Source organism: Oncorhynchus mykiss, chromosome 14 (assembly GCF_013265735.2).
Source record: "Oncorhynchus mykiss isolate Arlee chromosome 14, USDA_OmykA_1.1, whole genome shotgun sequence".
NCBI lineage: Eukaryota > Metazoa > Chordata > Actinopteri > Salmoniformes > Salmonidae > Oncorhynchus > Oncorhynchus mykiss.
The window spans coordinates 14,675,969-14,748,057 of NC_048578.1; the positions used below are offsets into that span (position 1 = coordinate 14,675,969).

The 72,089-nt window shown below is 41.6% G+C and overlaps 1 protein-coding gene across 2 annotated transcripts; it reads left to right on the forward strand.

The window, feature by feature from the left end:
* Nucleotides 1-9,558: 9,558 nt before the first annotated feature.
* Nucleotides 9,559-55,175, forward strand: LOC110488887 (ankyrin repeat domain-containing protein 50). 2 transcript variants are annotated; one of them, XM_021561329.2, is made up of 5 exons: nucleotides 9,559-9,795; nucleotides 10,753-11,815; nucleotides 39,045-39,280; nucleotides 50,453-53,994; nucleotides 54,498-55,175. In XM_021561329.2, the coding sequence occupies exons 2-4, from the start codon at nucleotides 11,313-11,315 to the stop codon at nucleotides 53,989-53,991; spliced, it is 4,278 nt and encodes a 1,425-aa protein (XP_021417004.1). In that variant the 5' UTR covers nucleotides 9,559-9,795; nucleotides 10,753-11,312; the 3' UTR covers nucleotides 53,992-53,994; nucleotides 54,498-55,175. The 2 variants fall into 2 exon arrangements, with proteins under 2 accessions (XP_021417004.1, XP_021417005.1); XM_021561330.2 differs by having other exon boundaries at nucleotides 11,132-11,815.
* The last annotated feature ends 16,914 nt before the right edge of the window (nucleotides 55,176-72,089 follow it).

Below are 72,089 nucleotides of genomic sequence, written 5' to 3' on the forward strand. Positions count from 1 at the left end.
TATGTATGTATGTATGTATGTATGTATGTATGTATGTATGTATGTATGTATGTATATATAAATATATATATTACCAGGACTTGTACTCTGAGCATGCGCTGACCAACTGGCAAGTGTCTTCAATGACATTTTCAACCTCTCCCTGTCTGAGTCTGTAATACCTACATGTTTCAAGCAGACCACCATAGTCCCTGAGCCCAAGAACACTAAGGTAACCTGCCTTATTGACTACCGACCGGTAGCATTCACATCTGTAGCCATGAAATCCTTTGAAAGGCTGGTCATGGCTCACATCAACACCATTATCCCAGAAACTCTAGACCCACTCCAATTTGCATACCGCACCAACAGATCCACAGATTACGCAATCTCTATTGCACTCCACATTGTCCTTTCACAACTGGACAAAAGGAAATCCTATGTGAGAATGCTATTAATTTACTACAGCTCAGCGTTCAACACCATAGTGCCCTCGAAGCTCATCACTAAGCTAAGGACCCTGGGACTAACACCTCCCTCTGCAACTGGATCCTGGACTTCCTGAAGTGCCATCCCCAGGTGGTAAGAGTAGGTAACAACACATCCGCCACGCTGATCCTCAACACGGTACCCCTCAGGGGTGTGTGCTCAGTCCCCTCCTGTACTCCTTGTTCACTCATGACTGCATGGCCAGGCACGACTCCAACACCATTATTAAGTTAGCTGATGACACAACAGTGGTAGGCCTAATCACCGACAACGATGAGACAGCCTGTAGGGGGGAGGTCAGAGATCTGACCATGTGGTGCAAGGACAACAACCTCTCCCTCAACGTGATCAAGACAAAGGAAATTATTGTGGACTACAGGAAAAGGAGGACCGAGCACGCCCCCATTCTCATCGACGGGGCTGTAGTGGAGCAGGTTGAGAGCTTCAAGATCCTTGGCATCCACATCACCAACAATCAAACATGGTCCTATTCCCCCTCAGGAAACTTAACAGATTTGGCATGGGTCCTCAGATCCTCAAAAGGTTTTACAGATGCACTATCGACAGCATCCTGACAGGTTGCATCACTGCCTGGTATGGCAACTGCTCTGCCTCCGACCGCAAGGCACTACAGAGGGTAGTGCGTACGGCCCAGTACATCACTGCGGCCAAGATTCCTGCCATCCAGGACCTCTATACCAGCCGGTGTCAGAGGAAGGCCCTAAAATTGTTGAAGACTCCAGAACCCTAGTTGTAGACTGTTCTCTCTTCTACCGCACGGCAAGCGGTACCGGAGCGCCAAGTCTAGGTCCAAGAGGCTTCTAAACAGCTTGTACCCTCAAGCCATAAGACTCCTGAACAGCTAATCAAATGGCTACCCAGAGTATTTTTATTGCCCCAATTACTTCGACACCTGTGCCCCCGCACATTGACTCTGTACCGGTACCCACTGCATATAGCCCCGCTATTATTATTTACTGCTGTCCTCTACTTATTTGTTATTTTTCTCATACTTTTTTTGGGGGGGGGGGGTATTTTCTTAAAACTGCATTGTTGGCTAAGGGCTTGTAATTAAGCATTTCACTGTAAGGTGTTGTATTCGACGCATGTGACAAACACCATTTGATTTGAGTTGATTTGATTTTGATATACACTACCGTTCAAAAGTTTGGGGCCACTTAGATATTTGATCCTGTAGGAAATTATATTATATTGACTATATTTCCTATTCATTTTTCAACTCATTTCATGTATGTTTTCATGGAAAACAATGACATTTCTAAAAAGGGTAGCAAGAATATACATATCCTTGCTTCAGGTCCTGAGCTACAGGCAGCCATTTCGGTATGTCGTTTTAGGCAACAACAGAAAATTGAAAAAAAAGGGTCAGATCCTTAAGAGGTCACCCTCTTTTCACCCTCTTTTCACCCTCTTTTCCCTTTTAACGAGCAGGAGAAAATGTTTGAATAGTCTTGCAAGTCTGGCATCACATCCCTCATAGACCCCCATTGGTGAGATTTACAAGCCATATGTTCTCTTTCTTCCACCCATGCAGCACAGCCATACGACTGGCTTCCATATATTTCCGGACAGCCTCTTCAGATGGCCCAGAGAACAACATATATCTAGGATCTCACTTCCTCTGACAATACCAAGCCTGCCTTCCATTTAGTCATGTTATGTTCCATTGCTTTGAGACCTCCCTGGTCCTTGTCCTCCTCCCCCACTCAAAATGGACTGTTCGTATAACTGAGGAGGATCAGTTTTGCATTAAGTCTAAAATAAATCATATTAACACATAACAGAAGCGTGTTTTACATGGTGAATATTGTTTCGTTCAAGTACATAAAATCCAAATGTACATTATTCCGGAGCAAGAAAAACATCTGAATCCACACTTTCACTCTAACAAATGGAGACGGTTTAACAACATGACATGGCTATCTGGACGTGAAGCGAGCAAACGTGCTCTCGTCCATTTGTCAACAGACTGTTCTTGACTCCAGTGTACAGAGTAGAGGGGTATTGTGCCAGGGACAGATGGGTAGCCTACATTGTGAATGCAGTTCGCATCTGCTGAGATACAGTATATTGTCATGAATGCGTGCCATTGTATGTTCGGGCTAAGTGTAGAAAAAAAAAATGAATGGCCTAAGCCCTATGCCAACAACTACTGTTTATATGCAACAGTGCATTCAGAATATTCAAGATTGCCAGCTGTGTTTCTTTAGCTTTATCGATGACAGAGAACCATAAAAGGCCTGTGAGGGAGATGATAATGTTGGTATTCCCTGAACAGATGGCATTCTTGCCAAACACACAATTTCCAGCCGCACCTGGTAAGACTTCAGACAGAGCCCAGTTTAGGCAGTAATTGCATAGTGGGTAAGGGAAAGGAAATGCCACCCTGTGAATGGCTACCTTAAGAGAGTCTGACAATGTACTCTCCTCAGCAATACTGAAGCCACAGTGAAGTTATGATGAAACATGGTTAACGAGAGAGAGAAGTATTAGGCATTGTGTATTTCTGAAAACACCGACAACACTAGCGCAGAGTCTTGGAATCGAGATGGTAGAATTATGCTATTCATAACCGTTAGTGTACTGTAAGTAATATAAGACAAATCTAGAATAAGTATTTTTGTAGTTGAAGTGCCATAATCACAACATTGAAAATATGAATCTAAACATTTCCCATATTGTCTACAGTATGAGTTTAATGACTGCATTTGCTATGCTCTACTGACCAAGTGCTGAAGTTTCACTGCAAATGGAAGGCAATGGTTGTTAAACTATCAGATTAGTCATAGATTCTGGAAAACATATTAAGACTTCTGGAATTGTGGCAACCTTTGACCTGCACACACTTGGTATCTCTCCAGTCACCATGAAACAGATATCCCTGATGGCATCTCTCCAATCACCATGATACAGATATCCCCGACGGCATCTCTCCAATCACCATGATACAGATATCCCCGACGGCATTTCTCCAATCACCATGATACAGATATCCCCGACGGTATCTCTCCAATCACCATGATACAGATATCCCCGACGGCATTTCTCCAATCACCATGATACAGATATCCCCGACGGTATCTCTCCAATCACCATGATACAGATATCCCCGACGGTATCTCTCCAATCACCATGATACAGATATCCCCGACGGCATTTCTCCAATCACCATGATACAGATATCCCCGACGGTATCTCTCCAATCACCATGATACAGATATCCCCGACGGCATTTCTCCAATCACCATGATACAGATATCCCGATGGCATCTCTCCAATCACCATGATACAGATATCCCCGACGGTATCTCTCCAATCACCATGATACAGATATCCTCGACGGCATCTCTCCAATCACCATGATACAGATATCCCCAACGGCATCTCTCCAATCACCATGATACAGATATCCCCGACGGCATTTCTCCAGTCACCATGAAACAGATATCCCCGACGGCATCTCTCCAATCACCATGATACAGATATCCCCGACGGCATCTCTCCAATCACCATGATACAGATATCCCTGATGGCATCTCTCCAATCACCATGATACAGATATCCCCGACGGCATCTCTCCAGTCATTACTGACCTTGAAAGTCACTCAAGCTAATTAGACAAATGCAATAGACTTTAAAACTAATGTCGCCTGTCTTCACACATTTACTAATTTTCTTTCTTATAATGAAGGTCCTTTACAGTGTCCTTTTCCTTTTTAAAAGGCATTAAAAATTAAGAAATAGGAAAACTAAGAAATAGGCAGCAAAGAAAGAGGCACCTAAAGATAGAAAAACTAAGAAATAGGAAAGTAAAAAAATAGGCAGCTAGAAATAGGAATGCAAAAAAATAGGAAAACTAATAAATAGGCAGATAAAAAAAATAGGCAGCAAAGAAATAGGCAGCTAAAAGATAGGAAAACTAAGAAATAGTTAGCTAAGAAATAGGAAAGATAAAATATAGGCAGTTAAGAAATAGGCAGTTAAGAAATAGGAAAGCAAAAAAATAGGCAGCTAAGAAATAGGCGGCTAAGAAATAGGGCAGCTAAAAAATAGGCAACTAAGAAATAGGCAGCTAAGAAATAGGCAGCTAGAAATAGGCAGCTATGAAATAGGCAGCTAAATAGGCAGTTTTGCAGTGTAGCAAAACAACAGACAGCCATGTCACCTCCAGGCCAGTTGGAGGTCACTGCAAGGGGAAGGAAGTGGGACTGTCCGGACGGAAGAGCAGCTAAGGTATCAATGCACCAATCTACCTCTTATCGTCAAATAACTTCTGCAGTTCTAAGAGTTGTAATAAAATTACGTATTATATCTGGGTATATCTGGGGTACCGATACCCAAATACTTGCCTCGATGTCCTCAGTACTGCTGGTTTTAATTTATCCTATATCATGAATGGGACAGAAAGTCTACTCTCAATCCCTGAGTAGTGGGAAAGGATGCAAACCAGCAGCGCTGCAGACTGTGTGGCCCAAATGATTGTTACAGAAATTATCATAATGCATTTCAAAATTACTAGTAATACATTATTACTTACTGGTTAGTTTTTTGGCCAACATAGGTCTCCACCCGCACCTTTTTGGCCTCTATTCATATCCATTTTACAACTAGACTGTTTTACATATTCTCACCACTACATAAACGACTTCTAGTCCTTTGGGAAATGTGAGGAACCAGACTGGTGTCACATACCATGCAAACAATGGTAACATGGTGTGGTGGAGGACCAAGAGTTTATGCTCTTGGTATGAGGTCATCACTCCGCACCCAGAGAGAATGCACGAGGTCATCACTCCACACCGACAAGCCGTGCTCTTTACTTGTGAACATACTTTGTCTCAAGTGACTCGCTAGCAAAGACAGTGGATAAATGAAGAGTTCACTCAGGCCATTTTCCTTTTTTTAATGGTCAGTGCTGGTCTACGTAAGTGGGTGTCTCCCATAGACACCAATGCAATAGCAGCTGGGTCTAGTCTACTTAGATCATTGACTTTCATTGAACCAGAAAAAAACAGCGAGTGTGGCGTCTCGCTTCCTCTTCCGTCTCTGTCAATAGTGCGCCATGATGAGTCATGGCACAACATATTTCTCCTCCACAGGCGCTCGTATCTCATCGTTTTGATAAGAGGGAAAGTAGGAAATAAAGAGAAGAGTGAAACGTGTAGCCTTGGATGAGCCAGTTACGTAAGCGAAACGCTGAGAGACAAAGCTGTTCTTTTTTCAAAGGAGTCCTTCAGAGACACATAGACACAGACATCTAATACTCTCATGAGTATCCACCGCAGTCTGGGGGCTTATCACAAGTCCTTTGATTCCACCAAGACTTCATCAATTATTTAAGTCTGTATTGTTTTACAATGCTCACGATTCAATGTCCATGTCCTAGATTTCTGAAGACTACATGTTATTGTTTCATGTTTTATATTGTTATTTTAGAATTAATAATTCAGTACTCAAGAGGTTATGAATTTACAATGAGAATTTGGGTATGGAATTTGGGAACAGTGCTGCAATAGAATCTCAATAAAAAGTGGTTTTGCTTGTTATGAGGGTGCCTTCCCATGTTGACTCATACAACTCTAGCTCTAAACTCAATGATATAGCCTATGTGAATACCATAACTTATGTCTCATAGGGAAATAGTAAGAATGATGGCAGACTGCATAAACTTGTAACAGTCCTTTTAAAACCACACTTCATTAAAAGCATCCATTAAAAGCGTTACCTCAGAGAATGAATCTACTATACATTGTCCACTCTGGGATGCATTACATTTAATGCCCCCCTTAAATATTTTAAAATGTATCCTTTGTTGAAGTGCTCACTGATCTGAATGTGGATGGTTAGTGTAGTTTCCATTCTCTTTCTTTGACCAATCAAACCTTGTCAGATCAGTAATTACTCCAAGTAAGGGACAAAGAGTGGATGCATTTTGTATATAGTAAACATGGCCTTTGCATGACAAATATAGCAATGTTGGGAATTCACAGGATCTTTAGCATCGATAGTGGGAGATGTAGCCTGAAGGCACAGGGAGAGAGAGAGAGAGAGAGAGAGAGAGAGAGAGAGAGAGAGAGAGAGAGAGAGAGAGAGACAGAGAGAGAGAAGACTTCCCCCTTTAGTAATGCATCAATCTTGTGCCAGTTTTCCATCGACAGCCAACACACACTCTCACTCCAGGGATATTAATATTTCAGAGAGTAGTTGTTGTTAGTTCCAGTCTGCTGGACAACATTGTACAAAGAGTGTCAACTTGGCCCCAGAGCTGTGTGAATCTGTCTTATAAAGTGATTGACAGCATTATTTTCCAATCAACAACTTCTTTGGAGTAGGTGGTAGTTATTTATTTTCGGAGGCCAAAAAACTGCAAGGAACAAAAGCTTATTTTCCATGAGAAAACTAAACCCACTCCAGGTAGACAGATGACATATGACATTTACACTATTAGGTGTTGTTATTAATTGCCTGGCTCGGCCTTGGTGTGATTTCCGACATCCCGTCAAACCAATTCACGTCATTTGAGATGAATTCACGCAGTAGAAAAACCCAGCCGCAAAACCAAAAGTAGGTCTATTGTATTGCATTTCTCTGTCCTGAAGGCAGCAGACTCATTATGGTCCTCAAAACCCAATGATACGTCTTAACCTCAAACATAGTGGAGCTCAATGGCCTTGAAATTGCCAACTGCCCTCATTGTTTGAGGGGTCTTAGTACTCTGTTGAACCATGACACTTGAGTTTCTCTCAACTTGTTTCTGTGGCCCTGAAGACATTGTGCCATGAAGGATTTTTCTAACTGACAGTGAGAGGAAAGCGTGACATATGAAACATGTTTAGCTCCAATAATGGTCCAACAGCAAGGGAGTATTGTGTCTAACAACAACATTTCAAGCCTTAAGAAGATAAAATATTCGTCAACATACATGCTCGTATCGAAGTATTTTCCATATCTACAATTAGAGAAGATGTTGGGAGGGAGAAGGTCATGTCAGCGTCACCCCAAATGTCAATAGTCTCTAAATATGTCACTTTAATGGGATATTGATATTTAGACTTTATGATTGCTAATCTATTACAGAAGGTGATGCATGCTTTGAGTCCAGGATGCAGCAAGCCAAACAATTACTGCTATGCACACACACCTTAAAATAGGTGCCTATACACACACACCTTAAAATAGGTATTTGTTCTTGGAGCATGCTCAAATCAAGGAGCCGCATTGAGTGATTGCTAAGTATTATTCACCTGCTGACCTGCTGCTGGGATTTGTGAAGTACACTAAGTGCTATTGCATGTGAAGAAGAAGAAAATAATATGATGCCTCTTATTGTTCATCAATGTTACATTGTCTTCACCGTGGAATATATTGATTTGCATGTATGCTTTTATGAAATACACGTTTGTTTTGGAAAGTGTGCTGTAATGTTTGAGTGGAATAAGCTTGAAGTGGATACCCTCAAAATGTTGGATGCACATTGCAGTCCTCTGGGCTTAGTTTGCTGTCTGTAGTGTTGAAATAAATTATATATATTACAAATATTTTTTTTACCCCAGATCTGCAAACCACATCAGCAAATGGCCAATATCTTTTTGTTTTGATTGCCATTTTAAAGGTCCCATTCTTTATCCTTAAGTTGCAAGGCAAGAAGGCGCAATATGAAGAGCCAGCAGTAACCCATTAACCTACATTCTCAGGCCCTGAAGAGCTGTGTTTTAGATACCTGTATACCAACAACCTTTTTACAGGGCAGTAGAGCATCTGCCAACATTTCAGCAAGAGTACAAAATGGTAGAGACATGGATACTCTCTCTACACTATTTTCCCCAAATAAATAACCTGCTGCCAACCTAATACACCAAATGTGTTAAACTGTTGATGTCAAATTGAGGCAGAATATATTGGACATATTTACAAACGAGAATCATTGTTACGGCACACAATGACCCCCCCTAACCTGTGTCTTGTTCTGAAATTAACCAGTTGGTATTTAACTGGCACAGAGAGGGAAAATTACCCAAATTCCGCAGATTGGCTTGAATGCATTGTTGGATACACCTACTGAGCAGTTTGTGCGTGGTATAAACAGCAACATGCAGCTTTACCACAGCTTAAGGGAATGAGCTCGTAACACATCAACTCCAGCTGACATTAGAATCGGGTGCAGTGCACATTAACAACCACTCTCTTCTCACAAGAGTGCCATGCAAATGTTGCCTGTATGAAGTGAGTAGTATGTTGGAGGTGATTGTGTGTTGTTATTTTCGTGTGAACAGCCAGATGAAACATAGATTCATACTTATCTGTGGGTGGAGACCCTGCATGGCATACTGTATTAGTGAGAGGTAAATGTAGGAGGAGACAGAGAGAGGAGATGAGTGTGTATGTGTGTGTGATTACAGGAGAAAGGCTGGGTTCAATATATAGATTTGCTTATCTCTCTCTGTCGTGTCCACTGGGGGCAGCTCTATAAGCATACCTTCCCCAGAGGGTAAGGGTCATACAACACTTTTACAAGAAGGAAAGGTGTTTACTTTGAAATTAAAACCCTAATTTACTCGGTGTGAACTGCAGGCACAAGCAACACTGTTTTTAATTACAACGTGTTACAACTGCAACACCATTCTTGTCATTCTTGAATCAAATCATCAGTGATCTTAGGCAGTTAGCCTGGTAATTCCTGTATTCTGTTCTGAAAACATCCAAGTGATCAACCAGTTGGAAAACAATGTTTTACACCATAGTGCCTTGAATGATTAATGGTACCTCAAAGGTCATCAGTGATTATAAATTGTCTGGATTTTTTTTACTGTCACTTTTTCCTCTATGCAACATTGTCGTAATAACATTAGGCCTATATTAGCATTGTTATACATCTATGTAAAGAAAGAAAACGGCTGGTTTTAACGCGAACACTTAAAAAAAAAACTAATTATAGTTGTTCTTTAAAATGCAGAAAATTTGCGTTTATTTGGCCGTTATAATGGCGGCTTCGGGAGCCAAAACCCCAATTCCCATCAGACTTTGCGTCCATCCTGCGTGTGTGCTCTGTATGCAAGGAGGGATGGATTTTGGAGAGCGTTTGGAAGAAGAGAATGGTTTACTGGTTACAGTGCTGTGTTGGATAGCAGGAACCGCCGCTGCTGAAATATAGAATAATGCAAAGACGCGGATGGACGAAGTGGAAGATGGGGCTTGGAAATCTATTAAGCAAATCAAATATTGCTTTTAAAGCATAGCATTTGGTTAGACGACAGATGGTTTTACCACGGACACAGAAACCAAAAGAAAAGGGAGATTCAGCAAGAGGTGAGAAGCCGCAGGCTATACGAGACATTTGAAACTGTAACATTGAAAAACGTTATACACATTTGCTTAAAGTTTCAAAAATAGTTGCATTGTATTTTACAAGATTACGGGCAGCATTCAGTTAATTGACCTATTTGCTCTTAATGGGCATGACATTATCTTTACATAGTGTATGTTTTTAGATTGACTAAAGGTGTTCGATTGTATTATATTTTAGAAATGGGTGAGGTTTTTTGTCATACAAAAGACGGTGTAGCCTAACCAGTCTTTGGTCCACGTTTCATCGACACCTATGACAGTTTACCCCTAATAGCGGTTGTGTCTACCTATTCGTAGGTTGTTTTTTTTGCCGTTGCATTTCGGTAATGAGTTTTTTTTTAAACTACCTCTTGTCATTTCTTTCTAAAATGAGAGCGCTATAGCAGGCTATAATGGTTACGCGATAAAATGTGTGCCTAGAAAACTGGAGAAAGGTGAATAATAACATTTACCGGACATAATATATGTGTTTTAAAGTGAAATACCTATTACTGTTATGCAGAATAGCGCCCACCTGTATGACAGATCTGAATAGAATCCGACACTTTAAGGTTATTGCTTTTAGCCATTATGGGGGATAGGGATAGGGAACATCGGTGTAGTAGGAAGAGAAAGGGGGTCCTCTCATTTGGAGTTTTTCCCCGTTCAGGACGGATGTGAATTATTTGCGACACAGCCACATAGGAAAGAAGAAGGATCAGTGAGTAGGCTAGAGAAACTGAACGAAACCATGCCCAGAATCCAAGTGTGAGGACCATCTGCAATGTCTTGTTAGTTACTGTGTTATAAACAAACTCCCCATTCAGCAAATGCTATGCATTTACGAAATGGGAGTGAACTGTGTAGTTGTATTGCTAGATAGAAGTTAAAACGCTAATCTGATTATAATTTTTTTTTACACCAAACTGTTTATTCCAGGAAAGTGACCAGGCGCTCAATGTTTATGGACAGACCAACGCATCTCTGGCAGATGTAATGGAAACAATATCTCTGCTCCAGTTTCTCTTTGAAATGTATCAAGGGAAACAGATAACTGACTCTCAGGGCTAATCAAGCAGTGGTTGAGTTTGAAAGTGGATGCACTCAAAGCACTGTGCCCTGTCATGCACAACACCATGTTAAAGCAACAAACCTGGAATAACACTGGGCATTCAGTCCAGCCAATGAGAAAGCCATGGAAAAAGTTAGTGGAAAATGTACAGTATAAGCCTCAATTGTGACTCTTTTCTTGCCCCATATATTAAGCGACGTCTCAAAAACTGCTTTTCTTGTCCAAAACCATTCTGTGTTTTCTCAGAAGGGAGCCTCAGTTTCACTTTGGCTTTATGACAACGCTAAGGACAGCTGCAATCAACTTGGAAAAGCACATGTGGAGTCAACAAAATGGATATTCGAATTTACAGCTGGCCCACTCTGGGTTGAAAATGTGAGGGCAAGGAAAGCCCTATGAGGAATAGTCGGAATAGCAGTATCTCAAAATGGCCCAAACCAGTTTGCTGCAGGGGAAGCGTTTTTACTGCAGGGACTGGGTCTTCCACAAGATCCAGCACTGCATCCGGGAAAAAACGAATGGCCTGAGTGGTGTGACCACCACTCCCAGCAAGCAGTCCTCTGCCTCCGGTACTGGCGCACCCAACCCCAGCGGCAGTTCCGCAGCAGGCTCTGCGAAGGCCACCACCTGGGGGGTGTTGCTGGTGGGGGGGCCTGGGAGTGGGAAGACGGCCCTATGCACAGAGCTTCTGTGGCCCACCTCAGCCCAGGGGGCTCATCGGGGGCTGCAGCAGCAGAATCTGGCCTTCCATTTTTGCCGTGCGGACGACTCGGACACACTCTGCCTTGGCGGCTTCATCCGAGGCCTGGTGGCCCAGATCTGCCAGAGCGGCCTGGTGCCGGATTACAAGGAGAAGGTGCATGAACCAGCGGTGCAGAGCGCCCTGCAGCCCGGGGAGTGTGAGAGAAACCCCACTGAGGCTTTCAAGAGGTAAGTGAAACCTGCTACCCCACCCCCTTCCCTCCTCTCCCTTCCTTGCCTTACCCCACCCCTCCCCTTTTCACTGCTCAAACACTTTCCTTAACCCCAACCTCCTCTCTCCCCCTACCCATTGATGAAGTGTTTGTGTTGTTGTTTTCCCCTTGTGTGGCATGCTGTGGGACTGTCCCCACTAGCCCTTGGTTGAGGAAAGGTCAGTTATTTTAAGTGGCACCAAAGCTCAGGTGGCCAAAGGGAAGAACATATATCTAATACAAGTACAATTGGACATACAGGATAAAAAATACTGTTAGACTGGGGCTAACTGCTATGTGTGTATGTTACTTGCATGACTTGTCTACACAACGTGTTAGCCAGTCTATACTATTACACACATGGGATGGGTTAGCCAGTCTATACTATTACACACATGGGATGAATTATCAGTCTATACTATTACACACATGGGATGGGTTAGCCAGTCTATACTATTACACACATGGGATGGGTTAGCCAGTCTATACTTTTACACACATGGGATGGGTTAGCCAGTCTATACTATTATACACATGGGATGGGTTAGCCAGTCTATACTATTACACACATGGGATGGGTTAGCCAGTCTATACTATTACACACATGGGATGGGTTAGCCAGTCTATACTATTACACACATGGGATGGGTTAGCCAGTCTATACTATTACACACATGGGATGGGTTAGCCAGTCTATAGTATTACACACATGGGATGGGTTAGCCAGTCTATAGTATTACACACATGGGATAAATTAGCCAGTCTATACTATTACACACATGGGATGAATTAGCCAGTCTATACTATTACATACATGGGATGGGTTAGCCAGTCTATACTATTACATACATGGGATGAATTAGCCAGTCTATACTATTACACACATGGGATGAATTAGCCAGTCTATACTATTACATACATGGGATGGGTCAGCCAGTCTATACTATTACACACATGGGATGGGTTAGCCAGTCTATACTATTATACACATGGGAAGGGTTAGCCAGTCTATACTATTACATACATCGGATGAATTAGCCAGTCTATACTATTACATACATGGGATGAATTATCAGTCTATACTATTACACACATGGGATGAATTAGCCAGTCTATACTATTACACACATGGGATGGGTTAGCCAGTCTATACTATTACACACATGGGATGGGTTAGCCAGTCTATACTATTACACACATGGGATGAATTATCAGTCTATACTATTACACACATGGGATGGGTTAGCCAGTCTATACTATTACACACATGGGATGGGTTAGCCAGTCTATACTATTACACACATGGGATGGGTTAGCCAGTCTATACTATTATACACATGGGATGGGTTAGCCAGTCTATACTATTACACACATGGGATGGGTTAGCCAGTCTATACTATTACACACATGGGATGGGTTAGCCAGTCTATACTATTACACACATGGGATGGGTTAGCCAGTCTATACTATTACACACATGGGATGGGTTAGCCAGTCTATAGTATTACACACATGGGATGGGTTAGCCAGTCTATAGTATTACACACATGGGATAAATTAGCCAGTCTATACTATTACATACATGGGATGGGTTAGCCAGTCTATACTATTACATACATGGGATGAATTAGCCAGTCTATACTATTACACACATGGGATGAATTAGCCAGTCTATACTATTACATACATGGGATGGGTCAGCCAGTCTATACTATTACACACATGGGATGGGTTAGCCAGTCTATACTATTATACACATGGGATGGGTTTGCCAGTCTATACTATTACATACATCGGATGAATTAGCCAGTCTATACTATTACATACATGGGATGAATTATCAGTCTATACTATTACACACATGGGATGAATTAGCCAGTCTATACTATTACATACATGGGATGAATTAGCCAGTCTATAGTATTACACCCATGGGATGGGTTAGCCAGTCTATACTATTACACCCATTGGATGGGTTAGCCAGTCTATACTATTACACACATGGGATGGGTTAGCCAGTCTATACTATTACACACATGGGATGGGTTAGCCAGTCTATACTATTACACACATGGGATGGGTTAGCCAGTCTATACTATTACACACATGGGATGGGTTAGCCAGTCTATACTATTACACACATGGGATGGGTTAGCCAATCTATACTATTACACACATGGGATGAATTAGCCAGTCTATACTATTACACACATGGGATGGGTTAGCCAGTCTATAGTATTACATACATGGGATGGGTTAGCCAGTCTATACTATTACATACATGGCATGGGTTAGCCAGTCTATACTATTACATAGATGGGATGGGTTAGCCAGTCTATACTATTACATAGATGGGATGGGTTAGCCAGTCTATACTAATACATAGATTGGATGGGTTAGCCAGTCTGTACTATTACATAGATGGGATGGGTTAGCCAGTCTATACTATTACATACATGGGATGAATTAGCCAGTCTATACTATTACATACATGGGATGAATTAGCCAGTCTATACTATTACATACATGGGATGAATTAGCCAGTCTATACTATTACATACATGGGATGAATTAGCCAGTCTATACTATTACATACATGGGATGAATTAGCCAGTCTATACTATTACATACATGGGATGAATTAGCCAGTCTATACTATTACATACATGGGATGGATTAGCCATTCTATATTATTACACACATGGGATGAATTAGCCAATCTATACTATTACATAGATGGGATGGGTTAGCCTGTCTATACTATTACATAGATGGGATGGGTTAGCCAGTCTATACTAATACATAGATTGGATGGGTTAGCCTGTCTGTACTATTACATAGATGTGATGGGTTAGCCAGTCTATACTATTACATACATGGGATGAATTAGCCAGTCTATACTATTACATACATGGGATGAATTAGCCAGTCTATACTATTACATACATGGGATGAATTAGCCAGTCTATACTATTACATACATGGGATGAATTAGCCAGTCTATACTATTACATACATGGGATGAATTAGCCAGTCTATACTATTACACACATGGGATGGGTTAGCCAGTCTATAGTATTACATACATGGGATGGGTTAGCCAGTGTATACTATTACATACATGGCATGGGTTAGCCAGTCTATACTATTACATAGATGGGATGGGTTAGCCAGTCTATACTATTACATAGATGGGATGGGTTAGCCAGTCTATACTAATACATAGATTGGATGGGTTAGCCAGTCTGTACTATTACATAGATGGGATGGGTTAGCCAGTCTATACTATTACACACATGGGATGAATTAGCCAGTCTATACTATTACATACATGGGATGAATTAGCCAGTCTATACTATTACATACATGGGATGAATTAGCCAGTCTATACTATTACATACATGGGATGAATTAGCCAGTCTATACTATTACATACATGGGATGAATTAGCCAGTCTATATTATTACACACATGGGATGAATTAGCCAGTCTATACTATTACATACATGTGATGGATTAGCCAGTCTATACTATTACATACATGGGATGGATTAGCCAGTCTATATTATTACACACATGGGATGAATTAGCCAGTCTATACTATTACATAGATGGGATGGGTTAGCCAGTCTATACTATTACACACATGGGATGGGTTAGCCAGTCTATACTATTATACACATGGGATGGGTTAGCCAGTCTATACTATTACATACATCGGATGAATTAGCCAGTCTATACTATTACATACATGGGATGAATTATCAGTCTATACTATTACACACATGGGATGAATTAGCCAGTCTATACTATTACATAGATGGGATGGGTTAGCCAGTCTATACTAATACATAGATTGGATGGGTTAGCCAGTCTATACTATTACATAGATGGGATGGGTTAGCCAGTCTAAACTATTACATACATGGGATGAATTAGCCAGTCTATACTATTACATACATGGGATGAATTAGCCAGTCTATACTATTACATACATGGGATGAATTTGCCAGTCTATACTATTACATACATGGGATGAATTAGCCAGTCTATACTATTACATACATGGGATGAATTAGCCAGTCTATACTATTACATACATGGGATGGATTAGCCAGTCTATACTATTACATACATGGGATGGATTAGCCAGTCTATATTATTACACACATGGGATGAATTAGCCAGTCTATACTATTACATAGATGGGATGGGTTAGCCAGTCTATACTATTACATAGATGGGATGGGTTAGCCAGTCTATACTAATACATAGATTGGATGGGTTAGCCAGTCTGTACTATTACATAGATGGGATGGGTTAGCCAGTCTATACTATTACATACATGGGATGAATTAGCCAGTCTATACTATTACATACATGGGATGAATTAGCCAGTCTATACTATTACATACATGGGATGAATTAGCCAGTCTATACTATTACATACATGGGATGAATTAGCCAGTCTATACTATTACATACATGGGATGAATTAGCCAGTCTATACTATTACATACATGGGATGGATTAGCCAGTCTATACTATTACATACATGGGATGAATTAGCCAGTCTATACTATTACATACATGGGATGGATTAGCCAGTCTATACTATTACATACATGGGATGGATTAGCCAGTCTATATTATTACACACATGGGATGAATTAGCCAGTCTATACTATTACATAGATGGGATGGGTTAGCCAGTCTATACTATTACATAGATGGGATGGGTTAGCCAGTCTATACTAATACATAGATTGGATGGGTTAGCCAGTCTGTACTATTACATAGATGGGATGGGTTAGCCAGTCTATACTATTACATACATGGGATGAATTAGCCAGTCTATACTATTACATACATGGGATGAATTAGCCAGTCTATACTATTACATACATGGGATGAATTAGCCAGTCTATACTATTACATACATGGGATGAATTAGCCAGTCTATACTATTACATACATGGGATGAATTAGCCAGTCTATACTATTACATACATGGGATGAATTAGCCAGTCTATACTATTACATACATGGGATGGATTAGCCAGTCTATACTATTACATACATGGGATGAATTAGCCAGTCTATATTATTACACACATGGGATGAATTAGCCAGTCTATACTATTACATAGATGGGATGGGTTAGCCAGTCTATACTATTACATACATGGGATGGGTTAGCCAGTCTATACTATTACATAGATGGGATGGGTTAGCCAGTCTATACTATTACATAGATGGGATGGGTTAGCCAGTCTATACTATTACATAGATGGGATGGGTTAGCCAGTCTGTACTATTACATATATGGGATGGGTCAGCCAGTCTATACTATTACACACATGGGATGGGTTAGCCAGTCTATACTATTATACACATGGGATGGGTTAGCCAGTCTATACTATTACATACATCGGATGAATTAGCCAGTCTATACTATTACATACATGGGATGAATTATCAGTCTATACTATTACACACATGGGATGAATTAGCCAGTCTATACTATTACATACATGGGATGAATTAGCCAGTCTATAGTATTACACCCATGGGATGGGTTAGCCAGTCTATACTATTACACCCATGGGATGGGTTAGCCAGTCTATACTATTACACACATGGGATGGGTTAGCCAGTCTATACTATTACACACATGGGATGGGTTAGCCAGTCTATACTATTACACACATGGGATGGGTTAGCCAGTCTATACTATTACACACATGGGATGGGTTAGCCAGTCTATACTATTACACACATGGGATGGGTTAGCCAGTCTATACTATTACACACATGGGATGAATTAGCCAGTCTATACTATTACACACATGGGATGGGTTTGCCAGTCTATAGTATTACATACATGGGATGGGTTAGCCAGTCTATACTATTACATACATGGCATGGGTTAGCCAGTCTATATTATTACATAGATGGGATGGGTTAGCCAGTCTATACTATTACATAGATGGGATGGGTTAGCCAGTCTATACTAATACATAGATTGGATGGGTTAGCCAGTCTGTACTATTACATAGATGGGATGGGTTAGCCAGTCTATACTATTACATACATGGGATGAATTAGCCAGTCTATACTATTACATACATGGGATGAATTAGCCAGTCTATACTATTACATACATGGGATGAATTAGCCAGTCTATACTATTACATACATGGGATGGATTAGCCAGTCTATATTATTACACACATGGGATGAATTAGCCAGTCTATACTATTACATAGATGGGATGGGTTAGCCAGTCTATACTATTACATAGATGGGATGGGTTAGCCAGTCTATACTAATACATAGATTGGATGGGTTAGCCTGTCTGTACTATTACATAGATGGGATGGGTTAGCCAGTCTATACTATTACATACATGGGATGAATTAGCCAGTCTATGCTATTACATACATGGGATGAATTAGCCAGTCTATACTATTACATACATGGGATGAATTAGCCAGTCTATACTATTACATACATGGGATGAATTAGCCAGTCTATACTATTACATACATGGGATGAATTAGCCAGTCTATACTATTACACACATGGGATGGGTTAGCCAGTCTATAGTATTACATACATGGGATGGGTTAGCCAGTCTATACTATTACATACATGGCATGGGTTAGCCAGTCTATACTATTACATAGATGGGATGGGTTAGCCAGTCTATACTATTACATAGATGGGATGGGTTAGCCAGTCTATACTAATACATAGATTGGATGGTTTAGCCAGTCTGTACTATTACATAGATGGGATGGGTTAGCCAGTCTATACTATTACATACATGGGATGAATTAGCCAGTCTATACTATTACATACATGGGATGAATTAGCCAGTCTATACTATTACATACATGGGATGAATTAGCCAGTCTATACTATTACATACATGGGATGAATTAGCCAGTCTATACTATTACATACATGGGATGAATTAGCCAGTCTATACTATTACATACATGGGATGAATTAGCCAGTCTATACTATTACATACATGTGATGGATTAGCCAGTCTATACTATTACATACATGGGATGGATTAGCCAGTCTATATTATTACACACATGGGATGAATTAGCCAGTCTATACTATTACATAGATGGGATGGGTTAGCCAGTCTATACTATTACATAGATGGGATGGGTTAGCCAGTCTATACTAATACATAGATTGGATGGGTTAGCCAGTCTGTACTATTACATAGATGGGATGGGTTAGCCAGTCTATACTATTACATACATGGGATGAATTAGCCAGTCTATGCTATTACATACATGGGATGAATTAGCCAGTCTATACTATTACATACATGGGATGAATTAGCCAGTCTATACTATTACATACATGAGATGAATTAGCCAGTCTATACTATTACATACATGGGATGAATTAGCCAGTCTATACTATTACATACATGGGATGAATTAGCCAGTCTATACTATTACATACATGGGATGGATTAGCCAGTCTATACTATTACATACATGGGATGAATTAGCCAGTCTATACTATTACATACATGGGATGGATTAGCCAGTCTATACTATTACATACATGGGATGGATTAGCCAGTCTATATTATTACACACATGGGATGAATTAGCCAGTCTATACTATTACATAGATGGGATGGGTTAGCCAGTCTATACTATTACATAGATGGGATGGGTTAGCCAGTCTATACTAATACATAGATTGGATGGGTTAGCCAGTCTGTACTATTACATAGATGGGATGGGTTAGCCAGTCTATACTATTACATACATGGGATGAATTAGCCAGTCTATACTATTACATACATGGGATGAATTAGCCAGTCTATACTATTACATACATGGGATGAATTAGCCAGTCTATACTATTACATACATGGGATGAATTAGCCAGTCTATACTATTACATACATGGGATGAATTAGCCAGTCTATACTATTACATACATGGGATGAATTAGCCAGTCTATACTATTACATACATGGGATGGATTAGCCAGTCTATACTATTACATACATGGGATGGATTAGCCAGTCTATATTATTACACACATGGGATGAATTAGCCAGTCTATACTATTACATAGATGGGATGGGTTAGCCAGTCTATACTATTACATAGATGGGATGGGTTAGCCAGTCTATACTAATACATAGATTGGATGGGTTAGCCAGTCTGTACTATTACATAGATGGGATGGGTTAGCCAGTCTATACTATTACATACATGGGATGAATTAGCAAGTCTATACTATTACATACATGGGATGAATTAGCCAGTCTATACTATTACATACATGGGATGAATTAGCCAGTCTATACTATTACATACATGGGATGAATTAGCCAGTCTATACTATTACATACATGGGATGAATTAGCCAGTCTATACTATTACATACATGGGATGAATTAGCCAGTCTATACTATTACATACATGGGATGGATTAGCCAGTCTATACTATTACATACATGGGATGAATTAGCCAGTCTATATTATTACACACATGGGATGAATTAGCCAGTCTATACTATTACATAGATGGGATGGGTTAGCCAGTCTATACTATTACATACATGGGATGGGTTAGCCAGTCTATACTATTACATAGATGGGATGGGTTAGCCAGTCTATACTAATACATAGATTGGATGGGTTAGCCAGTCTGTACTATTACATAGATGGGATGGGTTAGCCAGTCTATACTATTACATACATGGGATGAATTAGCCAGTCTATACTATTACATACATGGGATGAATTAGCCAGTCTATACTATTACATACATGGGATGAATTAGCCAGTCTATACTATTACATACATGGGATGAATTAGCCAGTCTATACTATTACATACATGGGATGAATTAGCCAGTCTATACTATTACATACATGGGATGGATTAGCCAGTCTATACTATTACATACATGGGATGAATTAGCCAGTCTATATTATTACACACATGGGATGAATTAGCCAGTCTATACTATTACATAGATGGGATGGGTTAGCCAGTCTATACTATTACATACATGGGATGGGTTAGCCAGTCTATACTATTACATAGATGGGATGGGTTAGCCAGTCTATACTATTACATAGATGGGATGGGTTAGCCAGTCTATACTATTACATAGATGGGATGGGTTAGCCAGTCTGTACTATTACATACATGGGATGGGTCAGCCAGTCTATACTATTACACACATGGGATGGGTTAGCCAGTCTATACTATTATACACATGGGATGGGTTAGCCAGTCTATACTATTACATACATCGGATGAATTAGCCAGTCTATACTATTACATACATGGGATGAATTATCAGTCTATACTATTACACACATGGGATGAATTAGCCAGTCTATACTATTACATACATGGGATGAATTAGCCAGTCTATAGTATTACACCCATGGGATGGGTTAGCCAGTCTATACTATTACACCCATGGGATGGGTTAGCCAGTCTATACTATTACACACATGGGATGGGTTAGCCAGTCTATACTATTACACACATGGGATGGGTTAGCCAGTCTATACTATTACACACATGGGATGGGTTAGCCAGTCTATACTATTACACACATGGGATGGGTTAGCCAGTCTATACTATTACACACATGGGATGGGTTAGCCAGTCTATACTATTACACACATGGGATGAATTAGCCAGTCTATACTATTACACACATGGGATGGGTTTGCCAGTCTATAGTATTACATACATGGGATGGGTTAGCCAGTCTATACTATTACATACATGGCATGGGTTAGCCAGTCTATATTATTACATAGATGGGATGGGTTAGCCAGTCTATACTATTACATAGATGGGATGGGTTAGCCAGTCTATACTAATACATAGATTGGATGGGTTAGCCAGTCTGTACTATTACATAGATGGGATGGGTTAGCCAGTCTATACTATTACATACATGGGATGAATTAGCCAGTCTATACTATTACATACATGGGATGAATTAGCCAGTCTATACTATTACATACATGGGATGAATTAGCCAGTCTATACTATTACATACATGGGATGGATTAGCCAGTCTATATTATTACACACATGGGATGAATTAGCCAGTCTATACTATTACATAGATGGGATGGGTTAGCCAGTCTATACTATTACATAGATGGGATGGGTTAGCCAGTCTATACTAATACATAGATTGGATGGGTTAGCCTGTCTGTACTATTACATAGATGGGATGGGTTAGCCAGTCTATACTATTACATACATGGGATGAATTAGCCAGTCTATACTATTACATACATGGGATGAATTAGCCAGTCTATACTATTACATACATGGGATGAATTAGCCAGTCTATACTATTACATACATGGGATGAATTAGCCAGTCTATACTATTACATACATGGGATGAATTAGCCAGTCTATACTATTACACACATGGGATGGGTTAGCCAGTCTATAGTATTACATACATGGGATGGGTTAGCCAGTCTATACTATTACATACATGGCATGGGTTAGCCAGTCTATACTATTACATAGATGGGATGGATTAGCCAGTCTATATTATTACACACATGGGATGAATTAGCCAGTCTATACTATTACATAGATGGGATGGGTTAGCCAGTCTATACTATTACATAGATGGGATGGGTTAGCCAGTCTATACTAATACATAGATTGGATGGGTTAGCCAGTCTGTACTATTACATAGATGGGATGGGTTAGCCAGTCTATACTATTACATACATGGGATGAATTAGCCAGTCTATGCTATTACATACATGGGATGAATTAGCCAGTCTATACTATTACATACATGGGATGAATTAGCCAGTCTATACTATTACATACATGAGATGAATTAGCCAGTCTATACTATTACATACATGGGATGAATTAGCCAGTCTATACTATTACATACATGGGATGAATTAGCCAGTCTATACTATTACATACATGGGATGGATTAGCCAGTCTATACTATTACATACATGGGATGAATTAGCCAGTCTATACTATTACATACATGGGATGGATTAGCCAGTCTATACTATTACATACATGGGATGGATTAGCCAGTCTATATTATTACACACATGGGATGAATTAGCCAGTCTATACTATTACATAGATGGGATGGGTTAGCCAGTCTATACTATTACATAGATGGGATGGGTTAGCCAGTCTATACTAATACATAGATTGGATGGGTTAGCCAGTCTGTACTATTACATAGATGGGATGGGTTAGCCAGTCTATACTATTACATACATGGGATGAATTAGCCAGTCTATACTATTACATACATGGGATGAATTAGCCAGTCTATACTATTACATACATGGGATGAATTAGCCAGTCTATACTATTACATACATGGGATGAATTAGCCAGTCTATACTATTACATACATGGGATGAATTAGCCAGTCTATACTATTACATACATGGGATGAATTAGCCAGTCTATACTATTACATACATGGGATGGATTAGCCAGTCTATACTATTACATACATGGGATGGATTAGCCAGTCTATATTATTACACACATGGGATGAATTAGCCAGTCTATACTATTACATAGATGGGATGGGTTAGCCAGTCTATACTATTACATAGATGGGATGGGTTAGCCAGTCTATACTAATACATAGATTGGATGGGTTAGCCAGTCTGTACTATTACATAGATGGGATGGGTTAGCCAGTCTATACTATTACATACATGGGATGAATTAGCCAGTCTATACTATTACATACATGGGATGAATTAGCCAGTCTATACTATTACATACATGGGATGAATTAGCCAGTCTATACTATTACATACATGGGATGAATTAGCCAGTCTATACTATTACATACATGGGATGAATTAGCCAGTCTATACTATTACATACATGGGATGAATTAGCCAGTCTATACTATTACATACATGGGATGGATTAGCCAGTCTATACTATTACATACATGGGATGAATTAGCCAGTCTATATTATTACACACATGGGATGAATTAGCCAGTCTATACTATTACATAGATGGGATGGGTTAGCCAGTCTATACTATTACATACATGGGATGGGTTAGCCAGTCTATACTATTACATAGATGGGATGGGTTAGCCAGTCTATACTATTACATAGATGGGATGGGTTAGCCAGTCTATACTATTACATAGATGGGATGGGTTAGCCAGTCTGTACTATTACATACATGGGATGGGTCAGCCAGTCTATACTATTACACACATGGGATGGGTTAGCCAGTCTATACTATTATACACATGGGATGGGTTAGCCAGTCTATACTATTACATACATCGGATGAATTAGCCAGTCTATACTATTACATACATGGGATGAATTATCAGTCTATACTATTACACACATGGGATGAATTAGCCAGTCTATACTATTACATACATGGGATGAATTAGCCAGTCTATAGTATTACACCCATGGGATGGGTTAGCCAGTCTATACTATTACACCCATGGGATGGGTTAGCCAGTCTATACTATTACACACATGGGATGGGTTAGCCAGTCTATACTATTACACACATGGGATGAATTAGCCAGTCTATACTATTACACACATGGGATGGGTTTGCCAGTCTATAGTATTACATACATGGGATGGGTTAGCCAGTCTATACTATTACATACATGGCATGGGTTAGCCAGTCTATATTATTACATAGATGGGATGGGTTAGCCAGTCTATACTATTACATAGATGGGATGGGTTAGCCAGTCTATACTAATACATAGATTGGATGGGTTAGCCAGTCTGTACTATTACATAGATGGGATGGGTTAGCCAGTCTATACTATTACATACATGGGATGAATTAGCCAGTCTATACTATTACATACATGGGATGAATTAGCCAGTCTATACTATTACATACATGGGATGAATTAGCCAGTCTATACTATTACATACATGGGATGGATTAGCCAGTCTATATTATTACACACATGGGATGAATTAGCCAGTCTATACTATTACATAGATGGGATGGGTTAGCCAGTCTATACTATTACATAGATGGGATGGGTTAGCCAGTCTATACTAATACATAGATTGGATGGGTTAGCCTGTCTGTACTATTACATAGATGGGATGGGTTAGCCAGTCTATACTATTACATAGATGGGATGAATTAGCCAGTCTATACTATTACATACATGGGATGAATTAGCCAGTCTATACTATTACATACATGGGATGAATTAGCCAGTCTATACTATTACATACATGGGATGAATTAGCCAGTCTATACTATTACATACATGGGATGAATTAGCCAGTCTATACTATTACACACATGGGATGGGTTAGCCAGTCTATAGTATTACATACATGGGATGGGTTAGCCAGTCTATACTATTACATACATGGCATGGGTTAGCCAGTCTATACTATTACATAGATGGGATGGGTTAGCCAGTCTATACTATTACATAGATGGGATGGGTTAGCCAGTCTATACTAATACATAGATTGGATGGTTTAGCCAGTCTGTACTATTACATAGATGGGATGGGTTAGCCAGTCTATACTATTACATACATGGGATGAATTAGCCAGTCTATACTATTACATACATGGGATGAATTAGCCAGTCTATACTATTACATACATGGGATGAATTAGCCAGTCTATACTATTACATACATGGGATGAATTAGCCAGTCTATACTATTACATACATGGGATGAATTAGCCAGTCTATACTATTACATACATGGGATGAATTAGCCAGTCTATACTATTACATACATGTGATGGATTAGCCAGTCTATACTATTACATACATGGGATGGATTAGCCAGTCTATATTATTACACACATGGGATGAATTAGCCAGTCTATACTATTACATAGATGGGATGGGTTAGCCAGTCTATACTATTACATAGATGGGATGGGTTAGCCAGTCTATACTAATACATAGATTGGATGGGTTAGCCAGCCTGTACTATTACATAGATGGGATGGGTTAGCCAGTCTATACTATTACATACATGGGATGAATTAGCCAGTCTATGCTATTACATACATGGGATGAATTAGCCAGTCTATACTATTACATACATGGGATGAATTAGCCAGTCTATACTATTACATACATGAGATGAATTAGCCAGTCTATACTATTACATACATGGGATGAATTAGCCAGTCTATACTATTACATACATGGGATGAATTAGCCAGTCTATACTATTACATACATGGGATGGATTAGCCAGTCTATACTATTACATACATGGGATGAATTAGCCAGTCTATACTATTACATACATGGGATGGATTAGCCAGTCTATACTATTACATACATGGGATGGATTAGCCAGTCTATATTATTACACACATGGGATGAATTAGCCAGTCTATACTATTACATAGATGGGATGGGTTAGCCAGTCTATACTATTACATAGATGGGATGGGTTAGCCAGTCTATACTAATACATAGATTGGATGGGTTAGCCAGTCTGTACTATTACATAGATGGGATGGGTTAGCCAGTCTATACTATTACATACATGGGATGAATTAGCCAGTCTATACTATTACATACATGGGATGAATTAGCCAGTCTATACTATTACATACATGGGATGAATTAGCCAGTCTATACTATTACATACATGGGATGAATTAGCCAGTCTATACTATTACATACATGGGATGAATTAGCCAGTCTATACTATTACATACATGGGATGAATTAGCCAGTCTATACTATTACATACATGGGATGGATTAGCCAGTCTATACTATTACATACATGGGATGGATTAGCCAGTCTATATTATTACACACATGGGATGAATTAGCCAGTCTATACTATTACATAGATGGGATGGGTTAGCCAGTCTATACTATTACATACATGGGATGGGTTAGCCAGTCTATACTATTACATAGATGGGATGGGTTAGCCAGTCTATACTATTACATAGATGGGATGGGTTAGCAAGTCTATACTATTACATAGATGGGATGGGTTAGCTAGTCTATACTATTACATACATGGGATGAATTAGCCAGTCTATACTATTACATAGATGGGATGGGTTAGCCAGTCTATACTATTACATAGATGGGATGGGTTAGCCAGTCTATACTAATACATAGATTGGATGGGTTAGCCAGTCTGTACTATTACATAGATGGGATGGGTTAGCCAGTCTATACTATTACATACATGGGATGAATTAGCCAGTCTATACTATTACATACATGGGATGAATTAGCCAGTCTATACTATTACATACATGGGATGAATTAGCCAGTCTATACTATTACATACATGGGATGAATTAGCCAGTCTATACTATTACATACATGGGATGAATTAGCCAGTCTATACTATTACATACATGGGATGAATTAGCCAGTCTATACTATTACATACATGGGATGGATTAGCCAGTCTATACTATTACATACATGGGATGGATTAGCCAGTCTATATTATTACACACATGGGATGAATTAGCCAGTCTATACTATTACATAGATGGGATGGGTTAGCCAGTCTATACTATTACATACATGGGATGGGTTAGCCAGTCTATACTATTACATAGATGGGATGGGTTAGCCAGTCTATACTATTACATAGATGGGATGGGTTAGCCAGTCTATACAATTACATAGATGGGATGGGTTAGCCAGTCTGTACTATTACATAGATGGGATGGGTTAGCAAGTCTATACTATTACATAGATGGGATGGGTTAGCTAGTCTATACTATTACATACATGAGATGAATTAGCCAGTCTATACTATTACATAGATGGGATGGGTTAGCCAGTCTATACTATTACATACATTTGATGAATTAGCCAGTCTGTACTATTACACACATGGGATGGGTCAGCCAGTCTATACTATTACACACATGGGATGGAATGCAGTGTTGAACACACATGCCTCATGTCTGGCCATCTGGTGATGCTTATTGCACCATCTCTACATCACACACTGGGAAAGTAGGTCAAACGTTCAGTGAGGTAAATCATTTTTAAATAGTCAACAGACTCATTGATTTCCCTTGGGTTATACGCCTTTCCCAACGGAAGTTGAGGAAGTAGCCCTGTGTCAGTTAGTATAGTAATAAGGCACTATTGATGCCTGGGACTTGACTGTGAACTTTGAGATTGAAGACAGGTTAACATGGGGACATGGACAACCTGTGGAAATACAGAGGTCCATTTCTGGTCACTGTCAAAGGAATGGAGTGCTTCTCACAGACTGCATCACCAACTAGTCATGGCCCAAACAAGGGTATTTCTTCACCGCTTGAGATTTGGTTCAGACTTGGTGGACAACATACAGAATTCTTATCCAATGAAGATCACAGCCTTTTGTTTGGGGAGTAAATATGAACTCTGAAGAATTTCTTATCACCATCTCAGGTGTAAAAGTGTCGTGGATACTGTTGTACACAAATAATCTCACGGCCCCTTGGCAATCTACTAGATGTTGTCAGGTTGCAGAACGTTGGAATGTGGAAGATCTGTAGCCAAGCCAAAATCCTCCGCTTTATTTTTGCGGACTGGCATTTACAATAGGCAACGCAAGTAATGGAGGAATATAGAAAAAGTTTAGTATTCTTCCAAAATGATGGTTACCCTAATTGACTTTAGGGATATCATTTCACAGTGGGCGGAAAACTCATCTCAGGTGAACGTGTTCCAATAACTAGGATATATTCTCGATCAATAAATGAAAAAGAGTGTGTTCATTTGTTACATTTTTGTCATTTAACTGATGCTCTTATCCAGAGTGACTTACAGGAGCAATTAGGGTTAAGTGTCTTGCTCAAGGGCACGTCGACAGATTTTTCCACCAGTCTTGTGAATACCAGAGAGTTTAACCAAATTCCTCGTCAAAGTCAAACAAGCGTGTATGTTGATCGTAATCATCGGTTGTGTGTCAATGCAATAAACCTGGTTCAGACGTTGGTTGACATCTCCATCCTATGCACTGCCATCCTCTCCATTCACCATTGTGTACTTTTCTAGTCACCAGAGTAAGCTATATCTCGAATAGGATATCTTGGATAGGAACAACGGCAACATGAAAACCTGGGAGGGAGGGGATCTAACTACAATATGCTTTCCCTCTATTAATGGCCTCTACCATGTTTTGACTAGAGCACTAGCAGTGTAATTAAATGTGGCCTTGTTTGAAACTATCCAACAACAGTCTCTCTCTCCCCAACATGTATTTTTTTCCTCGGGACAAAAGAGCACACATAAATAGGTGGAATTAACTCAGTCATGTGGGCACTCTAAAAGCTGAAGGCACTGGGAAATGTGCTGAGAGGGGAGATTACTTTTTTGTTTAGGTGAGAGCTTTTGGGGTTTGTTTGTAAGTCTAATTTTCAAATGGGCGTGCAGTTGTTTGAATAACTGCCAGGCAAATCTGTGCGTGGTAGCAAAGGGAGCTTGTAGCGTGTTCATGGCTTGAATCTGAAAACCAGGTTTGAGTTTCTTGTCAGAATTCTGTCTGCGTTCTTGCCTTTATGACCCTTTTGCTTTGAAAGTTGATTGTGGCTTTTCCAAATGTTCTATATGTGCTCCAAATAAAAAACATTGTTAAATACATAGGCCTACAGCTAGCATAGCAAGCTACTGTTCCAAAGCTTTTTACATGCAAGGACTGAAGGCGATGACAAGTTTGTTGCTAGCCTTTACAAATCACATTGACAGCAATATGCTGCTTTTCGTCTACTGTAGTTGAAGCTTCAGATGTTATTAATAACATCAACATTCATAAACTCCATAAATGATGGATAGTGATCTGGATGTATTGAAACTCTGCTGACACTTATGTTCATGGTATATGATTGTCCTAACTTCACAATCCTGTGTCATGATCGTCTGATGCAATTCACCATAACATCGCTGGTATCCTGAAAAATGCATCTTTACTCTGAGCTTATTTGCATGTCACAAACAGGTGCAACTATGTATCTGCCTACCGTCGAAATACATCATTATAAAGGCACAGTTCTTGTAAAGTTGGATCAGTACCTGTACTCTGTTTTTGTACTTTGTAGTACTTATTGTACTTTGCAGTACTTATTGTACTGTTGCCTAGAAGGTTGGGGACTGCAGAGGGGTAGTCGGGGGGAAAGAAGAGGATGCTAATCGAAGATGAAAGTGCTGCGCGCCCTTCATGTGGTGCACGGCTGCGGAAGACTCACTGCAGATTAGGCCACGTTTTAAAGGATGCCGCTGTGGCGTGTCAGGCTCAGCCCCAGACAGCCAGAGAGACGGTCTCAGTGGCTGCAGCTATGACTCAGCATTCTGGAGCCAGCCCCCCTGTCCACGTCGCTTTAACTTGGCATACAGGGGCGGTGGGTATGGGAGTGGGTGTTATGACAACAAATAGCCCAAACACGTTCATCGGATCCCCTTTGCGTGTTTGCATGACGAACATATTAAATGTTAACTGAGCTGCTGGCTGCACATATTCAGATACGGGGAGGGTCGCTAAGTGATGTGAAATGAAAGCCCCGGCAGAATTTTTGTTGTGCTTTCAGAGGATGTCAATTCGGCAATGCCGTGTGGGATATGCCTACTTCTGTCTCGCGCTGACTGGAGTGAATGGGAGGGAAGGAAGTTGCATATGCTTTGTCTGGAACATGATGTTTTCTTGTGTGTCCTCATCAGGATGAAATACAGGAGACCCTCTCATTGCCCCCACAGGCTGCTTCGTCAGACATTTACCATGCCGTGTGTGTACTGTGTAGCGTGTCCCAGAGTCCAATTTTAACAGAAGTATATACATAGGGGTAGGAGGTTAAGAAACTAAGATTTAAAGTGGGCTTTTTTGAACAGAAACAGATCTGGTCTCTCTCTCGTCAGCAGGAAGCAGATTGTGCAGTCAACCTTTCCACCTGTTCTTGGTTATGGTGATACTATTTATCAAAGTGAATCTGCCTCTACTATTAAAGCCCTGGATGCCGTTTTATCACTGGAGACAGTTTCATCACTCATCACTGTATTCTTTACCAAAAGATTGTCTGGACCGCTCTGAAGTCACGTAGATCACATCATTACACTCTTTTTATTTACGAAGGCCTGCTCCACAAACTTCCGACTCACCTAACATCACTGTTAAGATTTAAAATGAAAAGTGATCAAACCCGTTCACAGGGTTGATTCACTCTGGAGACTCCTTTGACGTCTAGGGAGTTAGGTAGATCCGTTGCGTGTGGAATGATATACAATGCACTTTAAAATGGAAGGAATTGGTGCCTCTAGGGCATTTCAGACGGATCTTTTTTTACTGAAGAATTTTTTTTCTGAAGAATGTGTCTGTTTTTTTATGATTTTGTTAAGCTTTTTGTGTGTTGTTCTGTATAATAACGTCTAGTTTAGTGTGTATATGAATGTGTAGTTTCACGTGTTTATTGTATTTTGATGTGTATTGTGGTGCTATACAGGGATCATCTGGAAAAGAGACATTGGGTGTCAGCATTGACTCCCTGTCAAAATAAAGGTTTAATCAAATGTTAAAAGAAAATTGGTCTGGGAGTTGGCAGGAGGAAATTTCAGATCCCACTGACATTGTTGGCCAGTGGGCCAGTGGGCAGCCTGGCCGGGAATGCACACCTTACCACTTAGAAACGTATATCATGGCCTCCCGGGTGGCGCAGTACTGCAGCGCCAGCTGTGCCATCAGAGTCCCTGGGTTCGCGCCCAGGCTCTGTCGTAACCGGCCGCGACCGGGAGGTCCGTGGGGCGACGCACAATTGGCCTAGCATCGTCCGGGTTAGGGAGGGATTGGTCGGTAGGGATCTCCTTGCCTCATCGCGCACCAGCGACTCCTGTGGCGGGCCGGGCGCAGTGCGCGCTAGCCAAGGTTGCCAGGTGCACGGTGTAGCCTCTGACACATTGGTGCGGCTGGCTTCCGGGTTGGAGGCGCGCTGTGTTAAGAAGCAGTACGACTGGTTGGGTTGTGTATCGGAGGACGCATGACATTTAGCCTTCGTCTCTCCCGAGCCTGTACGGGAGTTGTAGCAATGAGACAAGATAGTAGCTACTAAAACAATTGGATATCATGAAATTGGGGAGAAAAAGGGGTAATTTTTTTTTTTAAATAACAAAAAAAAAGAAATGTATATCATTTCAGGGGTTAGTGTAGGGAATAAACCTGTTTGTGATCAATCAACTAACCCCCACAACATTTAAATACATTTTCTGGTTATGCCAAATTGGAGGCATGTTTAGTTGTCATGTTTAGAGTCATGTTTAGTTTTTTTGTTGCTTTGTTTGAAATAGATGAATTCCAAAGAACAAAATACGTTGTTTTTGTGTAGGTTATTGAATTGTATAGGCTAACCACTCCTGTCCTTTACCTTGTATTGCATGAACTGTCTCTAGAGCACTGTTTACGACAGCTCTAGACCTCTCCCTTTTCTAGGATGTCTGCAGAAAATAGATTTTGCAACATCCATCAACTCATTACCAGATTCCCCCCTTTGTCTGTCTGTAAGCCAACTAATTAGCCGTTTTCACCTTGAATCAAGTTACTGCTAAGTTGTAGCCACCTAGTTTGCCATTTTCACCTTGAGTCAAGTTACTGCTAAGTTGTAGTAGCCATTTATACATACATTTAGTCTTCCTTCTGGAGAAAAACGCTTTGTCTAAAAGCCCACATTCAGTAAATCCAGTCAACCAATCCATGACTCCTTGCTACTGCAGGGAGGAGGGGGAATCCCATGGAGATATGAATTGTGGGCAGAATAGCTTAATGCCAAAAAAAAAGATCTTGATAAACTGTGCAGTTTATCAGAAAATGTCAGAAATGGTTTTTCTACTTGCAGAGACTTGTGGGTTGTGGAGATGCAGTTGTTTGAGCTTTAGAAATGTTGACATGTCTGAGATCCCCATTGCTTTATACTCTAAATGCTTTGCTGTACTTTCTTGACTCCTCTTTGACAAAATGCTAGTGTTGTTCATTCCAGCATAGTTACCAATTCACCTCTGTATACATGCAAGGTGAAAAGTCCTTCATTTGTTTATGAAGCATTCAGCTGAAGTCTCCTAGAGAGCAATAGTAATGGTGTCTTTTTGTAGGCACTAACGGAGGCTAACTCCGCCATGGCTCGTTGGCCAAAGCCTATGGGGGAAATAAATGTAGAAACTAAGGTCTGCGGTAAACACAGGCTTAGGAGATCTTATACGTGTTGTTCTATGAGATCATCTTCATTAGCTAACGTCACTTGTGAATTTTGAAGCATTTATGTAACCAAAACAAGGATCATTCATAAAGCTCATGGTAACTGACTGATATTAACTCATAGAACAACATGTATAAGATCTCCCAAGCCTGTATTTACCACAGACATTATTTTCTGCATTTAAGTATTTGCTTAATAGATTCCTGTTGGTTTTGTTTTGTAGTCTTTGACCAATGACAAGCTGAGAAAACAAGTACAGTACCAGTCAAAAGTTTGGAAACACCTATTCATTCAAGGGTTATTCTTTATTTTTACTATTTTCTACATTGTAAAATTACAGTAAAGACATCAAAACTATGCTATTTAAAAATATATACAGTGGGGGAAAAAAGTATTTAGTCAGCCACCAATTGTGCAAGTTCTCCCACTTAAAAAGATGTTCATCATAGGTACACTTCAACTAAGACAGACAAAATGAGAAAAAAAATCCAGATAATCACATTGTAGGAAATTATGGTGGAAAATAAGTATTTGGTCACCTACAAACAAGCAAGATTTCTCGCTCTCACAGACCTGTAACTTCTTCTTTAAGAGGCTCCTCTGTCCTCCACTCGTTACCTGTATTAATGGCACCTGTTTGAACTTGTTATCAGTATAAAAGACACCTGTCCACAACCTCAAACAGTCACACTCCAAACTCCACTATGGCCAAGACCAAAGAGCTGTCAAAGGACACCAGAAACAAAATTGTAGACCTGCACCAGGCTGGGAAGACTGAATCTGCAATAGGTAAGCAGCTTGGTTTGAAGAAATCAACTGTGGGAGCAATTATTAGGAAATGGAAGACATACAAGACCACTGATAATCTCCCTCGATCTGGGGCTCCACGCAAGATCTCACCCCGTGGGGTCAAAATGATCACAAGAACGGTGAGCAAAAATCACAGAACCACACAGGGGGACCTAGTGAATGACCTGCAGAGAGCTGGGACCAAAGTAACAAAGCCTACCATCAGTAACACACTACGCCGCCAGGGACTCAAATCCTGCAGTGCCAGACGTGTCCCCCTGCTTAAGCCAGTACATATCCAGGCCCGTCTGAAGTTTGCTAGAGAGCATTTGGATGATCCAGAAGAAGATTGGGAGCATGTCATATGGTCAGATGAAACCAAAATATAACTTTTTGGTAAAAACTCAACTCGTCGTGTTTGGGGGACAAAGAATGCTGAGTTGCATCCAAAGAACACCATACTACTGTGAAGCATGGGGGTGGAAACATCATGCTTTGGGACTGTTCTTCTGCAAAGGGACCAGGACGACTGATCCGTGTAAAGGAAAGAATGAATGGGGCCATGTATCGTGAGATTTTGAGTGAAAACCTCCTTCCATCAGCAAGGGCATTGAAGATGAAACGTGGCTGGGTCTTTCAGCATGACAATGATCCCAAACACACCGCCCGGGCAACGAAGGAGTGGCTTCGTAAGAAGCATTTCAAGGTCCTGGAGTGGCCTAGCCAGTCTCCAGATCTCAACCCCATAGAACATCTTTGGAGGGATTTGAAAGTCCGTGTTGCCCAGCAACAGCTCCAAACCATCACTGCTCTAGAGGAGATCTGCAATGGGCCAAAATACCAGCAACAGTGTGTGAAAACCTTGTGAAGACTTACAGAAAATGTTTGACCTCTGTCATTGCCAACAAAGGGTATATAACAAAGTATTGAGATAAACTTTTGTTATTAACCAAATACTTATTTTCCACCATAATTTGCAAATAAATTCATAAAAAATCCTACAATGTGATTTTCTGGATTTTCTTCTTCTCATTTTGTCTGTCATAGTTGAAGTGTACCTATGATGAAAATTACAGGCCTCTCATCTTTTTAAGTGGGAGAACTTGCACAATTGGTGGCTGACTAAATACTTTTTTGCCCCACTGTATATGAACTCATCGGTCCAGAGAATGGACTTCCAGAAACCTTCAGGTTTCTCCAGGTGGTCTCTGACAAAGTTAAAATGGGCTGTTTGGTTCTTTTTTGACAGCAGAGGCTTTTTCCTAGAAACCCTCCCATGAATAGCATTTTGGTTCAGTGTTCTTATTGTTGAAGCTCAGTTACCGGAGATGCAGCAAGGGAGGTCTGCAAATCTCTAGATGTTATGTTTGGGTTGGCTTTTACCTTATTTACTATTGTTCTTGAGGCTCTTGGGGATATTTTGGAAGGGTGTCCACTTCTAGGCTGAGTTGCTGTCATTGTAAATGCTCTCCTTTTTCCATTTGTCAAAAGTGGACTGATGGAGCTCAAATCTTTTTGAGATGATTTTATAGCCTTCCCTAGACTGATGTGACCTCACTACCCTCGTCCTGATGTCCTCTGAGATATGCTTTCCTCTCGGCATGGTGTGCTTTGCATTCACCTGGATGGGTCACGCCAAACTGACCAGGTTTCTGATCTCAATTTATCAGAGTCTCGTCCCAAACTCTAATCCGAATGATCTCTCCTTTGATTGGTTCATTATTTACCCACCTGATTCTACTTACCTACTTGATTTAACCACTACATCTTGGGGTTCACTTATTTTTTCACCTACACTAATGATTTTTTTATTGAGTTTTTCTACTACATGCATGATTTCCTCTCCACCAGAGTTTCCCAAACTTGGTCCTCGGGATCCCACGGGGTGCACGTTTTTGTTTTTGACCTAGAACTACACAGCTGATTCACTAATCATCAAGCTTTGATCATTTGAATCAGCGGTGTAGTGTTAGCGCAAAAACCAAAACGTGAACCACTTGGGGTCCTGATGATCGAGTTTGGGAAACGCTGCTCTACACCAACTTATGGTATTGGTAAATATAAACCTCTTATGTCAGATCAAAAAGACTGGTTAAAACAAAAAAATATATAGCAGCGCTATATATATATATATATATATATATATATATATATATATATATATATATTAGATCATTAGAATGCATTCAGCCAAAAGCCACAAAACACAGCTGAATGGATTTCTGCAAATATGTAAACACCACGGGAGTCCTCTTACATTTGGGAACTTTACAGTCCTATTGATTAGTCCACATGTCTTACTAACTAACCAACCTGTAACTCTAGCTGTAGCCACAGAAGAACTATATGGGGATACAAATTCAGCCACTCGTCCAACGACATGACATCCCCCAGCAGCTAACAGTATCTAGCTGAGGTTAGACGCAGTGTTTTTAGCTCGCTAATTAAATAGTTACATCAGTGGATAATGTGGCTAATAGGCTAGTTTATGACTGACTTGTGATCATTGCCCTTGCTAGTTGAATTGTATTCACATTAGTTGGTTTTCTTTCCAAAATATTGAGTCATTGGAACTTAATCCCAAATGGCTGGAGGCAGCATATAATATACCAGGCCAGCTGTGATTTACAACCTGATAGCAATATTTGTTGAACTACCAAAAAATGTATTGTGGTGAATTATGAGTCATGCATTGTACTGCATCCATCTATTCTGCAAACAATGCCCAACTCTACGCCATGGAATGCTGAGTCAAATAGAACCTCATTTTAAAACCTCATAAAGTTGGTTTTGTAGCATAAACTGGGAATTGTATATTTTGGGCTGATGTGATTGTCTGTTTGTTTCATATCTACAAAGTAGTTAAAATGCTGTCAGTTCCACTTTATGGTATAAATTAATAATATGCATTTTCCAAATTCGGGGCTGGTTGCTTTTTCTCTGTCTACCCCCCTGATGGGGCATGAGTCAACTGTTGTCATACAGTCTTTTTCTGCTAAGCTCTCCTGACTCTGCAAAGAAGCTGAGCAGGCTAAATGGACTCTCTAAAGGAAGAAATCCAGGTGCTCCCGTTCAAATGTATTCTCCTAATGAAGAGTCGTTTGTTTTGCACTGTGGCACTGTGGAATGCTAATAGCTATTGCTTTTCAATGGGGTCTCCGCAGTGAGTCGTTGACTCACCTGCAGCTCTACTCCATTAATAGAATGGTGTCATGGCCGGACATGTACAGTATATTGGACTTGAGCCAGTCTCCCTGCGCCATTGCATGACGGGGGAAATTTCAGGCTCAGCGCCCACTCCATAAAAGCGACTCAGTAGATTTGTAAGACGCGGGCACGGTGCCCAGTGCTGACTGTCGGCCCAGACATCTTCACTAAACATCACAGTGAAACCCACTTTGCACAATGTGGCCGGGCCGTGGAAGATGGGGACCGCAGCGTAACAGATGGCGGGTGCATTAGGCTCGTTTTACGTTCTCTTTCTTTCCAAAATGATAATGGGCCTCAGCTATTGGCATATTTTGAGGATGGAATACAAAAGCCCCAAATAGTTGGTGTTAAGGTCTGAGGGACAGGATGCGTCACAAATACACTCATCATAGGCTGAGGTACTTAGGAAGGTAGTCTGGCACCCATCCCATTGTTGTGTTCATTTCAGGCCCCTGTCCCCTTCCTGCAGGAAAGTCAGTTGTCAACAGTTCTGAAAGCAGTTGATTTTTAGAGAAAGAATGGCTCTTTGTCTCGTAACAAGGCCTGCATTGCTGTCGCTGTGAATTTGTTCGTCTCTGCAGTAGTTTGGAGCACACAAACTCTGCAGATGGACATTCCTCTTGGCTGGTTTCCCTGCCTGTACTGCAGATTCGATGTGGGGCTGCAGTCGTCAGAAAGAGCGATCAGCCATTTTTCTCTGAGATGGTGCGATGTAATGATGGAGCTTGAAGGTTGATGACTGCGCATTACCCTCCCTTTCTTGCACTTGAGAAAATGAGCTGCTGGAAAATAGAGGATTGGAGGGCAGGTTTGGCTGAGAAAGTGTTTGCTGAGCCGTTGGAATTGCATTCTGACTTAAAGTAACATTTAAAACACTCTAATTTGGGGATCAGCGAGGGCATGCATAACTAAGGGCTGTTTTAGCGGTGGTGGGAATTTACAACAGCAAAATAACAGTTTCAACACAGGAATCAGGTTGGGGTAGCAGCTCTGTACACAGGCACTAAAGTCTTGCCAGCACAAACATGTGGTTGGAAAATAACGGGAACAAATAGAGGGCTGACATCATGGCATTTATGCACGCAGTCATACTAGGCATTATCATTCCAGCAAATGGGATCTTCACTTTTCCCTTTGGCTTGCACGCTTATGTTATGTCGATACAGCCTTTAAACCCTTTGGGTTTGTGAGTATAGCTGAGTGTTGGTTGTTTAATGCTGTACATTATTCACAGTGCATCCAGGCTGTTTTAATGGGTGTGTGTGTGTGTAGGCTCAAACACTGACAGGGATTTTTAACGACTCTCAAATTATTTCCCTGACTATTTCAGACAGTTGTCGTCCATGTAAGCATGGCTTGTCTTCATTTGAATCATGTGGACCTGCTCGGTCTGTTTTCAATTGAAATTCAGTTATTTTCTCTCACATTTTCTCTCAGCAGACGGCTAATAAACAATCTAGAGGATTGAGTCTATATGCAGTGTTGTACAGTCTATATGCAGTGTAATACAGTCTATATGCAGTGTTGTACAGTCTATATGCAGTGTAATACAGTCTATATGCAGTGTTGTACAGTCTATATGCAGTGTAATACAGTCTATATGCAGTGTTATACAGTCTAAATGCAGTGTTATACAGTCTATATGCAGTGTTATACAGTCTATATGCAGTGATGTCTGTACTGCAGATTTAAATTCCCTAAAGGGGTTTCAGTTTTAGAGATTGCGTTTGCACTGTGAAGGCAGGTCAAGGGCCTGAAAGTTAAACTGTTGATTGAGAGAAAGTTTCTAAGACACAATCAAACGTTTGATACAGACTGACATTAAATCAATTTTTGATGTAAGTGGACTTTCATCCTCACCTCTCCTCAACAGTATCAACTTGCTGTGGGAAGCGTTAGGTGCACAGAGAGATTTCTAAATCTTTCCTCTTCTATTTTGCTCTACAGGTGTGTTCTCCTCCCACTCTTGAGCGCCAAGCCGCCTCAGCAGGCCCTCTTCCTCCTGGTAGACTCTATTGACGAAGGCTGTCAGCTGGGTGAGGGGGAACAGAGGTCTTCAGGTTCAGGCACCCCCAGAACCATCGCTGAGCTTCTGGCCAGCCACCATGAGTTCTTCCCACCCTGGCTCCTCCTCATCTGCTCAGCACGCCGACAGAACAGGGCCATCACCAAACTGTTCACAGGTCTGAGTAAATTTGTTTTGGGTACCTTTCGGGTCGGGTGATAGGGTTCTCATCAGGTTTTGAAAGACTTTGTTTTTCATTTCTTTTGGGATCCATATGGTGAGGCTTATATACAGCAGTTGATATATGTTGTTTCGTATATTCACCAAATGGAAAAATGTATCGCAGAACACATTTTAGTTCCCTTTAGACAACACACATGGCCACACAAACAAACAATTAACGGGAATGTGGCATCTTGTACTGACACTAGTCTGCCACTTGTGGCTCCTTGAAGAATAAAACTTCCTCTTAACTGCTTTTGTTTGCATACATTAAGCATATGTTTCTCAAGAGATATATGGATTTCCTTTGGGTTTTCTGTAAGGTAATCATAGTAAAAGCCTTTTCAGTTATATTTAAACTCTTACTGAGCAGGTTATGCCATTTTCTTCTGGAGTACAGATTATTCTACTCCGTGTCGTGATAAATGTCAGCCTTTCGGCAACTATTAAACAAAGCACATGTCATGCTGTGCTTCCAGCCACGTCGGCTCAGCGAATGCTAATTCCGTATAGATTTTAACATCGTGAAATGCTAAAAAGATTAGGTCCTGCCACAGAACGCTTAAATATCACGGTGTCTTGCGAAAACGACTACTGCTCTCTGTGCCATGACAAGCCGAACTAGCGGCCATTATCGAGCTGTCAGAATAACAGCCCACTATTGGGTGATGAGCAGAGAGGCTGGCGTAACATTAATCGAACCAGTAAGAGAGTGTGGGTGTAATACCCGCCGCAGAGCCTGCACTGTTGTGTCCCCTTCAGCTCTCCAAACACAATACGTGGGAGATTCAGATGCCCTCCTGTTGCTGCTTGAAACATCATGTAAAACCCCATTTAAAACAGCCCTGTTTATTCTGTGCTCTATTCAGAAAGTGGTTGCCAAATGCAATTAAGGTTTCTTGCTGAATATAATTCCTATGCTATGCTAGTTTAGGTATTACTGGCTGTGGGCAGGGTTAACGCAGGGAAGCTGGCAGTTTTGAACAAGACGATGTACCGATTCATATTCTGCCACATAACTGCAAATGTTAATAAGATGGGCAAACAACTCAAGAAATGTCTAGAGAGATTCAATCATATTTACATGCGCTGTATGAAAACACATTTTTTTTTCGGAGCACAGTCAAGGACTTTTGGAATCGTGAAAGGATAGGCTTCTGGAAGCCTGCCCGAAGCTCTTCTATGGCACTGTTTTGTTTTGTACGTCGATAACATGAGCAGGAATTTGAGAGAGGATTCTTAAATCAATATTTTGACCCTTGTGTGGACCAGCCATGCCAATTCCGATGGACATAAAATAGATATGAAATTGAAATGTAAGCGTTGCATCGAGATAATTAAACGTAATAGTTGCTGGAAGGTCTGCAGAGGCATTCAGTTCCCATTACACCAGTGACCTGGAACCCCTGCCTAACAGTATTGATCTAACCGAACATAGCGGCCGATGAATCATAGCTCTGTCATGTCTCCTTTCCGTACTGTCCTTAGCCCACAGAACACACAGATGCATTGCACACATTGACGTGAGTGGAAGGCTTTGTCTGATTTGCGTACTATTTTAAACGTTTCGGTTATTCCATTCATCATGAGCGGAAAGGTATCAGACATTTGTGATTGCCCCCAACCGTAGATCCGTTTTTGTGGATTTCATGAGACATCAATTGTTGGGGATGGAATTACTGCTGGTATATGCCACCAATGTAAATCCCTGATGATAATCCTCATCAGGAAGCATTATCAGGAAGTTGCTTCCTGATAATTAATAGTGATATTAATGATTACTGGTATTTTTATTTACAGTTGTTTTGATATGGTTTTATTGAGAGGAAGATTCACCATGGGAGCAATACGATAAACAACAGTTATCTCTTGTGTTTTCTCTTTGACTCCCGCCCTCTCCATCCCTTTAGTTGTCACTATGATAAGGGCCAAGCCCATGTCATAGCCTACTGTCACTTTAAACGCCCGACGGAATAATTAAAACAGCGAGATACGTTTTACCTGTCTGTTGCAGAGGGAAAATGAACATGTCAAACATGTGTTTTGAAATGCTGCTAGCTGTTGTATCAGTCACAGGATCAAAAGTCTACACACCCGATAAAGTGGCTTGTGCTTCTGAGTAATAGGTTTAGCATTCACAGAAAGCAAAACTCGAAGAGTTTCATGACGTGGTCAAGCCATTCATTTTGGTTTAGTCTGTGTTCATTGTTCTGTGTTTTCCACACCATCAGCAACCGTTCAGCTCTGCAGCCTCCCACACACATGCACGCTTACTTGATCGTCCATTAGACACACCCACTTATTTTAACCGCTGTGCGAATACTCACAATTCCCGTAGAGCTTGATGAAAATAGACCACAAGACTTAGAGTATCAAATTGAGTCCAAGCGTACACTAAAAATAGTCCTCTGTATTGTTTACGAGGCCAGTTTGTGTTGGCAGAGTACTGCCAGAGTGCAGCGTCACGCTCTCTGTAAAGCGACCGCATGCTCCTATTGAAAATAGCACTTTTGTCCTGAGCGGAGGAGGTGTTTGTAGCCCAATACACGCTGTTTTGTGGTTGTGGGAACTTTGTGGTCACATGAATATAGTGAAGATTGAGTTTGGAGAATGACTTTTGACCAAAAGGTCATTGGGTAGGCCACCATTCAGCTCAAATGGTCCTGGAGAATATTTTGGATGGTCGGTCTCTCTCTCTCTCTCTCTCTCTCTCTCTCTCTCTCTCTCTCTCTCTCTCTCTCTCTCTCTCTCTCTCTCTCTCTCTCTCTCTCTCTCTCTCTCTCTCTCTCTCTCTCTCTCTCTCTCTCTCTCTCTCTCTCTCTCTCTCTCTCTCTCTCTCTCTCTCTCTCTCTCTCTCTCTCTCTCTCTCTCTCTCTCTCTCTCTCTCTGGTTAACATGATCAGGATTTAAGCTGAAAGAGCTTCTTTCCGGAATGTCTGATTACCTTACTATGTTTGCCGTGCACTCTTTGTAAACAGCGGACAGTGAAACATTGTAGTCTTGACTGAAAACGACTGACTAATCATGTGAAAACTCATTCGGAATGCATGATGAAGCCCTGTCTTGTTTCCCTGTCAGAGTACAGTAGAACTGTAGTGATGGATACCATCTGTCCAATAAAGTTTTCAGTAGAGTACTGGCTGACACACACAGTATGGTGTTCTCTTTTTGGCCATGTATAGCAACAGGATTTTAAGACGGGCATATTTCAGTTTTTCACCCAGGAATGGTGGCTGGAAGCCTAAACCCTTCCAGGGGACATTCTTCTGCCCTCCATAAGGAAATAATGGTTCACTTGTTCATTACTTTATCGAGACAACATTTATCCATTGGGCTATTGAGCACAAATCACTCCTATAACTAATGTCTACCACATACATACCTGTTACTCCCCCCATGCTTGTGTGTCACCATTTATGCTGCGTCCGTTCTCTGAAACGGTGGTTTTATCAGCAGCTTTTGTTTCCTTCTCACGTCTCTTCAGAGAGAGACTGTAGTCCACCCTAGTGAGGAGCTGTAGTCCACACTAGTGAGGAGCTGTAGTCCACCCTAGTGAGGAGCTGTTGTCCACCCTAGTGAGGAGCTGTTGTCCACCCTAGTGAGGAGCTGTAGTCCACCCTAGTGAGGAGCTGTAGTCCACACTAGTGAGGAGCTGTAGTCCACACTAGTGAGGAGCTGTAGTCCACACTAGTGAGGAGCTGTAGTCCACACTAGTGAGGAGCTGTAGTCCACACTAGTGAGGAGCTGTAGTCCACCCTAGTGAGGAGCTGTTGTCCACCCTAGTGAGGAGCTGTTGTCCACCCTAGTGAGGAGCTGTAGTCCACCCTAGTGAGGAGCTGTAGTCCACCCTAGTGAGGAGCTGTAGTCCACACTAGTGAGGAGCTGTAGTCCACACTAGTGAGGAGCTGTAGTCCACCCTAGTGAGGAGCTGTTGTCCACCCTAGTGAGGAGCTGTTGTCCACCCTAGTGAGGAGCTGTTGTCCACCCTAGTGAGGAGCTGTAGTCCACCCTAGTGAGGAGCTGTAGTCCACCCTAGTGAGGAGCTGTAGTCCACCCTAGTGAGGAGCTGTAGTCCACCCTAGTGAGGAGCTGTACTCCACCCTAGTGAGGAGCTGCAGTCCACCCTAGTGAGGAGCTGCAGTCCACCCTAGTGAGGAGCTGTAGTCCACCCTAGTGAGGAACTGTGCCTTCTCTGCTCCGGCTGTGAATGGACCATTCTTTGCACCAAAGCCAGGTGACAGGCCTGATTTACCACCACTGACCAGAAATGAAATAGCAGGCCTCTCCTGCCCCCACCATAGCTCTCAGACCAGCCCTTGTCTGCAGACCCAAGCTTGGTTACGAGGGGCCGCAGAGCATAGGGCCCCTCCGAAAGAAAGTCAAAGCACTCAAACGTCTCCATCCTGGGAGTTGTTTTCTTCATTTTGGTGCAAATGGAGAGGCCTCACTATATTCTGGCCAGCTGACAACACAAATATCGCTGTAAAGCATCGATGACTGTTTATTTATTCTACACCAAGAGTGGAATGCTCCCCAAAGAGGGATGAAGATGGTGTTTGGATGGCCTATCATTGACCAGCAGGCTCCACTGTCATGACATATTGTCATAGATGTAGGAAGCGTGGACGTAGTACGGGTGACGTAAAATCATTAGAAATGGGAGGGATGTCAGTGGAAGTGACCATTCAAATAACTTTGTGCTAGAAATGTGGATCACTTATTTGTCAGAAAGGTATTGCTTACAGAATGCACAGCCTCAACGGACTAAAATATCCTTAAAATGATAGTATTTGGTTGTTCTATGGTTATTTCGATATGTTTGTTTTGGTTGCACAGTCTAATACCTTTGAGGCAATCAAATTGTTAACCATAAGTTAGATATAGGTTATATTTATCTACTACTAACGTCATAGTTGCCGTTAACTTCATAGTTGCTGAGTTGGTGTTTACAGAGTGTGCATCAGGTTTGTAGTCCTGTATGCTGGTTAGTCTCTGGGTCTGCGTGTTGAGCGCTACTTGGCTGTGCTGAAGACAACCCTAATCCCCCCCGAATGCTGTATTTACCACGAGCAGTCTGACAGCCAAGCAAATTACAGGTCTTCTGTGTCTGTGTATCTATGAGACCTTTGGTGCTGCACCGCAGAAACATGACTCAAGACATGGTTAAAGAACTCTGTCTCTTTGCCTTCTAGGTGATGGCCTTTTGGAATGCAGCATGGCCCTGCCAACAATCCCCGGTTTCATAGAACAAGATTAGTATTCTCTTTAGGTTTCTGTATAGGCATGTTGGTTCTCGTTTCGATACAGAGATCTTTAATTAGGTCTTAATTTGATTTGAGGAAAATAAATGCCCTATAATTTCTGGCAAGCCAACGGTTCGCCTTGCAACGGGGGGTAAAGCGTGCTAAAGACAGGGTGGTATGCCAGACTGACTCCGACTCTCGTGCCAAGAATAACTTTGCAAGTACCTGGGTTTTACGGCGAGCTCTGTGAACATTCCATGGGCTGAGCGTTAAATCTGGTGCGTGGACGTGCTGAACAAAATGGTTCCAGACTCCCTGCTGCACACCGATAGCAGACAGAGGTTGATTTGAAGTGACGGCAAAAACAACACGATTGGCATCCAAGACGGGACACGTTACTCTGTGCCGAAAATCTGTGCCGAAAATCATAAAGAGTGGGTCAAAAAGGGTGGAAGATAGCCCGGCAGTTAAGAGAATTGGGCCAGTAACCGAAAGGTCGCTGGTGCAAATCCCCGAGCCGGCTGGGTGAAAAATCTGTTTATATGTGCCCTTGAGCAAAGCACTTAACCGTTAAATTGCTCCTGTAAGTCACTCTAGGCAAGAGAGTCTGCGCTAATGACAATAAATGTAAAAAATATTGATTAATTAGGTCAGTAAGAGTGGAACCATGGCAAGATGCAACCAAAACAATACTGTTCTTTTTAGTAACTATTTTTTACTGGTTAGGTCATGTGGTCAGGATAAATGGCTGGCCCTAGTTGTGAAACATAGTATCACCATCAGTTTAATGCAGGCTTTCAAAATGTCATCTGGAGGAAAAGGCTAGTCATTGGTGCAGCTGCATGCAAAAAGGAGGCTTCATGTCAAACCAGCTGTAGATATAGTGACCCGTTGTGGGTCAAAGACTGAGCTGAGCATAGCCACCCAGGTGCGCTGCCTTATGAATTCATCTCATACTGTAGTATCTCTGGAATACAACACATCGTTTCATTGGCTGGATATTTCCCCTAATCAGTCTGCAGGCTCTGCAGTGTTTCACATAAATCATCTTTGATAGATGTATTCCTGCAGCGTGTGATGCGTTTTCATGCAGGTGGCTTGATGGGACCATTAGATTGTAGACTGTAATACTAGGCTGTACTAAATGGCCCGAAGTGTATACCTTTCAGTGTTCCCCAGTCCACTCAGTTACCACAACAGGTCTAACTGGAAGGTCTCCTCTCCCGTTTTGAAATTCAGGAGAGGACACGTTCGGACAAGACCCATTCAAGCTTGTGCCGCCAGGATTACTCTCTGCAAATGAATTGTTTGAATGTTTATGTAGTTGTTTCCAGTGGCACAGAAATCATTGACATAGTTATGTTTCTCCCAACAAATAAACTTGAGTACAGTTACAGTTTTCATTTCTTACTTATTTTAAATGAATACCAACTTCCATCTACATTTCATTTCTCAATAACAAATAGACTATGGCATCTTTTCCGCAGTTCACTAACATTTATCTAATGTAATCAGTGTTCGAGCGTGCAGCAGACATTTTTCAAAATGAAAAGGCAACTGAAGCTTTTAAGACTTATTTTTCTACAGACGGTTTGAGCAGAGTCTCGTCCCACATACTTGTGTTTGGGAGGCTGCCGTTTTCGGTGTTGGAGCCAAGACCTCTGCAGCTGTTGGACAGGCGTTTGTCGAGTTGGGGGGGTGGGGGGGGTTACGGCAGGCTAGAGCAGAGGAGCTAGGGTTTCTGTTTACCTTTTGGATCTTATGACTTAATATGGTGGTTCACGAAGAATGTGACAAATTTGAGATGCTGTCGGTCAGAACCAGGTCCATGGGTCAGAACCTGTAACCACCCCCCACTCCATACACACACACCCTACCTCATTTGTCATCTGACAACGGTTCCTCATTTTGTATTGGACTGTGTCGCTCGTGGCTACTATCCAGTTCCGTAACGAGCAGCAGCTGGCTCAGAGGCCTGTACTCGGCGCTGCATCCCTGGCCTGATGAATGCGTCAGTTGTTGGTTGGTTAGCTGTCCATCTCTGTTCAGACCCCTGCCATCCATGCTCGTACTGTTGCAGCCCCCCAGTTACAATTGACTGTGGTCCAGTTGACTTGGAAAAGTTTCAAGGTCTTGGCATCATGTCCTTGCCTGCAGTTAAAAGAAAACACGCTTCTTGAAAGGCCTGTGCAACATGAGTCATGCAGACCTCTGATAGCAGTTAATTGTGTAGCTAGTGACTACATCTGCTACTGCGATGAGCCGAAGTTGTTGCCTCAACTTTCTCTTCTATTCATCTGTGCCACACGAGGAGAACAATGTTATTGCCACGAATGCACAGCAGAGTTTCAGGCCATATGAAGTGATGTCTCTGATGACTCAAGTGGGAATTGTAGGTCAGATTCCTCCATTTATAGTCATTTAATGAAAAGACCTCTGGTGTGTTCAGACAGGGGGCCCATGCTTGTTCATTTCTTTCTTTTCCTTTCTCCGGGCCTCTGGAAATGTTTTCAGGGAAAATGCTCTATTTCAAGATGGCTGTGGTTAACTTGCTCTCTCTCTTTTCCTCCTCTTGACTTTTCCACATCATCAGTGTTCATAATGTACATATGAACAACCATATAGGAACTGGGGGAGGACAGTAGTCTCAAAACTGTAGGAGAGAAGGAGTGCATTCGTTGTTCATCATTGTCTCAAGAGATAAATAACTGCTACAAGTTGCTATGCAGTGTCGTCTGATTCACTGATCCTCTGATGGTGGGTTACCCGTGTCTAAATCAAACACTGAGATAACCTTTTAAAAGACAACATGCTGAGGCAAAAGCTCCCGGCTGGCTAAAATTGACTTTTAGGTCATCTGTCGTAGATATCGTTCAGTCCCCCTTCTTAATGGCCTCTTCCTCCTCTCGGGCAGTGGGTTTCCTGTCTCCGCTGGAGGGATCCCGAATGCTTAGCGGAGAATGAGACTGAGGTGGAGCAGGAGGCCACAGGGCCTGAAAGAGGCAGTGGAAAATACTCTGTTGCTAAAAACATTGACTGACACACAGAGGCTTTGGGTCATTGGGTTCTAAGTAATATTATGGTGATCCTACTGTACTCTGTTATTAGTGACTACATTATGTAGGACAGATTAGCTGCATTGTTTTTTGTTGTTTCTGTTATAGCATGGAATGGTAATATACCACAGATAGTTTGTAATTATTAGGAATGGCATTTTATAATGTAGAACGTAATTAACCCTGACTTGCCTGAAACGTTTTATATTCCTCAAGGATCGGTTTATCGCACATGTATGAGTACTGCCAGGTTCATGTGTCGAAAGCTACAATGACAATGATTAGAGGGGTGTGCCTCGTGTACCTACAGGTGTGGTTCCATTGATCTGTGTTGGATAAGGTTTCATAGTCTTATTACTGGAGGGCACAATGCCACAGGCTTTGTGATACTTGTGCACAGACAATCAAACCAACCCAGTTTGTAGTATTAATGGCACTGATTGATTCTGAGCATGTTGATTGTGTCTAAACGTTGTCATTGGTCTCTGTCTAGAATCCTCTCAGATCCTTACTTTGCAATGTTTGTTTTATTTATTAAGGTACCTTCATTTAATTAACCCGGTTACCCTAACCCAGGCAGCAGGAAATGAGCCCATTTCTTCAGGAAACATTTAGAAGTGGCTGGTTTTTGATGATCTAGGCAATTAGATAAAATAAAGGAATTTAACACCCGTTTCCCACAGCAGGAGGCTAGTTTAGAATTGAGAAATATGTCAACATTGAACGAGTCTCTTGTTTCCCCAGAAGGCCTAAGACCATGGGAACAGTAAATACATCTATGCTTCCCCTGCCCTTGGGTGTGTAGCCTGAGCTAACTGCTTCAACATGAAGGAAGTTTCCCTCTACATGTCTGTTAGCAGTCTGGCATGGAGCTAAATTTCCCTATCTGGGAAAGGATTGCTACTGCACATTAGTGGGGTCATTCATTAAGACCCATGGTGATTTCTTTCTAAAGGTCTGGTCTGTGCATGTAGTCTGTTAATGAGTGAAGCAGTAGAGTTGTCTTATGGCCATTGGTGTACTATAAAATGGTAATGTCTCCCAGGTGTTACCTACTTTGTGGCTTTTCTCTCAAATATATTACAGTACAGGTCTCAATGCATGTTTCTGAGATATGTGAGGAGAGGTCATTTTAATGAATTAGTTGGGCCCTGAGCTTTAATGAATTAGTTGGGCCCTGAGCTTTAATTAATTAGTTAGGCCCTGAGCTTTAAGGATTTTGATGTGTATTGTATAAGAGAGTCTTATTTGCATACTTTATTTTCCAAAACTACTTACACTGAACAAAAATATAAATGCAACATGTAAAGTGTTGGTCCCATTTCATGAGCTGAAATAGAAGATCCCAGAAAGGTTCCATACGCACAGCAATTGTATTTCTCTCAAATTTTGTGCACAAATTCATTTACATCCCTGTTAGTGAGCATTTCTCCTTTGCCAAGATAATCCATCAACCTGACAGGTGTGGCATATCAAGAAGCTAGTTAAAAAGCATGATCATTACACAGGTCCCTTGTGCTGGGGACAATAAAAGGCCACTCTAAAATGTGCAGTTTTGTCACACAACACAATGCCACAGATGTCTCAAGTTTTGAGGGACTGTGCAATTGGCATGCTGACTGCAGGAATGTCCACCAGAGATGCTGCCAGAGAATTGAATGTTTCTTTCTCTACCATAAGCCGCCTCCAACATTGTTTTAGAGAATTTGACAGTGCGTCCAACCGGCCTCACAACTGCGCACCACATGAATGGCGTTGTGTGGGAGAGCCGTTTGCTGATGTCAGCATTGTGAACAGAGTGCCCCATGGCGGCGATGAGGTTTTGGTATGGACAGACATAAGCTATGAACACGATGGCAATTTGAATTCACAAAGCTACCTTGACGAGATCCTGAGGTCCATCGTTGTGCCATTCTTCCACCGCCATCACCTCATGTTTATGTATGATTTCTGCCAATATCCAGCAACTTTTTACAGCCATTGAAGAGGTCTGGGGCAGCATTACACAGATGTGTAGCGCTGCATGAGGCAAATGGTGGTCACACCAGAAACTGACTTGTTTTCTGATCTAAGCCCCTACTTTTTTTTAAGGTATCTGTGGCCAACACAAATACCTTTAAAAAAAGATATATCTGTATTCCCAGTCATGTGAAAACCATAGATTAGGGGCTAATGAACTTTTGACTGATTTCCTTCAGAATTGCAAGTCAGTAAAATCTTTGAAATTGTTGCATGTTGTGTTTTATATTATTGTGCAGTATATTTTACAATCTTATTGATATGTCTTTGGTTAAATGTATTGGACTGATAATGTATTGTGTTTTCTTAGGATAATCAAAGGCCTTAATCAAAGGCATCAAATACCCCTTTAGAGCGTCAATTGCAGCAGCTTTGTTTTCCATAGTCCTTCACAAAAGATCTGCCATATCGATGCTGAACTGATTACTCTGCCAGAGACCAGGGTCATGCTCTCAATTCCTTTGAAAGGTTTTATTCTAACAACATGGCTTTGCCACTAATTAGTCTCTGCTTTAGGAAATGGAAGATTGATGTAATATAATTTTTCAAAGGTAAAAGATCAATGGGAAAATGGAGTGACTATATTCTGAAGGTCAGGCGTCTTTCTGAGAATTTAGGGTCACCATGGGAAAATGTATTACTTATCTTCGTATGAGTGCTGAAATTCAGTGTAAAGACTAATTATACCCGCTCTGTATTACTCTGATACACTGTAACACTGCCATATTAATCATGTAAATGTGTGGGAAGAAGTTGGTGGAAATAAAAGTTTGTGGTAAACTAATAGTTTTTTTTCCTTCTATTTTCTAGGATTCCGTAAAATCAGCCTGGATGACCTCCGTAAAGCCTACATCGTCAAGGACGTGCAGCAGTACATCCTCCACAGACTCGACCAGGAGGAGGCCCTTCGCCAGCATCTTACCAAGGAGACAGCCGAGATGCTCAACCAGCTGCACATCAAAAGCAGCGGCTGCTTCCTGTACCTGGAACGAGTGCTGGACGGGGTGGTGGAGAACTTCATCATGCTGCGAGAGATCCGTGACATCCCCGGCACCCTCAATGGCCTCTACTTGTGGCTCTGCCAAAGGCTGTTTGTCCGGAAGCAGTTTGCCAAAGTCCAGCCCATCCTCAACGTGATCCTCGCCACCTGCAGGCCGCTTACTGTCAAGGAGCTTTACTATGCTGTCTGGACCAAAAACATGGCCCTCACCATGGAGGACTTTCAGAAGAAGTTGGACATCCTCTCCAAGTTGTTGATCGATGGCCTCAGAAGTACTAAGATCCTCTTTCACTACAGTTTTGCCGAGTGGCTCCTGGATGTTAAGCATTGTACCCAAAAGTACTTGTGTAATGAAGCGGAGGGACATAGAATGATGGCAATGAGTTACACTTGCAGGGCCAAGCAGCTCAAACCGCTGGAGGTGCAGGAGTTTGCCCTGCATCTGATCAAATCCAACCTGCAGATAGAGCCTTTCAACCTGGCTCTTTGGATGGTGTGGAATGGCACCCCGACTAAAGACTCTCTTTCCACCTCCATACCTAAAGAACAGGAGGTGCTACAGCTTCTGGTCAAAGCTGGGGCTCATGTCAACAACGAGGACGACCATGCCTCTTGCATAGTGCAGCAGGCACTGGAGAGAGAGGATTCCATTCGGACATTGCTAGACAATGGGGCCTCTGTGAACCAATGTGATTCCAGTGGCAGAACTTTGCTGGCCAATGCTGCGTACAGTGGAAACCTGGATGTGGTGAACTTTCTCATATCCAGAAGAGCCAACATGGAGCTGGTGGACAGCCATGGACAAACGGCACTTACTCTTGCTGCAAGACAAGGGCATACTAAGGTGGTCAACTGCCTCATTGGCTGTGAGGCAAACATCAATCACACAGACCACGATGGGTGGACCGCCCTTAGGTCTGCAGCCTGGGGTGGGCATTCGGAGGTGGTGTCTGCTCTCCTCTATGCCGGTGCCAAAGTTGACTGTGCTGATGCCGACAGCAGAACCGCCTTGAGAGCCGCAGCTTGGGGAGGTCATGAAGACATCGTGCTGAACCTCCTCCAACACGGGGCAGAAGTCAACAAAGCAGACAATGAAGGAAGGACGGCTCTCATTGCAGCGGCATACATGGGGCACAGAGAAATCGTAGAGCACCTCTTGGAACACGGGGCAGAGGTGAACCATGAAGATGCGGACGGAAGGACAGCCCTCTCAGTTGCTGCTCTCTGTGTGCCTGCAAGTAAAGGTCATGCCTCTGTCGTAAGCCTCCTCATTGACAGGGGTGCAGAGGTGGACCACTGCGACAAAGACTGCATGACCCCCCTCCTTGTGGCTGCCTATGAAGGACATGTGGACGTAGTTGATCTGCTGCTGGAAGGTGGAGCTGACGTGGATCACACTGACAACAATGGCCGAACGCCTCTTCTTGCAGCAGCATCCATGGGCCATGCCTCTGTTGTCAATACCCTGCTTTTCTGGGGTGCAGCTGTAGACAGCATCGACAGTGAAGGAAGGACTGTTCTGAGCATAGCGTCCGCTCAAGGGAATGTAGAGGTGGTCCGAACTCTGCTGGACAGAGGGCTAGATGAAAATCACAGAGATGACTCAGGCTGGACCCCACTGCACATGGCCTCATTTGAGGGTCACCGGCAAGTATGCGATGCCCTCATTGAGCAAGGTGCCCGATGCACAGAGGTGGATAACGATGGTCGAATACCCCTGATATTGTCTGCGCAAGAGGGCCACTATGACTCTGTCCACATTCTTCTGGACAACAAGTCTTGCATCGACCAGAGAGGTTACGATGGGAGGAATTCTCTCAGGGCAGCTGCACTGGAAGGCCACAGGGATATTGTTGAACTGTTGCTGAGTCATGGTGCGAATATAGATTATAAAGACGCAGACGGACGCCCAACATTATACATATTGGCACTTGAGAATCAGCTAGCAATGGCGGAGTACTTCCTGGAAAATGGGGCAAATGTGGAAGTCAGCGACACAGAGGGAAGGACAGCCCTCCACGTGTCCTGCTGGCAAGGGCATGTAGAAATGGTCAGGATGCTGATCAACTATCATGCCGACGTGAACTCTTGTGACAACGAGAAGCGATCGGCCCTCCAGTCAGCAGCTTGGCAAGGCCACGCAAATGTTGTGCAGTTCTTGATTGACAATGGCACTCACGTGGATAATACATGTAATCAGGGGGCAACAGCGCTTGGCATTGCTGCCCAAGAGGGGCACAGAGATGTAGTGCAGATCCTTCTGGAGCATGGCGCTGACCCCAACCACGCAGACCAGTTTGGACGCACAGCCATGCGTGTGGCTGCAAAAGGGGGGCATTCAATGATCATCAAACTTCTTGAGAAGTATGGGGCCTCGAGTCTTAATGGCTGTAGTCCTTCGCCAGTACACACTATGGAACAGAAAATCCCACTCTCTGTGTCTGGGAAAATGCACTCCCTCACAATAAAATCCAACAGCTCTGGCAGCACAGGAGCTGGAGATATGCAGTTATCTGGACGTGGTTTACAGAACGGTCCTGTCCACGCCTTCAGCTCCCCTTCGGAATCTCCTGACTCTACCGTGGACAGACAGAAGTTGTCTCTCTCAAATAATTCCCTCAAAAGTTCGAAGAACTCCTCACTGAGAACCACCTCGTCCACAGCGACTGCACAGACTGTGCCCATAGATAGTTTCCACGGAATGACCTTCACAGAGCAAATCCAGCAACACTCTCTGCCTCGCAGTCGGAGCCGACAATCCATCGTCTCACCTTCCTCCACCACCAAGTCCATTGGACATCAGCAAGGGTCTCCGAGTGAATTTGACTGGGCTCAGGTTAAGCCAGGTCTCAAGTCGACCAAAGGGAGCAAGACCGAAAATACCACATCCAACAGCAAAGGGGGGTCTGGAGACAAGAAAAGGCTCAAGAGCATTGGCTCAACCCAGGGTCAGGTGTTAGAATATGAGATGACCCAGTTTGATAAGAGGATTGCGCTCAACAAGTCTGTAGCGAGCATTGCGGTCAAAGATCCTCATTGCAAGATCATAGTTGGTGGCTCCACCCAGCCAGAAGTGGGACTGACCCAAGAGCAGTTATTCATCCAACAGCAGAGCATTGCAGAGAAGAAGCGAAATGGCATTATGACCAACCCCAACTACCATCTTCAGGGCAATCAGGTTTTCCTCGGGAGGGTTTCTGTCCATAGGACTGTACAGAATAGAGGGCACCAGGACGTTCTGGAGAACTACCCCATAGGGGAGACTGAATTAAGCCTTAAACAAGTCTTGAAACTGCAGATAGAAGGATCTGACCCTGGGTTTAACTACAAAAAGGAGACTCCATTATAGCTGGTAAGGGTTTAAACTAATCTGATGTCACGCTTTTTTCCTAAGCATTAACCACCGACTCTAGAGTTCTTCTGGTGTTCAACAGTTGTTTTATTAATGATTTAATAAGTAGATGATCAATTCAGACAGGCTTTATTTTCAGTATGGTTTCACATGGTTTCATTACATCTTGAAGATAGAAGATCTAGTTAACAACATGCAGGGATGGGATGAAGGCTGAAGATCAGAATCCCTGTGTACTAGTATACATGTCTGTATATTACTTGTATGATTGATTGCCACGTTGTTGATACAGTATGTTGTTATTAAAATACAATCTAATGACTCACTCACCACTACTGGAAACACTGTATGGAAATGTCCTGTCAATATTCTATTATCATTAGTAGAACTTAAACAAACTTGAACATGACTGATGCATTTCAAAGAATGTCCTTTTCTGGCCAAGAAGACTACGATGTTTTCCAACTCAGCACTAACCCAAATCATTTTCATTGCCGTTTCAGATGTCTTGAATACCATTCGTCATGCAGACATCGGAGGGAATGTGCCAAAGCAACTATGTTCATCCGCATAAGAACCGATTGAATTGTTTTCCACTCTCAAGTGGAACACCTCAGAAAACCTAAGGGAAGAATGTTGATCGCTGCACAAGGCTTACATGAACTGATACTTCAATGTGCCTACATCTGTTACAGTCTTCTCAGTGTAATCATGCACACTATCATTTAATTTAATGTATTGATATTTATGCAGTGTATGCACTTTTTAAAAAGAGAATGACAAACATGCATTTGTTCAGTCTCCCGTTTATGCTCATGTGGTTCAAACGAATTGTTCAAAAGGATCATATATATATTTTGTGTGTGTTGTTTTGTCCTGGAGTCATACACACCAACAGCAATTTACCACTGAGTTCATTGTCACATCTGATCAGAGGGACATCAAGATAATCGATGACATGGGATAATGTTGCACGTGTTGATACTCTGTCTTTCTGAAAACCCCAAATAATCGGTGTTTAACTTTGTTCAGTGTGCTAAGCATATACTATATATAAAAAGGTATGTGGACACCCCTTCAAATTAGTGGATTCTGCTATTTCAGACACACCTGTTGCTGAGGGGTATAAAATCGAGCACGCAGAAATGCAATCTCCATAGACAAACATTGTCAGTAGAATGGTCTTACTGAAGAGCACAGTGACTTTCAACATGGCACAGTCATATGATGCCACCTTTCCAACAAGTCAGTTCGTCTGGGTTTGGTGGATGCCAGGACAGCGCTACCTGCCCCAATACATAGTGTCAACTATAGTTTGGTGGAGGAGGAATAATGGTCTGTGGCTGTTTTTCAAGAGGTGGCAGGTAGCCTAGTGGTTAGAGTTGACAAGGTAAAATTATGTTGTTCTGCCCCCGAACAAGGCAGATGTCATTGAAAATAAGAATTTGTTCTTAACTGACTTGCCTCATTAAATAGAAAACAGTTCAGGCTAGGCCCCTTAGTTCCAGTTAAGGGAAATCTTAATGCTGTGACATTCTAGACAATTCTGTGCTTCCTACCTGTTTAAGCATGTCAATGCCCCTGTGCACAAAGTGAGGTCCATACAGAAATGGTTTTTCAAGATCGGTGTGGAAGAACTTGACTGGCCCTGACCTCAGCACCTTTGGGATGAATTGGAATGCCGACTGCGAGCCAGGCCTAAATGCCCGGCCTCACTAATGCAAGTCCCACAGCAATGTTCCAACATCTAGTGGAAAGCCTTCCCAGAAGAGGGGGAGGCTGTTATAGCGGCAAAGGGAGGACCAACTCCATATTAATGCCTAAGATTTTGGAATGAAATGTTTGACGAGCAGGTGTCCACATACTTCTGGTCATGTAGACTATGCTGTGTGTAATATGATAATAGTTAAGGCAATTTGCTATACAAGTATAATCAAGCATATTTATTTAGGAAAAAGCCACTTTCATTTGTATTGTAAGCTCTATCATGGTGCTGTGTTCAAAAAAATTCCTGCAGTTATTTTGGACTCCATTTTGGTCGTCTTAAATATATTTTCTTTGCTATGTGTATTGTAGTACTGCAGATACAGTACCTAAGGGGGGGAGTTCGTTGAAAACGTTAAACCAATGTGATTTCATTTTGTCCCTGTGGGACTTTGAATTTGTTTTGTGTGCATTTAAATTGATTAAAATAACCGTTAGTATACTGTCGACTACAGAGTTTGGTGCTGAATGCAAATGTCTCAAGCTTAAGCCGGGGTGAATGCATTCGTTGACAGAATTCTATATATAACCCGCAATGCAAGAAACTAAATTCAAGCTTTCTTTCCCCTATTGTAGTGTGGCTATGTTTTGATAATTGCAGTATATTTTGGGGCAAGACACAAAAAAGGCTTAAGGTTCACTTGACTTCACCTAGTAGTAGACTTCAATAATATGATGTTTTTTAGGCATTGTTTGAGATGTATGCCTATCATGCCAAAGTTGAAACAGCTTTTTTTCTTCTCCGCCCGAGCGGCTGCAGATCAGTTGCCCCCAGCTCTGGCTCCCCTGGCAATTGAGGGTCCAGAGGATGGTGCTTTCGGATTGGAAACATGTGTTTCTAATGGACTATGTGGAGCCTGTGTGAGCATTGGCGTGTCATATTTTTTTGCAGGGCTTTTCACAATGTTCACAGTGAGCAATTTTGTGCCAAGAGAGAGCGAAAGAAATGGACCGCTGTCGCATGCACAAACACATACGGTATAAAGCCCAAGTCACAGCCCTCCGCTCTCCAGTACAGCATGAAGGTGTGCTACAGTATGAAGGTAGAAAGGAAACATTTTAGGATCAATTCTGGACGAGTATTCAAACTTGTTTCGCCATCTATCAAACTGTCATTACTTGTCTTGCCTGTGTTGTCTGTAATGTTGTTTTGAATTGACCCTAAACAATTTGATTGTAAATAGCTTACCATGTACATTGAACTTTTCATTCAAAAAGCGTATTTCCTGTACTCTATTAAGCCGAATTTTCTGATGTATATTAAAGTGCTTAATAAACATATTTGCTTTACTGCTGGAAGTTAGACTCTCTATTGTTCCATTATTGTAATTTAATTAATCGCCACATTCTCAATGAATCCTTTTAACCACTATACCGGACTCTTAACAGAGATGCATACTATGCCATGTCTGTTCCCTATTAGATAACCTTACGTGTCGAAGGCCATTACATGCATCCCTGAGCATTGAGCAACCGTTTCTTCTCTTGTCAAATAATTGCCTGGTTTGGCATTGTAGCCTGCCTTAATGCGTTGAATCTCGTGAGGCCTACATATACACACAGATTGACTTGATTACTGTATCCTCTCGAGAAGTATGTCACGTTCTGGGATAGTCATTTCCCAATGAGCCTTGTGTCAATTGTGTTATCTATATATAACACATGGCTTTCTACTGTTTACTTCAGCAACGACACATAGGTCAGCTGTATGACGCAACATACAAAGGTAATCTGTTGATTCATTGGATAATGTCTTTTACTGACAAATTGACACTGAAATGTATCCAACTCATATTTTTCAACGAGTCTCCTTAGTGGATATCTGACTCAAATTAAAGATTGTATTGCAACCATAATTATTTACAGCCAACTTATCCGAGCATAGATGAAGTCAAATAAAAGCCTGAGTCAGTAGTCCCCAGTGGGGTGGACATTTGGTCATAATGCAGAAGGTAGATAAAGAATAGGGTCTGATTTTCCTGTTATTAAAGCTATATAACCACAGGCCACACTGTCAATCTTTCCCCACCATGCAGTTGATGGCGGAGGGCCTAACCAGGACATTGCATGCATCGCAGCACTTGGATCAAACTGAAGTGGAACAGAGGTTCTGTGCCAAGCTCCATCACAGCTCTGGTTCACTCAGTTCACCACATAGGAAGAGATACATGATGGGTCTGATCACAGGGATGGTATCGTATGTTACACGGGCGATTAAATGTTTCATCTACTTCCAAATAAATAAAGTGTTGATATTATACTTGATTTTGAAGCAGATTGAAGCAAACATTTGTAATCAAAACAGTTATTAGCCGTTTATTTTTTACAAGTTGGCGATCATAATGGTTATTTCTCTTTTCTGTTGTCATGCTTTTGACAGTAAGTCACTTCAATCGTTGCACCCTTTTCATCCAGGCATTGACTGAACAGGAAAATTGTGTTATTTTGTGGTTTCGAATATACAAATCTAATTACTATAGGTTTAGTTGTTGTGGGTTGGGGGGTGGAGTTGTGCCTTCAATGCAATTTTCAGGCTATTCTGTAATACAGAAATGAGCCCATCAAAACAAAGAGACTAATCTTGCATCTGTTTTGATGCCAGTCTGTTCACGAGTGATCTTTAGACATGTGATGGGACAATATGCTGCTGTGGTATTTCAAAACAAACACATTTAGTGGATGAGCTGGATTAGAGGAAGGAAGTATACTGTACATCCTGTCAGCAAAGACAGTGTAGGAGCTGGTGAGGAGCAGTACAGCAGGGGCCATGGAGAAATCTCTCAATGGGAAATATAAGTCCACTCATTCATTTATTTTACGACAAAAGTGCCGTGAGGCATAACACTTTATCCGTCTGGTTCGCAAATTGAAATCGCCAGAGGCTTCCATTGCTAGGGTTTTCTTAATAATCATAAATATTTAGAATTTTGCTGAACGTTCCTGCAATGAGATAATAATTTACTGGAGGAAAAGGTTATGATTTGCGTGTGCTGGATGGAGATTTATTATGTTGCAGATGGAGGTGGCAAATGAACTTCAGAGTAGCATTAAATACATGCCCTGCTGCATATCTCATTACCTTGGGAGCTGGCGCTGAATTATACGTTGGGGAAAGGGAACGTTTCTCTTCATATGAGGCAATGTTTTAAGGCAAAGGACATGACTGAACAGAGAGTAAAAGAAGACGTTAAACGACCATTTGTTAAGACTGAAATCATAAAAGCAATGTGGAAAGTAGACTTGTGTTCTGAGATGATACCCTTCAGAGGAATGAATGAAGTGGCCCTCATGAGTAACAGAGCACAAAATAAACTGTTTCTAAGCGATACTTTTCTAAGTCTTTTTAGATGTGTTTTTTCCACTTGCTGAAGTGACCAAAGGCAGCATCAAACCAAATATTGATATGCAGTGATAAAAGCATGCCTTGTTCAATAAAGGTAACTATCTATATGACTCTATTTTGAAAGCAGGTGCCTCAAGACAGATAATGCTAATATTTCACATGAAATAATAACAGTATATGCATATTCCGTATGCCTTTGTTGCTTAAGGTTACCTAATCCCTATGATCTATCAAGATAAAAAGCCTTAAAGGACTCTCCAAAGAAAATCGGTTCTCTTTGATGCTCGAAGCGATGGCCCAGTATGTACACAGGTGTCCTAGTTTCACTGTAGTCTGAATACCCCTCATGACTGAACATTCCTATCTGGCATTTCTTCACAATAGTTTTAGAATATGTGTTGTCACTGAGGAGCCATTTCTTTTGAAAGGCTGGCCTTTAGTATGTGAATCGCCAATATGCTGTACCTTTGTACCACACAGGCGTAATTTCTCATTACAGATGAAGCCCAGGGAAATAAACATCAGTTCATTACAGCCTAACCATCCCAGTGGCCAAGACAGAGGACTACATTAAACTGCTGTTTGCAGCATTTGATGCTGTAGCTTGTGATATCTTCTCTTTTTCATGTCTGTGGGACACAAGGGAACTGGAATCTTGCGGAGACAGCTGGGAATAATCATCAACAGATTTGCCTTCCCCCTTTCAGCTATAAACATTGTGCACAACGGAATGAGATTGAATCTCTATCAAATAGACCATTCGCTATCAAACCGCGAAACTGGGGAATACGAAAGCGCGAGCATTTATGCATATTGATAAGCTACATGAACAGCTTATTGCGTTTGAGCTATTATAGTAGGGAGTTGGTGAATTTTAGCAGTGGCGACTTTCTTCAGCAAATAATCCTCCCTGACTGTTGCTTGGTTCAGCTCAGGACACCAGTGCTCTTCTCTGCTCTGCTCTGCTTTCCACTGCGTCGAGCGAATACAAATATTAGGTGTCGAAGGGCCCTGGGACATATGGCGAATTGTGGAGAAGAAACAAAAAACGGTTACTGTGTATGAGGGAACTGAGAATGAGTATGGAAGGAGCCTGGAAATCAACATAGTGAAATGACAAGCAAGGCTAGATGTGAGTGCCAGACGATAGCATGAACTCCAGAGGGCGTTGTTGAATATTGTTGAATACAGTGTGGAGAAAGGGTCTGAAGACACCGGGGGAACACGAGCTGGTTAGCTGCTGGACACCAATAAGAGTTACTTTAACCAAACAACTATGGCCATGACTCCAGGGCTAAGACAAACTGGCGAGGCAGAACGGGACAACTCGTGGGCAGCCTGACATGTTGCCTTATCGACTGATCACTCCGTCAAAACCTGCCGCTCCATCCGGCCATGCGTTAACTACCATCGAAATCATTGACCGACCCTTTGTGTGGTCGAGTGACCCTCAAAGTTAACCGCAATTCAGCACAATCAGTGCATGACCTTCCGACTCAGTACTCCCCAGATGCGCATTCTCACTGGCCCCATGGCCCTTCACGTACCCCTCAACCCCTATTCCAGGTCAGTACCTTTGACTCCTCGTAAAAGGGCCCCTTTCTGCTGCTCTGGCCAGTCAAGCAGCACATAGAGTCTGAACTCATTAACCACAGAAGCTGGGCTGTGGAAGAGGTAAGGGCTCTCAAGTGGTCTGTCATTTATTTGACCTACTGACTATGTGCCACAAATAGCATTTGAATATTTGCAGTGCACATAAATACATTTATTAATTTTTTTATTTAACTAGGTAAGTCAGTAATGAACAAATTCTTATTTACAATGGCGGCCTACACCGGCCAAACCTGGACAATGCTGGGCCAATTGTCCGCAGCCCTATGAGACTCTCAATCACGGCCGGTTGTTATACAGCCTGAATTCGAACCACGGTGTCTGTAGTGACGACTCTAGCACTGAGATGCATTCCTTAGACCGCTGCGCCACTTGGCGCCACTTTCAACCCAAACATATAGCCTTGGGTTGTAGTTACTATAACCTAGAAAGTGCCTCTCTGGCTAGGTCTGTGTACTTTTCTTGATAGCCATGTGAAACAATACACACAAACAATACACATAAATCCAAAAGGTAAAAAGATAGAAATGAACACCCACCCACCCACCGAGTGTACAAAACATTAGGAACACTATCCTAATATTGAGTTGCAGAACAGCCTCAATTCGTCGTGCATCAACTCTACAAGGTGTCCAAAGTGTTACACAGGGATGCTGGTCCATGTTGACTCCAATGCTTCCCACAGTTGTGTTAAGTTGTCTGGATGTCCTTTGGGTGGTGGACCATTCTTGAGTGTCAAAAACCCAGCAGCATTGGCACCTACTATCATACCCCGTTCAAAGGCACATAAATATTTTGTCTTGCACATTCACCCTCTGAATGGCACATATACACAATCCATGTCTCAGTTGTCTCAAGGCTTAAAAATCCTTCTTTAACCTGTCACCTCCCATTCATCTAAACTTATTGAAGAGGATTTAACAGGTGACATCAATAAGGGAGTTTAGCTTTCACATGGTCAGTCTATGTCATGGAAAATGCAGGTGTTCCTAATGTTTTTAACACTGTGTGTGTTTGTGTGTGTGTGTGTATATATATATATATTTGTACTATTTTCTACATTGTAGAATAATAGTGAAGACATCAAACCTAGGAAATAACACATGGAATCATATAGTAACCGAAAAAGTGTGAAACAGATCAAAATATAGTTTATGTTTGCGATTCTTCAGTATCACTTTTTGCCTTGATGACAGCTTTGCACAATCATGGCATTCTCTCAACCAGCTTCACGAAATAGTCACCTGGAATACATTTCAGTAAACAGGTGTGCCTTGTTAAAATTTAATTTGTGGAATTTCTTTCCTTCTTAATGCGTTTGAGCCAATCAGCTGTGTTGTGACAAGGTAGGGGTGGTATACAGAACATAGCCCTATTTGCTAAAATACCAAGTCCATATTATGGCAAGAACAGCTCAAATAAGCAAAGAGAAACGACAGTCCATTATTACTTTAAGACATGAAGGTCAGTCAATACAGAACATTTAAATCGTATCTGGGAGCGAGGCGTCGTGTCTGTTATGTGGCTGGATTTCCATTTATAAGCCATGATTGTCTGGAGTCCTTGCCACATACGTCTCGTGTCTCAGCCATTTAATTTCAACTCCACTTTGTCCCTGTACTGTCGTTTTGTCTCTGATTGCCTTATTGAGGTCATAGCTGGTCTGTTTGTACATGTCTATGTTCCCAGTCACCTTGCCATGTTTAAATGTGGTGGTTCGCACGTTCAATTCTGCATGAATGCTGTCATCTATCCACAGCTTTTAAGTTTGGATAAGTTCTAATCATCACAGTGGGAACAACATTCTCTATGCACTTCCTGATGAACCCAGTCACCGAGTCGGTGTATACGTCATATTATTCTCAGAGGCGACCCGGAACATTTCCCAATCCGCGTGATCAAAACAATCTTGAATCATAGATTCCAATTGGTCAGGCCAACATTGAACAGTCCTTACCATGGGTGCTTCCTGTTTAAGTTTCTGTTTATAGGTGGGGAGGAGCAGAATGGAGGCGTGATCCGATTTGCCGAAGGGGAGGTCGGGGGATGGCATTGTAGCCGTACTGGAAGGGAGAGTAGTATTGATCCAGGGTACATGATGCGTGTGTAGCTCAGTTGATGTGTTGATAGAATTTCGGTAGCATTTTCCTCAGATTTCCTGAGAACCGTCAAGGTGTCTGCTTGGGAGTGGGGGATATACATGACTGTGATGATGACTGAAAAGTCTCTTTGAGGTAATGTGGTCGGAATTTGATGGTGAGGTATTCCAGACCGGGAGAACAAAATTACTTGATTTCCTGTACGTTGCCACAATCACACAATGAGTTGTTAATCGTGAAAAAAAACTCTGCCTTTTTTCCCCGGAGAGTTCTTTCTTCCTGTCCGTGCGATGGATAGAGAACTCCGCTGGCTGATGGACGGGGAGAATATATCCAGAGTGCCATGATTCTGTAAAACAGTCCCTGATGGCGCTCTAGAAGGAGATCCTCGCCCTGAGCTTGTCTACTTTATTTTCCAGGGACTGAACGTTAGCGAGTAATATACTCTGAAGCAGTCGATGGTAGGCACGCCGCCTGAGTCTGACTATGGCCCCACTTCTTACTTTTCTCCGGGCGTCAGTGTTTTGGTGCTGCCCTCGGGATGAATAGAGTTGCCTCGTGAAGTTCAAACAAAGGATCCAGGTCAGGGAAGTTGAATTTCTGGCAGTGACCTCTGTTCTAATGTCCAAAGGTTATTTTTTGACTGTGTGTAACACTATAAGAAACGTTCTGAGCAAATAATGTACGAAATGACACACACAAAAAAATGAAACACTACAAAGTTGGCTAGGAGCTAAAAATAGGGTGACCGTGTCTGTTGGTGCCATCTTGTCCTCACACACACGATGAAGAATTAATGTCGTTACAGCCAAAACTCACAGGAGCGTTGAAATTCCATTAATGTACTGTGGTGTTTGAGGGGGTGAAACAGTGCAGGTCCAATGCTCCTTCACTTTGACAAAATGTACAATCCATCATGCAAATGGAGAGACTCAAGAGGTGAATTTTAGTTAGTAGTCCATAAAGAAGTTCTCTTCTTCATCTTCTTCTTCTACTTCTACATTTATTCTTTGCACTGGACAAAAGGCAAAAGTATATGCTTTGTCCTCTGGAGTTACGATTACCCATGGTTACAAAGGTGATTTATATACACCAGCCATTTCACGTCAAACCAGTTATCTTCTAAAGAAATGGGACAATTACGGAGGCTTGAACCTAATGCATTGCAGGACCTACATAATGATGGATTGCCTCTGAGTTCAAAGGATGTGTAGGCTCTACATGACCACGTTTCGAGTTTTAATGTCACGTACAGCAGAATATGTCCAGCTGAATTCATTACCTTGCCTTATACGAGAATCACTCAAAGCCCAAGACCAAGGCTGCAACAGATTAACATATAAATGGAACTACAGGCAAGCTCTTGCCCCTCATTTCCTATCTGTTTATTTAGACTTTCTGTGAGGTCAGTGGGATTTCAATGAGAGATGGGTGTCTTGTGAAATGGATTTACCACACAAGAGGAGACAACGTGGGTGGAAATGTTTTCTTCCCTTTTCCATCCCATAATGCATCCACTTTGTGTCAAGGTATCTTTGACACAAGTTCTCCACTACATAAAGCTTTTTGTGTGACAAAAAGCCTAGGTACATAGTACATTCAATTAATGGCCTCTCTGCTTGGTATGTTGAATGGATATTTCACATAGAAAGTATTGCATAAGCGGCAATAGTTACATAACACCACTCCCGTGGAGAATAATAATTCAAAAGCCACACTAATTATGGAGTGTTGCCTCGACAGCTTCTGAGCACCACAAACAGTTTTAGCCAACCTGAGAGCGTTCCTCAATCATTCTCTGCTAAGGGTTTTCTCCTAGCTTTATTTCAGCCCTCAAACATGCACTAAATTAAACTAAACCAACACATGTAGCACTGTAATTGCATGTTACGCTAGCTTTGTTATTTTGAGAGGTGCAGCTAGGTTTTATGCATGTGTGTGGGTTTGCTGTGTTTACCGCATTTGACAGAAATGATATATGAACAATAACACAATATTTCTGTCTTGTAATATGGTATTTGCGAGTGATGGAGGGATGATTTCATAAAATTGCCAGTTTTCAGAGAGGGTTGATTTGAAGAAGGGCATTTGATTGTCATAACTGCAGAATGTGTTCAACAGGTTTGACTACATTGTTAATAACTACCTTGAATATGTGCTGTATTGCATAAGAGACAAACACATAACAAAAGTGGGCTTTTATGAATTCCTGTGTTAACAGCACGCTTTATTGCATTGAAACAGGGAACAGAACAGGAAGAGAGAGAAACCTGTGTGCAGGCCAGCGCTGAATGGCTGAGTCATTTGTAGATGCTACCACCCTCAGAGTGCAGACCACCCCCTCACATGCCCATTAGGGTGATATGCCGTTCTCACTCATCAACGCCCCTGCAACAAATTACTGCTCAGGCACACAGAAAGTGACTGAACGGTGAAAGAAAGGGAATTTTTAATGAGGCATGGGTCAATTCTCAATCTACTTGCGTACCTTGGTTTTGTTCTTCTTTGGCTCATCATTTCGACTTTGGCCTCCAAAGATGTCTTCTGTTTTTCAAGATGTTGCTCATTAAATCTAAGCCGTTGGCCTTTTGGTGGAAATATGCATATTTAGACAGTTTCTTCCAAACTGTGTTTGGATGACCCAAGGTGTGCAGAGCTGTTTTCTTAACCTTTCTATCAATTTACTGAACAGCAACCGCATTAAGATGGGTGTATATATTAAAATCGGTAGGTGGCAATGGTCTTTCTTCATGAAACCAAGAATTTAGTATCATATAGTATCATTTTTTATGACCAATTTCAAAACGTGTAGAGACTGGATCGACGCACTCAGGGTGTTAAGTAAACATATGCATGTGATCGACAGTAAATTGTGCTCACTAACCTTGATTTTTTCTGTTGTAGGAAATAAGTATATACACCCTGCTATGTAACGTTGGACCTGAATGTCACCCAACATCCTCTTCATAAATAAACATGTACAGATGAATGAGTTGTACTGTGTATCTCAGGGTTAGCTTTACAAGCTGTCAATGACACTTAGAATGACGTCAGCTCCAGTAAATCTGATTCAATATTTTTTTTACAGAAACATGCTACTCGGCTTCCTGTAATCATACTAATGTTCTACATGCACTTGACATAAAAAAAAACAAGCTCCATTAAATGAAATGTAACGCAACTTTTTCCCTACGTTTGGTCATGACACATTTCACCTGCCTGACCTGACACAACAAGAAGTGGAAACCGCCAACGGCAGGAGGAAATGAGATGACTCTAACAATGAGCCAAACATCCCACAGCCTTGGTGTCCACAATGAAATTCAATTCAGCGTGTCATGGCCTTGTTCTGCTCAGGAAGCTATTATAAGATGGCTGCCTTGGAGCCTTTTCAGACTGGCACATCTTTGTACAGACACACCATCGAATGTCAAATATTCTATGAACTTTTGTCGTCTATTTGAATCGTCATCCAGTTATATAAGCTTGGCGGAGTTCTTTAGAGTTAAGAGTGGAAGATTATTAAGAAGTTGTACTGTTAAGGTGAAGTGTGTACACTTCGCCTACGCATTCACACTTTTCCAATTAACCGACGTGGGAAACCAAGATGGAACCTTCGATTCTTTTAAACTCCCGAGTCATTGATTTGTAAAATTTCTCAATAGAGCATTCTTAATTTGTATGCAGACATCAAACATTCAATAACCTTTTTTATTTCAGCAGGGAGATCAAAATTAACGGAGTGGATGCAGTTTGCGATAGCCTTTAATTGGAGGAATATCAATAAACAAAGTGATTCAAGGCTTGCAATCAATTTGTAATACGAAAGAGTTCTCGAGCATGCAGGACCAATTTTTAATCCGAAAGAGTTCTAGAGCATGCAGGACCAATTTTTAATCCGAAAGAGTTCTAGAGCATGCAGGACCAATTTTTAATCCGAAAGAGTTCTAGAGCATGCAGGACTATTTTTTAATCCGAAAGAGTTCTAGAGCATGCAGGACTAATTTTTAATCCGAAAGAGTTCTAGAGCATGCAGGACTAATTTTTAATCCGAAAGAGTTCTAGAGCATGCAGGACCAATTTTTAATCCGAAAGAGTTCTAGAGCATGCAGGACCAATTTGACCCATGCATCAGACGGACACGCATTGTCAGTAGGGTAACCATTGTCCCATATCGTCAGAAACTATCCAATAAATGTGATCGCAATTACACATGTACAGTGCCTTGCGAAAGTATTCGGCCCCTTTGAACTTTGCAACCTTTTGCCACATTTCAGGCTTCAAACATAAAGATATAAAACTGTATTTTTTTGTGAAGAATCAACAACAAGTGGGACACAATCATGAAGTGGAACGACATTTATTGGATATTTCAAACTTTTTTAACAAATCAAAAACTGAAAAATTGGGCGTGCAAAATTATTCAGCCCCTTTACTTTCAGTGCAGCAACTCTCTCCAGAAGTTCAGTGAGGATCTCTGAATGATCCAATGTTGACCTAAATGACTAATGATAATAAATACAATCCACCTGTCTGTAATCAAGTCTCCGTATAAATGCACCTGCACTGTGATAGTCTCAGAGGTCCGTTAAAAGCGCAGAGAGCATCATGAAGAACAAGGAACACACCAGGCAGGTCCGAGATACTGTTGTGAAGAAGTTTAAAGCCGGATTTGGATACAAAAAGATTTCCCAAGCTTTAAACATCCCAAGGAGCACTGTGCAAGCGATAATATTGAAATGGAAGGAGTATCAGACCACTGCAAATCTACCAACACCTGGCCATCCCTCTAAACTTTCAGCTCATACAAGGAGAAGACTGATCAGAGATGCAGCCAAGAGGCCCATGATCACTCTGGATGAACTGCAGAGATCTACAGCTGAGGTGGGAGACTCTGTCCATAGGACAACAATCAGTCGTATATTGCACAAATCTGGCCTTTATGGAAGAGTGGCAAGAAGAAAGCCATTTCTTAAAGATATCCATAAAAAGTGTCGTTTAAAGTTTGCCACAAGCCACCTGGGAGACACACCAAACATGTGTGGAAGGTGCTCTGGTCAGATGAAACCAAAATTGAACTTTTTGGCAACATTGCAAAAAGTTATGTTTCGCGTAAAAGCAACACAGCTGAACACACCATCCCCACTGTCAAACATGGTGGTGGCAGCATCATGGTTTGGGCCTGCTTTTCTTCAGCAGGGACAGGGAAGATGGTTAAAATTGATGGGAAGATGGATGGAGCCAAATACAGGACCATTCTGAAAGAAAACCTGATGTAGTCTGCAAAAGACCTGAGACTGGGACGGAGATTTGTCTTCCAACAAGACAATGATCCAAAACATAAAGCAAAATCTACAATGGAATGGTTCAAAAATAAACATATCCAGGTGTTAGAATGGCCAAGTCAAAGTCCAGACCTGAATCCAATCGAGAATCTGTGGAAAGAACTGAAAACTGTTGTTCACAAATGCTCTCCATCCAACCTCACTGAGCTCGAGCTGTTTTGCAAGGAGGAATGGGAAAAAATGTCAGTCTCTCGATGTGCAAAACTGATAGAGACATACCCCAAGCGACTTACAGCTGTAATCGCAGCAAAAGGTGGCGCTACAAAGTATTAACTTAAGGGGGCTGAATAATTTTGCACGCCCAATTTTTCAGTTTTTGATTTGTTAAAAAAGTTTGAAATATCCAATAAATGTCGTTCCACTTCATGATTGTGTCCCACTTGTTGTTGATTCTTCACAACAAAATACAGTTTTATATCTTTATGTTTGAAGCCTGAAATGTGGCAAAAGGTCGCAAAGTTCAAGGGGGCCGAATACTTTCGCAAGGCACTGTATATGTTGAGTGTATGTGCATTAACATGCTATGGGCCTGTGCTAACATTTCGATCAATGGGAGATCTAACAAGCTGCACTAACATTGTATGGTTAAGATGGATGTGCTGAATAATTTTTTCTGTTTTTCGCAACTAAAGGAAGTACTTGTTTTCCCACTTTGATGGATGCATAGAATTGTGTGTGTACTTCCTTTAGTTGCAAACATAATCGCTCTGTTGTGATTGGTCCAAGTTTCCATGGTGGAGGTCAGTCTATTTCCATTTTGAGCCTGGAAACAGAGGATCCTCCATTGAAGAAACAGAAGCCTTTTTTTCTTCTTCTGCCTCATGGGAATTATGTCTGATTCACTGCCGAAGCCTTTTTGGTTCAAGGGGTGCATTGACACTGCAATTATGGTGGTGGTGGTGGTGGTGGGGGGAATGGGGGTGTGGTGTGTGCTGGAGGCACTTGGATGGAAGCCTATTTGAAAATGCTCTGTGGTGATATTCCGGCTCCGCCCAGTCTCTCTTTTTTTTTGAAGGGATGCTAGACATCTATTTCTGGGGTTAGATACAGAACAGTGATAGCAAATGGTTTGCTGAGACACACAGAGCAAAAATTAGTTCAAGAAAGTCAACATGTGGACATGTCATGACTCTTAAAGTGTAATGTCATGGCAGCTTAACTCTATTCTACATCTGTAACTTGAAAAGGACTAAACTGGTTGATTCAAAAATATATAATATATATATATATATCATATAATTTAAAAATGTTGATTGACATCCAGCCTATATTGGGCCGATGGGTCGTTCCATGTCATTTCAGCAAGCCAATTGGATATGAAGCGCGAAAATGCTAATATGTGTACCATTGAATTACATTGGATTTGTGCCACAAATGCTAAACATTTGAAACAGTGGCCAGGTAAACAAAAACAAACCATTTGTTGCTGTTATTCATGGTCCATAGATACCGTATACTCATTGTTGGGTGGGATTGGTGTAGTGTGTGTGTGTGTGTGTGGGGGGGGGATGGCTTCTGACCAGTTCTTTGGATTCCTTACTCATTGTTAGAAAATGGTTTGGTCCAAATTGGATGTAAGGTACTATAATTATTGAATATTATATGAACCCTATAAATTAAAATGGCCAATTTGGGGGTATTCAATTAGCTTAATTTCTCAGAGATCAAATTATAATTCAACAAAATAATGTTTCCGGAATGCTCACCGTATCTGTTTCGAACTACAGAAACAATTTCAGAACAATTTGAGATGGTTGGTGTTGAAATCTTCTGCTTTTTGAGACGGAACAACCCCAATACGAAATCTACTTTTGAAGCACCGTGAAGACATCAGTTCATTAAAAAAGCTAAAATGTTGATAAGAATACCTGTTATTGAAATTACAAAGTAATTTGTGGAATATTAGGTTTCTAACATTGTGCAAAAGCACTATTTTCCTATTGAGATGCATTACATTGAAAGTTGTACACAGTCTCTTTAAAAATGTCAGATCAGTGTGAATGACATGCAAGAGATCCATCTGTTAAGGGAGTCTGGTGCATGAAATCTGTAAATGTCAACCTCCTGAACAGAATGTAAAGGTCATAATATAGGCCTACAGTCATATAATTTTAACTTGGATAACTTTTGTCGCTGAGAATTTTCAAACTTGTAGTATATTTAAGGTTAAAAAGGCTTCTAAAATGTTTAATTCCACTTTAAAATATCAGACTTGATTTGCCTTAACGAAAGATGTATCAACCCCTACAAAAATTGTCCATTAATTATAATCCACATTACCCGATGCTGCAGAATTATTTTCCTGCTGTAGCAAACTGGCTCAAATTAAGATCCCACATCTGTATCCTCCCTCCTCTGTTCTCTGTTCACTGTATACAGTGCATTCGGGAAGTATTCAGACCCCTTGACTTTTCCACATTTTATTACATTACAGCCTTATTCTAAAATGGATTAAATGAAATAAAAATCCTCATCAATCTACTACACACAATACCCCATAATGACAAAACAAAAAAAGGCTTAGATTTTTTTGAAAATGTATTAAAATAAAAAACAGAAATTACTTATTTACATTCAGACCCTTTGCTATGAGACTCGAAATTGAGCTCAGGTTTCAATTGATCATCCTTGATGTTTCTAAAACTTCATTAGAGTCCACCTGTGGTAAATTCAATTGATTGGACATGATTTGGAAAGGCAAACACCTGTCTATATAAGGTCCCACAGTTGACAGTGCATATCAGAGCAAAAACCAAGCCATGAGGTCGAAGGAATTGTTAGGAGAGCTTTGTGTCGAGGCAGAGATCTGGAGAAGGGTACCAAAAAATGTCTGCAGAATTGAAGGTCTCCAAGAACACATTGGCCTCCATCATTCTTAAATGGAAGAAGTTCCACCAATCAGGCCTTTATGGTAGAGTGGCCAGATGGATGCCACTCCTCAGTAAAAGGCACTGCCTGCTTGGAGTTTGCCAAAAGACACCTAAAGACTCTCAGACCACGAGAAAGACGATTCTCTGGTCTGATGAAACTAACTCTTTGGACTGAATGCAAGCGTCACTTCTGGAGGAAACCTGGCACCATGCCTACAATGAAGCATAGTTGTGGCAGCATTATACTGCCGGGATGTTTTTCAGCAGCAGGGACTGGGAGACTAGTCAGGATCGGGGGAAAGATAAACAGAGAAAAGTACAGAGAGATCCTTGATGAAAACCTGCTCTGGAGCGTTCAGGACCTCAGACTGGGGCGAAGGTTCACCTTCCAACAGGACAATGACCCTAACCACACAGCCAAGACAACGCAGGAGTGGCTTCAGGACAAGTCTCTGAATGTCCTTGAGTGGCCCAGCCAGAGCTCAGACTTGAATCCGATCAAACATCTTTGGAGAGACCTGAAAATAACTGCAGCAACACTCCCCATCCAACCTGATAGCACTTAAGAGGATCTGCAGAGAAGAAATGAGAGAAACTCCCCAAACAAGCTAAGCTTGTAGCGTTATTTCCAAGATGACTCGAGGCAGTAATCGCCGCCAAAGGTGCTTCAACAAAGTACTGAGTAAATGTGTTATCAGTTTAATCATTTTTTTAATACATTTGCTAAAATTTCTAAAATCTGTTTTTGCTTTGTCATAAAAGGGGTTTTGTGTGTAAATTGATGAGTAAAACATACTAATTAATCCATTCCAAATGCACTCTATACAAAAGAATGTGGACACCCCTTCAAATTTGTGGATTTGGCTATTTCAGCCACACCCGTTGCCGACAGGTGTATACAATTGAGCACACAGTTCTCCATAAACAAACATTGGCAGTAGAATGGCTTTACTGAAGAACTCAGTGACTTTCAACATGGCACAGTCACAGGATGCCACCTTTCCAACAAGTCAGTTCTTTACATTTCTGCCCTGCTAGAGCTGCCCCGGTCAACTGTTAAGTG

Excerpts from the sequence above, each read along its gene's own strand:
- LOC110488887 (XM_021561329.2), top strand. The coding sequence starts at position 11,313 with ATGGCCCAAACCAGTTTGCTGCAGGGGAAGCGTTTTTACTGCAGGGAC. Across the intron at positions 11,816-39,044 it reads CCCACTGAGGCTTTCAAGAG|GTGTGTTCTCCTCCCACTCT; the intron begins GTAAGTGAAACC and ends TTTGCTCTACAG. Across the intron at positions 39,281-50,452 it reads CATCACCAAACTGTTCACAG|GATTCCGTAAAATCAGCCTG; the intron begins GTCTGAGTAAAT and ends TCTATTTTCTAG.